General features: G+C 39.8%; 1 protein-coding gene across 2 annotated transcripts; it reads left to right on the plus strand.

The window, feature by feature from the left end:
* The first annotated feature begins 17,823 nt into the window (after positions 1 to 17,823).
* LOC148036132 (transcription initiation factor IIA gamma chain / TFIIA-gamma (TFIIA-S)) lies at positions 17,824 to 26,169 on the plus strand. 2 transcript variants are annotated; one of them, XM_087678134.1, is made up of 3 exons: positions 17,848 to 18,021; positions 19,986 to 20,036; positions 25,790 to 26,169. In XM_087678134.1, exons 1-3 carry the CDS (start codon positions 17,893 to 17,895, stop codon positions 25,928 to 25,930), a joined length of 321 nt encoding a protein of 106 aa, XP_087534260.1. In that variant the 5' UTR covers positions 17,848 to 17,892; the 3' UTR covers positions 25,931 to 26,169. The 2 variants fall into 2 exon arrangements, with proteins under 2 accessions (XP_087534261.1, XP_087534260.1); XM_087678135.1 differs by lacking the exon at positions 19,986 to 20,036 and having other exon boundaries at positions 17,824 to 18,021.
* Positions 26,170 to 72,089: the final 45,920 nt, after the last annotated feature.

Below are 72,089 nucleotides of genomic sequence, written 5' to 3' on the forward strand. Positions count from 1 at the left end.
CGAGGATTAGTAACCCTCTTTGGAATCGGCCATGGGCTCACAGCATCTACATCTCCGCAACACCTCCCAAAACCACTCCCTCCATTCGAGGCCAGTCTAGAGCATCAACCTCACCTAGTAGAGATCGAAGCATTGGAGCATGCTAAAGTAGACCTCACAAAATGGCCTCACGATGTCCATGAAAACTCTTGGTTCATCGTATTTCTAAAGTGATCCATCTGATCCATAGATATACATGCGAATATCTCTTGTAGCTCCTCGTCGGTTATCCCTCGACTCATCTTGCTCTTTGGGTGTTGTCAAAGGTAACCTACACAAACAAAAAATGATGTTAGCATAATCAATATAAGGATTTAGGTAAATTATGACAACATGACTTTGAAAAAAAATATGCTAATAAAAACGCATATACTAAAGTACCCTTAAAAGTGAATCATCAACGAATTGACCAAGCAGATGCAAGTATGACCTAGCCTATGGCTCCATGTTAAGCTCTTGGCATAGCTCAGTGTATACTGGAAGGTTTATAGATAGGTCACCACAGAAAGAGGAGTCCACTTCATTCTTGAAAATTTCCTAGCCTCATGTCTCTTCATCGATATTACCCATGATGCATGTCTCCTCTATACACTCCAAACCCTCTCCGCCCTCCGCAACATCGACCCCTCCACATGCATACTCTCCTCGTCCATGCTGGGGATATTGCTTTTATCATTTACTCGCACACTCCGAGGTATTGACGACACAACATACCACCATCGAGGTTGTTGGGGATTTGGATAGAAAATTGCATGTTCAATATCACATATAAGAGTGAATCAACATTTATGACTCTTTCGTGTCATTGAAAATTTAAAACAAAAGGTAATGCACCTGTTTATAGTGACTCAGCATGACAAATGTGTCGCGATGTCATGGGATTTTATGTTTATAGTGTGAAAAATGGAGATGTTGTGGATCATGTAGGTCTGCATACTTGGTCTACAGGAGCTTTAGGATAGGTTACAAGAAAAAGCAATGACTCTTTAAGTTCATTTTGCTTGGATGTCACTTAGTTTGACAAGTCCACTTGGTTTGAGCATGGGACATGGTATATGCCTTTATTAATGACTTAGGTAACTTAAGTGTGCCTTATGAAACTTAATGGTTATGTGGATGAAGAGTAGGGGCTTCATCGTGATTTTCGGTGCATTTCATGTGTGGACACAGGGAGAATGCTAGAACAACTGGACGATAGGAGGAGCTTCCAAGGCATGCAACTCAAGCTCAACTTAAGGGGAATGGTCACAATGAAAAGTGTGATTTTGTCATGCATTTTGGGGGAGAGAAAGAGAGCTATGGTGCTATCCTGAACAAGGGAAAAAACAGGGAATCCATGACCAGCAAGGTCTCTTCTTGCTTCATCTTCATTCTCATGGCTTTTCTTGATGCCTAGAGCTTGGTTCTTGCTCCCAGGATCTAGTATACCACTTGGAACAGCCAAAGGTATGATTTTTTAAAGTCTATGGGCTGTTTTGGACTGCTCAAAACTGTCATAAATAGGGCAACCCACAATTCACTCAATTTAGGAGAGCTTGCAAGTAATCTAAGTAAATGTATGTATTGGATATGGTCCCTAAACGGCAAGGCAACCCTGAGCATTCATTAGAGAGGCTTATGATTGGATTTGTATGCATTTTAGAGCCTTGATTGAGTGTTGGAATACACTATTATTGAGAGGGCTGAAGTGTTTTGATAGGGATTTGACAAGAGCATTTGATATGTGTCTTAGTTGTAGTGGCTTCTACCACTACTAGTTTGAAGTTTACATGTAATTTTTAGGTGAATACTTATAGCAATCAATGGATGGCAACAGCATGGATCATGGATTATGTTATGTATTCGTATATGAGTTGAGCTATTGTCTCAATGTGTCTTGAGCTTCGACCCACCCTTATATTTGGATGTATTTGGTTATGAGCTATGATTATGAGCTGTTGTCTTCCATGTATAACAGGATGTTGAAATAAATTGACAGTCTTCACCTCTATCAGTTTTCTTCTACATCTTTTATTTCTTCAAACCCCTTCCATTTCATCTACTTCTCTCCTTGAATCTCCCTTCACCCTATTGTCTCTTGCTCCTGTGGTAGACCTTCAACCCCGAATGCTCCACAACAATGGTGAATCCGACATGAAGGTTGGCAGTAGAGGTGTGTAAAGATGGGGGATTCTATAGGTTCAAGTGTGGTGGTGATGCTTTATAATAGATGAATGCTTTGTTGTAGCAACAATTGTTGTTACAACAGCAGATGCAAACTCAGCAGGAGGCAAAAAGAATTGATTTCTTAGCTGTGAATGCATTGCAGGCAGTGGGACAGGAATTGAAGTAGTTTAAGGGTCAAAATGTTTCGGCCTTCATCCAGTTGTATGAAGAAAAGATGTTGTTTCATGGGGAACCGCAGTATGCATGGAGTCGGTATTTCTCCTATTTGGCCATGCATGCATTGCATGATCGATTTAATGAGTTACATAGAAGAGATGTTGATTGGGTAGCTTTTAAGAAAACTTTGAGGGAAGAGTTTTTCTTGGAAGATCCAAGCTTGGTAACTAAAAAGACATTTACAAAATGGATTAAAAAGCCCAATAAAGGGTTGGCTGCCACAGCTTTGCTTTGTGAATTTAAAAGTCGGTATGCACAGTTGGATGCCGATGAGCAATAATCATTGGAGAGCCAGAAAATTGATTTGTTTGTGAAGGCTGCAAATCCTATCTTGTAAGAGAAGTTGACTGATCATTTAGAAGATGCCTCTTCTGAAATAGGGCTAAATCAGATTGGGCTGATGTAGCTGAGGTAGTGCATATGTTGGTAAAGAGAGAGCGGATGCAACTAAGATGTGGTATAAGCACCACACCTACCAGTGCTCAGAAGGGGGTTGAAATTGCAGTCAAAGCACTTGTAGCTATGATGGAATAGTCGGCTATACCTATTGGTCTAGCGCTTAAAGGTGATAATGTGGATGAATGAATCAAGGGCATGCATGATTTGAGGCTGAATTTGATTGAAATCAATGCAAATGTCAAAAAATTAGATGTTAAGGTAGAAGAGAATGGTCGAGCAACAGCCCAAAGGCCATATAGAGAGGAATATAAGAGGAGATGCATTTGGTGTGACGGTTTGCAAGATAAGCGAGATTGTGCAACCTACCATGAAGCGAAGGTGAAAGGGTTAGTCTTTTGGAAAGATGGAAAAATACATGCAACATAAACTAGTCTTCCAATAGAGCCAAATTTTGGAAATGGTGGTATGTAGAAGAGGTTAGAAGAGATGGCTGCAAGGACAACATTTGTAGCCATCGATACAACCACATATGGTTTGAGAATTGAAAGGGTTAGTGAAGCTCGTAAAGGATGCATGGTTGAAGAGAAATCTCAAGTTTGGATGCAAGCATTAGATTGCATGGAAAAGGACAAAACAGTAAAGGCTGAATTGGTTGATGCAAGTCAAAGTATACCAGGGAGAACAAGATGGAATGCACCAACAGATTCATTTTCAATCTATGCTTATTTGGCTGAAGTTCATAATCAAGAAGCTCTTGTAGAAGAAAAGAGAAGAAGAGAAGAGAATACTCTTGGTCCTTCCTCTTCAGGTCCATCTAAACACATAACACAAAGTCAATTTGAACAAGGGAAAAAATAGGGAATCCATGACCAGCAAGGTCTCTTCTTGCTTCATCTTCATTCCCATGGCTTTTCTTGATGCCTAGAGCTTGGTTCTTGCTCCAGAGATCTAGTGTACCACTTGGGACAGCCAAAGGTGTGATTTTTCTTGTTCTATGGGCTGTTTTGGATTGTTCAAAATTGTCATATACAAGGCAACCCACAATCCACTCAATTTAGGAGAGCTTGCAAGTAATCTAAGTAAATGTATGTATTGGATATGTTCCCTAAACCACATGGCAACCTTGAGCATTCGTTAGAGAGGCTTATGATTGGATTTGTATGCATTTTGGAGCCTTGATTGAGTGCTAGAATACACTATTATTGACAGGGCTGAAGTGTTTTGATAGGGATTTTGACAAGAGCATTTGATATGTGTCTTGGTTGTAGTGGCTTCTACCACTACTAGTTTGAAGTTTACATGTAATTTTGAGGTGAATACCTATAGCAGTCAATGGATAGCAGCAACATGGATCATGGTGGATTATGATCATGGATTATGTTATGTATTTGTGTATGAGTTGAGCTATTGTCTCAGTGTGTCTTGGGCTTTGACTCACCCTTATTTGGATGTATTTGGTTATGAGCTATTGTCTTCCATGTATAACAGGATGCTGAAATAAATTGACAGGCTTCACCTCTATTAGTTTTCTTCTATTTCTTCAAACCCCTTCTCTTTCATCTACTACTCTCTCCGAATCTCCCTTCACCCTACTATCTCTTACCCCTATGGTAGACCTTCGACCCCAAATGCTCCAACATCGCAAATCCATCCATCTTTTCTCAGAATCTACCTCCAAAAATCCAGATGGGCCTCACCAAATGGTTGCCCTACCCCTTCCAATACCACTTTAAACCACTGTACATCAAATATGATCATAGAGAAGCTACGGTAATCCATTGAGATAACACTTTGCAAGTTCCCAAATACTCCATCTCATCTACTACATTATGTGAATCCATGGCCCATCGTTGGCTCTCTTACTCGAACTTTGCCATGACATCACAATCTGTCGTGGAGTGCATTTTGTCGATACGCTCAACACGAAAATGTCGACGTACAACCATGCCACACTGTAGATTTTATATTGTACATCGAAACGGTTAGATTAGTTATTGCATATAAAATTCAGATATGACAATAAATAAAGCATACAATCACCTTCAGATTACACCCCCTCGAGAATTTCCACTCCTCGTCCGGTAGAGACCTCTACCCCTTTGCGAGAAGCTGTGATCAAAGCTTCATGCAACCACCGCATAGACATAAACTGTGGCATCTCCTCCATACCCTCAAGATATCAAATCGGTTAATGGTGTATACTATGTTGAAATTTTGATCGCACTCCCTCCTGCTCTTTTCCGACATGCTCATACCTAGCGGAGTCACTTCTCCATGGATATATGATGCAACATACAAAAGCAATTCACTTTCTCCTCCATGGCAACATCCATCATTTTTTCTACCCCATTTCCAACTACCACATCTCGGATGAGTCTATCATCGTCCTTTAGTGACCATAGCATATTGTTGTTTGAATCCATCATCGATAGCCACTTAGAAATATGCACTAATGCCTTCGACACTAGTCAACCTTGGGCCATACTACCTCTAGCCGAGCTCATTGTTGCACAAAGCTATTCAGGGTTTTCATGAAGCACTCTAAGAAGAACATCCATCACGTATGGATGGGTTCTGCAATCTCCACTTCATCTAACGAGATGTACAAGGAGTTGAGTTTATATCATGAGCATGCTCATGGGCAAGTATCTCTCAAAGAGATAGACTGTCTCTACCACTCCCTACCTTGCGAATTCAATAGAGGATGTCTTGATCTCCTTATATGAGATCCATTGCACTAAATTCGACAACCTATAAATTGTCAAGTATATTTTTGGAGTGAGGCACCCCATGATTGCGATCGGTAGTACAAACTGGTTACTTACTATCAAGGTTAGGACAAACCTGGCATATCTTATGCCAATCATGGGATTTCAGTCTTGATATAACTGTGGTCATCTTTAGAAAAAGTAGACTTGAGGAAATGCACCGTACCTATCGGGGTTCGAATAGACCTGATAATTTTCTTTGCAATGCACTCTTCTTTAATGGACAGGACCCAAGGAGCATGAGGTAGTTGCAAGCAATCGTCTGGGTTCTCGATTGTGGCCAAAGCACCTCCATCTTGCCTACATCCTTCAAATCCATCCGTGCCCCCTACAATGTCTCTCTTTCTTGTGATATGGTCCCATAATAAGCTATCCACATTCTTAAAATATATGCATGGGATCCAATAAATGATTGATCTGTAAGTGGTTCCAATAAAGCAACTCATAGAAAATTAAGAATTGTCACATTCCGCTTGGATATGACTCCTTGTGGACCATTTTTAACTCATACCAGCTTTGAGCATTCATTTGTACAGGAGGTTTTCTAAGAAAATCTTCCCTCAATTCATGACTCTCTAGCAAGAAAGTGCCATGTCCCTGATATACAATCTTCTTCATGGTCTGTGACCTTTGGGAGTCTCTAATTGTGGCCCACACAATGGATATGCATGATAACTTGAGGTAACTAGACCTATCACAATACCCCTCTCTAGTCAACACAAACTTGAACAAGCCATATTAGATATCAATAACGAGAACAAAATCCCACTTATTTGAGCACTCCCCGAATCCTAGAAAGTCATGCATGGTCCACATGAGAATGGCTCGTATATTAGTGAACCGCCATCAACCATTGTGCTTGCTCATGTCTTCCATAGCAACCCCCTCCTCCCATAAAAGCTTGAGCTCATCAACTAATGGATGGAGGTAGACATCCATGTTCTTAACTTTCTAGAGCCCAAGAATGAGCAAGCTAAGGATTAATTGACATTTCTTCGTAGAAAGTCATGGTGTGATATTGCAGTTAACAAGGACTATAAGCCACACATTGTAAGAAGTTAGATGGAGACCGAATGGATTCATGCCATCCATAGCAAGAGTAAGCTGAATATTCCTTGGCTCTCATGCAAAGCTTGGAAAGGTGGAGTCAATGTGGCTCCATACGCATGAATCTACTGATATTCGTTGGACTCTATTTGTGGATCTATTTTGCGCATGCCACGTCGTCGAGCTCGCCATGCTTGACGTACGAAACATGTGACATATACATGGTATAAGTGGAAAGTGTCTAAGAACCTTTTGAGGGACGGTTTGCCCTTGCAAGTCCTATTGATACATGTGAGCACCACACTTTAGACATATCTACATAGTCTTGTAGTCTCCTCACAATAGCACACAATTGTTGATACATGCATGGATGTTATTGTAGTCCATGCCAAGCTTTCGTAATACCAATCGTGCATCATCATGGGACTCAGGCATTGTGTTTCTAGGTGGTAGTATGTGATATTTTAGCAACTTAGAAAAAAAAATGAAGCAATCTTGAAGAGCACAAGAAGCATTCTCCAAAAAGAGAGGCAATTGTACCCTCACAACCTCGCAAGGTTGTTCACCAAGCTGTGACTATATCCCATGAGGACACACCAGAGAAAGAGAAGGCTAAGGCCCAACCAAGCACATCAACAGCTGACCTAGTTCAGGGTCCTAAGTCTTTGAAGGATACACCTTGATTACCCAAGAAAAAGAGGAGAAAACAATGAAAACAATGGCAGTTAAAAGTGGCTATAGATACCAAGAAGATTCAGACCAAGAGTGCTGAAGAGATGAGGAATAAAGCATCGAGTCCACCCACAAATAAACCCATTGGCATCTCTCATAATGGTGATGAGACCTCAGACATATCCGTGATTTCTAATAAATCAAAGCAACCATTACCATCAACGATTGCTTGCAACTCTCAATCCACCAACATCAGAACTTACATTGACCAATCAAGAGTGGATACAACACTATCATAATAGGTTGACAATGCCTGGACAACTCAGTCACAATGCATCACTCCACCCATGCTTTGTTTACACACTTAGGAGTGCAAGCTACGTTTTTAAGTGAGATACTTGCCACCCATCATACAATTGTATGGATGCTTCCTCTCCTAGTGGATCAGATGACTCAACATCCTTGGGTAGTAATGCATTAATCATTACCTCTATCTCACACTCCATGATTGGAGGAAGGTCCAAAAGGCCCATTGTCTTCTCTCATATCGAGGGTATATCTATGGCATGCCATCCAATTGGTCTATCAGCTCAAACACTCCATCCATCGCATGCGTAAGAACTCTTTTGATAGGCCGCAAGAGGTGTAGCATCACCTCTCTGTATAAATTTCCAAGGCACATCTAATATTTTTGTATGTGATATTCAGTTGCTTTGTGAATCTAAAGCATGATCGATACACACTTTTCATACTGTTCGCTCGAAATTTGAGATCTCCTAGTCAATGATCTCCGATTGAAACTCACTAAAGCGTCGTATGTGTCTATGGATAAGCAACACTTTCGTCTAATTGCCAGCTTGCATTGAGTGCAATGACATGGGACATGCTGATTAAGATATGCCTCACAATCTTAGATGTCACAACCATAATCATTCTCCATTTGGTCTATGTTACAACAAACAATATGTTTTTGTTTATTATTGATGATCTTCCTCCATTTTAATATCTACATATATTTCTCAATCTCCATTCTTATATTTCCTACCGTTCCTTTTCCCTCTCTCCAGCCCTCTTTCTCTCTCCCCTTCTCTTTCTTTGTTTTGCAACACTCAATCCACCAACATCAGAACTTACATTAACCAATCAAGAGTGGATATAACACTATCATAACAGGTTGACAATGTTTGAACAACTCAGTCACACTTGCATCACTCCACCCATACCTTGTTTACACACATAGGACTGCAAGCTGCGTTTTTAAGCGAGATACTCGGCACCAATCATAGAATGGTATGGATGCTTCCTCTCCTAGTGGATCAGATGACTCAACATCCTTGCATAGTAATGCATTAATCATTACCTCTATCTCACACTCCAAGATTGGAGGAAGGTCCAAAAGGCCCATCGTCTCCTCTCGTATCGAGGGTATAGTCTATGGCGTGCCCTCCAATTGGTGTATCAGCTCAAACACCCCATCCATCGCATGCCTAAGAACTATTTTCACAGGCCGCAAGAGGTGCATTCCTCGGGATGAAGCATCACTGCTCTATATAAATTTCCAGGGCACGTCTAATATTTTTGTATGTCATATTCAATTACTTTGTGAATCTAAAGCATGATCGATACACACTTTTCATACCGTTCGCTCGAAATTTGAGATCGCCTAGTCAATTATCTCCGATTGAAACTCACTAAAGCGTCGTATGTGGTTTATGGATAAGCGACACTTTCGTCTCATTACTAGCTTGCATTGAGTGCAAGGACATGGGCCATGCTGATTAAGATATGCCTCACGATCCTAGATGTCATAACAATAATCATTCTCCATTTGTTCTATGTTACAACAAACAATATATTTTTGTTTCTCACTGATGATCTTCCTCCATTTTAATATCTACATATCTTTCTCAATCTCCATTCTTATATTTCCTACCGTTCCTTTTCTCTCTCTCCACCCTTCTTTTTCTCTCCCCTTCTCTTTCTTTGTTTTGCAACGCTCAATCCACCAACATTAGAACTTACGTTGACCAATCAATAGTGGATACAACACTATTATAACAAGTTGACAATGCTTGAACAACTCAATCACACTTGCATCCCTCCACCCATACCTTGTTTACACACTTAGGAGTGCAAGCTGCATTTTTTAGCGAGATACTTGGCACCCATCATACAATGGTATGGACGCTTCCTCTCCTAGTGGATCAGATGACTCAACATCCTTGGGTAGTAATGTATTAATCATTACCTCTATCTCACACTCCAAGATTGGAGGAAGGTCCAAAAGGCCCATTGTCTCCTCTCGTATCGAGGGTATAGTCTATGGCGTGCCCTCCAATTGGTGTATTAGCTCAAACACCCCATCCATCGCATGCCTAAGAACTATTTTCACAGGCCGCAAGAGGTGCATTCCTCGGGATGAAGCATCACCTCTCTATATAAATTTTCAGGGCATGTCTAATATTTTCGTATGTCATATTCAATTACTTTGTGAATCTAAAGCATGATCGATACACACTTTTCATACCGTTCGCTCGAAATTTGAGATCGCCTAGTCAATGATCTCTGATTGAAACTCACTAAAGCGTCCTATGTGGTCTATGGATAAGCGACACTTTCGTCTGATTGCTAGCTTGCATTGAGTGCAAGGACATGGGGCATGCTAATTAAGATATGCCTCGCGATCTTACATGTCACAACCATAATCATTCTCCATTTGGTCTATCTTACAACACACAATATGTTTTTGTTTCTCGCTGATGATCTTCCTCCATTTTAATATCTACATATCTTTCTCAATCTCCATTCTTATATTTCCTACCTTTCCTTTTCTCTCTCTCCACCCCTCTTTCTCTCTCCCCTTCTGTTTCTTTGTTTTGCAACACTCAATTCACCAACATCAGAACTTACATTGACCAATCAAGAGTGGATACAACACTATCATAACAGGTTGACAATGCCTGAACAACTCAGTCATTCTTGCATCGCTCCACCCATACCTTGTTTACACACTAAGGAGTGCAAGCTGCATTTTTAAGTGAGATACTTGGCACCCATCATAGAAGGGTCATAGATGCTTCCTCTCCTAGTGGATCAGATGACTCAACATCCTTAGGTAGTAATGCATTAATCATTACCTCTATCTCACACTCCAAGATTGGAGGAAGGTCCAAAAGGCTCATGTCTCCTCTTGTATCAAGGGTATAGTCTATGGCGTGCCTTCAATTGCTGTATCAGCTCAAACATTCCATCCATCGCATGGCGAAGAACTGTTTTGACAGGCCGCAAGAGGTGCATTCCTCAGGATGAAGCATCACCTCTCTGTATAAATTTCCAGGGCACGTCTAATATTTTTGTACGTGATATTCAGTTACTTTGCGAGTCTAAAGTATGATCGATACACACTTTTCATACCGTTCGCTCGACATTTGAGATTGCCTACTCAACGATCTTCAATTGAAACTCACTAAAGCGTCGTATGTGGTCTATGGATAAGCGGCACTTTTGTCTGATTGCCAGCATGCATTGAGTGCAAGGACATGGGTCATGCTGATTAAGATATGCCTCACAGTCTTAGATGTCACAACCATAATCATTCTCCATTTGGTCTATGTTACAACAAACAATATGGTTTTTTTTCTCGTTGATGATCTTCCTCTATTTTAATATCTACATATCTTTCTCAATCTTCATTCTTATATTTCCTACCATTCCTTTTCTCTCTCTCCACCCCTCTTTCTCTCTCCCCTTCTCTTTCTTTGTTTTGCAATGCTCAATCCACCAACATCAGAACTTATGTTGACCAATCAAGAGCGGATACAACACTATCATAACAGGTTGACAATGCCTGAACAACTCAATCACACTTGCATCGCTCCACCCATACTTTGTTTACACACTTAGGAGTGCAAGCTACATTTTTAAGTTAGATACTTGCCACCCATCATACAATGGTATGGATGCTTTCTCTCCTAGTGGATCAGATGACTCAACATCCTTGGATACTAATGCATTAATCATTACCTCTATCTCACACTCCAAGATTGGAGGAAGGTCCAGAAGGCCCATCGTCTCCTCTCGTATTGTGGGTATAGTCTATGGCGTGCCCTCCAATTGGTGCATCAGCTCAAACACTCCATCCATCGCATGCCTAAGAACTCTTCTCACAAGCCGCAAGAGGTGCATTCCTCAGGATGAAGCATCACCTCTCTATATAAATTTCCAGGGCACGTCTAATATTTTTGTATGTCATGTTCAATTATTTTGTGAATCTAAAGCATGATCGATACACACTTTTCATACCGTTCGCTCGAAATTTGAGATCGCCTAGTCAATGATCTCCGATTGAAACTCACTAAAGCATCGTATGTGGTCTATGGATAAGCGACACTTTCGTTTGATTGCCAGCTTGCATTGAGTGCAAGGACATGGATCATGCTAATTAAGATATGCCTCACGATCTTAGATGTCACAACCATAATCATTCTCCATTTGGTCTATATTACAACAAACAATATGTTTTTATTTCTCACTTATGATCTTCCTCCATTTTAATATCTACATATCTTTCTCAATCTCCATTTTTATATTTCCTACCGTTCCTTTTCTCTCTCTCCACCCCTCTTTTTCTCTCCCCTTCTCTTTCTTTGTTTTGCAAGGCTCAATTCACCAAGATTAGAACTTACGTTGACCAATCAAGAGTGAATACAACATTATCATAATAGGATGACAATGCCTGAACAACTCAATCACACTTGCATTGCTCCACCCATACTTTGTTTACACACTTAGGAGTGCAAGCTGCGTTTTTAAGTGAGATACTTGCCACCCATCATACAATGGTATGGATGCTTCCTCTCCTAGTGGATCAGATGACTCAACATCCTTGGGTAGTAATGCATTAATCATTACCTCTATCTCACACTCCAAGATTGGAGGAAGGTCCAAAAGGCCCATCTTCTCCTCTCGTATTGGGGGTATATTCTATGGCGTGCCTCCAATTGGTGAATCAGCTCAAACACTCCATCCATCGCATGCCTAAGAACTGTTCTGACAGGCCCCAAGAGGTGCATTCCTCGGGATGAACCACCACCTCTCTATATAAATTTCTAGGGCACGTTTAATATTTTTGTATGTGATATTCAATTATTTTGTGAATCAAAAGCATGATCGATACACACTTTTCATACCGTTCGCTCGAAATTTGAGATCACCTAGTCAATGATCTCCGATTGAAACTCACTAAAGCGTCGTATGTGGTCTATGGATAAGCGACACTTTCGTCTGATTGCTAGCTTGCATTCAGTGCAATGACATGGGCCATGCTGATTAAGATATGCCTCACGATCTTAGATGTCACAACCATAATCATTCTCCATTTGGTCAATGTTACAACAAACAATATGTTTTTATTTCTCACTGATGATCTTCCTCCAGTTTAATATCTACATATCTTTCTCAATCTCCATTCTTATATTTCCTACCGTTCCTTTTCTCTCTCTCCACCCCTCTTTCTCTCTCCCCTTCTATTTCTTTGTTTTGGAACGCTCAATCCACCAACATCAGGACTTACATTGATCAATCAAGAGTAGATACAACACTATCATAACAGGTTGACAATGCCTGAACAACTCAGTCACGCTTGCATCGCTCCACCCATACCTTGTTTACACACTTAGGAGTGCAGGTTGCGTTTTTAAGTGAGATACTTGGCACCCATCATACAATGGTATGGATGCTTCCTCTCCTAGTGGATCAGATGACTCAACATCCTTGGGTAGTAATGTATTAATCATTACCTCTATCTCACACTCCAATATTGGAGGAAGGTCCAAAAGGCCCATCATCTCCTCTCGTATCAAGGGTATAGTCTATGGCGTGCCCTCCAATTGGTGTTTTAGCTCAAACACCCCATCCATCGCATGCTAAGAACTCTTTTCACAGGCCGCAAGAGGTGCATTCCTCGAGATGAAGCATCACCTCTCTATATAAATTTCTAGGGCACGTCTAATATTTTGTATGTCATATTTAATTACTTTGTGAATCTAAAGCATGATCAATACACACTTTTCATACCGTTCACTCGAAATTTGAGATCGCCTAGTCAATGATCTCCGATTGAAACTCACTAAAGTGTCATATGTGGTCTATGGATAAGTGACACTTTCGTCTGATTGCCAGCTTGCATTGAGTGCAAGGACATGGGTCATGCTGATTAAGATATGCCTCACGATCTTAGATGTCAAAACCATAATCATTCTCCATTTGGTCTATGTTACAACAAACAATATGTTTTTATTTCTCACTGATGATCTTCCTCCATTTTAATATATCTACATATCTTTCTCAATCTCCATTCTTATATTTCCTACAATTCCTTTTCTCTCTCTCCACCCCTCTTTCTCTCTCCCCTTCTGTTTCTTTGTTTTGCAACGCTCAATCCACCAACATTAGAACTTATGTTGACCAATCAAGAGTGGATACAACACTATCATAATAGGCTGACAGTGCCTGAACAACTCAATCACACTTGCATCGCTCCACCCATACTTTGTTTACACACTTAGGAGTGCAAGCTGCGTTTTTAAGTGAGATACTTGCCATCCATCATACAATGGTATGGATGCTTCCTCTCCTAGTGGATCAGATGACTCAACATCCTTGGGTAGTAATGCATTAATCATTACCTCTATCTCACACTCCAAGATTGGAGGAAGGTCCAAAAGGCCCATCGTCTCCTCTCGTATCGAGGGTATAGTCTATGGCGTGCCCTCCAATTGGTGTATCAACTCAAACACTCCATCCATCGCATGCCTAAGAACTCTTCTGACAGGCCGCAAGAGGTGCATTCCTCAGGACGAAGCATCACCTCTCTGTATAAATTTCCAGGGCACGTCTAATATTTTTGTATGTGATATTCAGTTACTTTGCAAGTCTAAAGTATGATCGATACACACTTTTCATACCGTTCGCTCGAAATTTGAGATCGCCTAGTCAATGATCTCCAATTGAAACTCACCAAAGCATCGTATGTGGTTTATGGATAAGCGACACTTTCTTCTGATTGCCAGCTTACATTGAGTGCAAGGACATGGGCCATGCTGATTAAGATATGCCTCACGATCTTAGATGTCACAACCATAATCATTCTCCATTTGGTCTATGTTACAACAAACAATATGTTTTTGTTTCTTGCTGATGATCTTCCTCCATTTTAATATCTATATATCTTTCTCAATCTCCATTTTTATATTTCTTACCATTGCTTTTCTCTCTCCACCCCTCTTTCTCTCTCCCCTTCTCTTTCTTTGTTTGCGTCCCCCTATCTCTCTCCCATTGTTTCTCTCTCTCTACTTCTCTCCATTCCTTTTCTTTCCCCTTCTGTTTACCTTTATCTATTTTTATCTACCCCCCTCGATATTTCTCTCTCGACTCCTCTTTCTCCCTCTTTCCCTTTCTTTGGTTGCCTCCCTCCATCTCTCTTTGTCCACTCCTTTTCTCTCCCCGTCTCTCTATCTTTATCTATCCCCCTCTCTATTTCTCTCCCCACCACCTCTCTTTCTCTCTCTCTTTCCCTTTCTTTATTTGCTTCCCTTCATCTTTCTTTGTTTTTCTCTCCCTGTCTCTCTCTCTCTCATTGTTTTTCTCTCTCTCCCCACTCACTTCTCTCTCTTCCTTTCATTCCCTTCTCTCTATTTCTCTCTCTTTCCCTCCACACTCTCACTCAACGCATCTTGTTACAATCAAAATCAAATATAGAAAACAAAAAAGTTATAAAACAAGGACATTGAAAGACCCTCTCTCCCCACCTCTCTCTGTGTGTCTCTTCCCCCTTCCCCTTTATTTTTCTATATTTCCATTCTCTCTAATTCTCTCATTGTTTTCCTATTTCTCTCTCCCTCTCTTGCTCTCTATTTGTTGTTCTCTCTGTTTTCGTATCTTTTCCTCCCTCACTATTCTCTCTCCCCCCTCTCTTTCTCTTTCTTTATTGTCTCTCTCTTTGTTTCTCTCCCCCCTCCTTATTTCTCCTCTCTCCCTTCCTTCATATCTCATTTCTCTCTTCCTCTCTCTCTTTGTTACCTTTCCCCCCTATCTCTCTTTCTCTCTTCGTCTCCCTTCCTTCATATCTCGTTTCACTCTTTCTCTCTCTCTCTCTCTCTTTGTTGTCTTTCTCCCCCTTCTCTCTCTCATTCTCTCATTCTCTACCTTCCTTATTCTCCCTCCCTCCTTTTCTCCCTTTCTCCCTTTCTCCCTCTCTTTCAATGCATTTCATTACAAAGAAAAAAAAGAAAAAGAAAATAACAAAACACAAAAACAAAGCAAGAAGAGGCAATATACCTACCTCAAAGGCTTGTAGATGAATTATTTTCTACCTCCTCTTCAAAGTGTCCCCTCTTTCTCCCTTGTGAACTTCTCCCTCTTCTTCGCGTACAACGACAGTGGTGACAATGATAGTGATGATCTCTCTCTCTCTCTCTGTCTCTCTGTCTCTCTCTCTCTCTCTAAAATGTTTGTGGCAAATGATGCACTCAGGTTTTCGATGCTTTTTTTCTTAGACCAACATCACTATTTACATTGCAATTAGCATCGTAAATACAAATTAGCAACGCAAATAGTGATGCTAATAGCGACGAGGATAGCGAGGCCACTATTTTGCATTGCAATTCACTGCTACTATTGCCCCATTCCCTTGTAAGTGCCAATTTGGGTTATTCTAAACCAACCCTTAAGGCAAAAAGGATAGCTCATATCATATCTAAGTGCTCCATACACTTAGCAATGTAACTCGCTCACAAAAGTTTGCTTGGAAGGTTGCAAAAATGAGAAATATACATATTGTAGAAATTACACTGGCATAATTTAGTGCACTAAAATTACGTGAATAAACAAGATTCTAAAGGATTAATCAAGGGAGCTACTTTTGTATATTGTCACTAATATGTTAGGACTTGATTGGATAACTAAAGCCGATTCAGGTGTATGTGTGGGAGACGAGAGGGCAATTTCCCCAATAGAAATGCCCTATGGTTGGGTGGACCCAATTAGTTGGGTGGCTTCTCAACTCATTAAGATGAAAAGGGCCAAATCTTGACTGTCCTAAGGTTTGAGTCTTAAAATCCAACTTAGTAGCATTTTAGGGGGATGGGGTGAGATTATAACCATTGGTAGAGGGGTTGACATTCTACTCCTCCTGATATCTCACTCTATTTAAACCAAGTGTAGTATTGGCTCACTTCTAGCCTTGATTGATTGAGAAGCGATCTTTCTTATATAGACATTTGAATGTCATTAGGAGACTTAGAGAATCTCTAGGAACCTTCAAGTTAATCCTTGTGGTCAAGCTAGATGCTTCTCTTACGAGGTAGACTTGGGAACCACCTAACTGGATAAGTTTGTGTGTTCCATGGGATTTGGATAGTGTTGCTTAGGATAGGTGTCCAAGTGACTACTAAATGCTACCTTTGTAGCTCCACTAAGGTAGGTACATCACAACAAGCTTTCAAGATGCAAAATGCTACACATAATGAGAGATTAGCACATTCCTTGATATGACATTCAATTACAAAGCTTGCCAATGAGACAGTGTGCCTTTGGGAAATGGGCTACATTTGCCATACACATCCACTAGAGTGTTGCCAAGAAAGGCATCTATGTCCAAGCCCTCTCTACCTATCTTAGGCCTCTTTCCAAGTCTTTCACCATATCACAAGCCTTAAGAAGCCCACTATAAAGCCAATAGAGAGCACATCAAATTATTAAAGACTTCAAGCAAGCTCCCATATAGAATTGTTATTGAGATCTCTATAGGTTTCTAAGGCTTGTTGTTGCATGCAAATGCACAAGTACAACACTTTGCAAGGATATGTATCATGTCTAAACCTTTGCAATTGGAGGTTGGGGACCTTGACAACCGCCACCATCGTGGTACCGTATTATTAGATCAAACTAGAGGCTATATTTCTCAAGAGGCTTTTCTTGTTCTCTTATGAGCTTTCAATGGCCATATTTCTCAAATGGCTTTTCTTGTTCTCCCATGAGCTTTCGATGTAAACTCCCTTTGACGAGCATACACAAGTTAACACTTGATGCAATAGAGGTGTATATGTGTGCATAGGAGCATCATCTTTTTGCTATCAGCACTCTTCCCTAAAAGTAGGTCACAAGAATCACCTTGTCATCATACCATTGTAGTAGTATACACAAGATGTTTTAGACTTTTTTCTATGTTGGAAAGGGGGCTCTTTTTCGTTGTTTTCCCCTTCAATGTTTAATGCCACAACCTTTTGCTAACGGGACACCACAGGTCTTTCGTTCCCAACTGCCCTTAGCTAGGTATAAGGCCATATTCATCATGCATGGATTATGGCATGAATGTCTAAAACTTCAAAGATGTTCCAAATTTTCACTAGGGTAGCCTAGATACTTGCCTACTAGAGTGAGAGGGCGGTCATGATGAAAGAGAACATGGTGGGTGCACTGGGTGGTGGGGGACGGAGGGTTCTTTTTTTTTGGGTGGGTGTGCTGTGGCGGAGGAGATATATAAGCAGTGCATCTAGGTATAAAGGAAAGGGGGAAAGAAGGGAACATGGCCAATTGCGAGCTTTATCGCAAAGCAAGCATTGGCACCAGCCTGACGGGCGCCTTGGACGAGCTCGTCATCAACGGCGCCATCTCCCCTCTGCTCGCAGTCAAGGTCCTCATGCAATTTGACAAGGTTCTCCTCTCTCTCTCTCTCTCTCTCTCTCTCTCAGACTGTCTTCTTGAACTTCCTTCTTGATTTTCTCTTGGTATATTCTTCTTTGCCTGCTTGTTACGCCTACTGGGAACATGGCTAGATTTGGCGCAGGAATTTGTGTTTGTAATTTGCTTCTCTCTTTTTCTGCGTGTGTCTCTCTGAGAGACTCTCTTCTTGGAAGGGTTTCCTGACTTCTTTCCTTCTTTTGTTTTGTTTCTTCCTCACCTGCTTGCCATGCCTGCCGCCTTAGATTATCGAGCAGGAATTTTACTAGATTTAAGAGCAGAAAATTGTCTTTGCCACTTCAGATTATCAAGCAGGAATATTACTATGTTTTAGAGCTGAAATTTGTCTCTGTAATTAGGGATTCTTGGCGCCGCAGATCGATCTGCGTGGGAGAAAAAATTTGCACAGCTTTCACGATAAGTAGCAGGGTAGAAAACAGCATAATAGTAATGCTTTAGGAACTTGGCTAACAGGAGAAGAAATGAAACTGCAACAGCTTCTGTGCGAAAGAAGATATATGAGATCTCCCTCTTCACGCCTTACCAGAAAGATGAGATCTCTCTCTTCCCAAGGCGTGATGCATACTCCCATACAGGAATTGCCTTGATCGCCCTGTCAGAGCCTTCTTTCTTTGGCTTGCTTTTAGATTTGCTTATTCTTTTCATGAAATTGCCTGGAGCTGATTCTTAGTGCTCGATGCAGTAAGAATATCTCTGTAAAGTTCGTTGTCTCCAGAGTGCCCATTACAAATGTTCAAATGTCAAAACGTTGGGTGCACCTTTCGGGTTTAGCCCTCGTATAAACCCTAACTCCTGTTTTGCTGATATCCTGCTGTGGATTCTGTGTTAAAGCTTTCTGGCCGATTGTGCAAATAAAAGAGGAACTTTCAGTCTATTTATTATGCATTGGCTTTATCCCCATCACTAACACAAACTCACTTTTAAAAATGTTGATCTTCGATTATGAGATCAGTGGAGTTTTATCATGCAAGAATTTAGCACAACCCTAAGAAGTGTGTGAGGTAGGACTGAGAAAGGGCTGGGTGTGTCCTGAGAAGGGGACATATGAAAATGGGTGAGATATACCATGGTGCAGTCGTATACAGTTCTGGTTCCATACTTTGCCCTTCTGCAGATGCTAATATAAAATTCTGTCTTTCTTTCTCCCCTATTTTGGTTTTTCTTGGTGGATGAATCTAGATTTGGCTATTTATGCGGGCATTGGTTTTGGTTTGCAGAACTTGTCTACTTTTACAGACTTGTGACAAATTATTTTTCATGTAATCCTACTTATTGGTCCCATTCAGTGTAAAAGAGCATAGGACTTTTTTTGTTTGGTTTAAGGGTGAAGGTGGATGTCCCTTCTCTTAAAAGTAAGAATGAGATGAGTAACATTATTCCGTTGGCTTTCTTTTTTTGGGTGGTTTGATTGTCAGTTGGCCCTTTTCAGTAGTTTAGAGGGGATTGTGCAACTTTTTTTTTTTACTCTTTAAAAAGTACAATCATAAACATGATCTACTGGATAGGCGATTAGGCAGAAAATGGGTGATATTAATTGCTCGTGTATTGGGAAAATTCGTATGACATAACATATACCAAGTACAGGATGCATGCAAGGCTTTGGCATCATACACACTTCTTGAAAGGGTAAATATGTTGTGAGGTTGATTGAAAAGCTTCGCACCATTCATAATCTATAGGGACACACATATTGACTTGAGGTTTTTTTTTGTTTGATTCTTTGAATTCCACTCTATGTTTTGTTGGTTTCTCATATACCTGGCCTTGCCCAAGCCTTAGCTTACCTCGACTAGCGAGCTTTTATTCATAACTTGTCTTCAATAAAGAATAGAGATGCTAATATGTTTTGAAAACTTGCAATCAAGTCAACTCTTTTACAGCTTCAAAAAGTTTTTATGCTTTTCCAATATGTGGCAGTCTATGACTGAGGCTTTGCAATCGAAAGTCAAGTCGAAGGTTAGTTTTAAGGTATGTCTCATACTATACTAGTTTCTTGTGGGTCGTAAACCATATTGTTAAATGTTGACAGCATTATCCCAGGAAAGTCTTTTACAGGCTGGAAATATGTTGATTTATGTTTGATTCTTGCTTTGAAAAAGAAATTGTATTAATTAAACATATATAGACTTTGAAATGATTTGGATCTCTAGATTTGGCATAGTTTAAGGGAGATTGTTTAGATGAAAATCACATTGCAGTTCATGGCTATTGTTATATTTTGGATTCCTGGTTTTTCGAAGTCAAGCTCATTTTGCCACTTGCTTTCCTCATCCTGAATTTAGTTGGGCTTTGGTGAGCTCTTCATTCCATTATTATTGTAAGGTACATTCATTGTATAGTCGTTTGTGGTGAAGTGCACTTTGAAATTTGGACATGAATATATCAACATCTGAAATCTTATTGTTGCAAGGAAACTAATATGTAGGCATATTTAGAGGGCCTTGACTATATCTGAATTGTGTTTAACTTTCAGCTTAGGATTGCCCTGATGACAAAAACATAATGGGCTTGCTCCAATTCATTTCCACATCTATTAGATGCTAGTAGAAGTTGCTTGCTATCAATCGCTGCACAATTAGGGAGTGATGGCTTTTCTCCATAGGTTCCTTCAAATCCTTTTGCATGGATTAATTTATTTATGATATTGCAATTTGCATGCTTTAGATTTTTTGAAGTTTGGCAAAACAACCCTAAACAAGTCTTTTATTGTAATTGACCTGTGATCCAATATCAAAACTAATCATTAGTTTAAGTTGGTTATTGAAATTGCTTCAACCATAAAAAGTATCCAAGTAATCAATGTGAAGAAACAACTCTAATTAGACAGTTTAATTAATTTCTCATTTTACCAAGAAAAATCTATATAATACCACACTGACAGCTTCATTCTTTGAAATGCCCCCTAGGCTACCTGGGCTTTATCATGTGAAACTTCCAAAAATGCTTGCTGTGCTAAATCTGCCAGAGCATGGTAGCATGGAGACAAGGACCATTAGCCTTAGTCTTCAACACAATAAGATGAGCTTAGCTAAATAACTAGAAATACAATAGGATTAGAATTTTATGCCATATCAAAATTTCTTAATAGAAGCAAACTAACCTTCCTTCACAATCACTCTTGCTACAATAGTAGTTGTGAATTATACTAATTTGACAATGCTCTTTCACATGTAGCTATCTGTGTGCCCACGTGGCATGCTGTATATCACGTGTCCCCCATGTGTCACTTACCAAAAGAGAGGTGTTTTGCATATAAGTCCAATGGTCTAGCTTTTCGCCTTTGACTTATTGATCTTACCCACGAATGAATTTCTTTCTTTAAGTATAAAAGAGTTGTCAAATGAAAAACATATTCCTTCTCGAATGGCTGCATTTATCATCATTGGATAGTTTGAATGGAGTATCATATCCTCAAGTTGTGGATTTGTGCTGCACTTTCAAAGTTACTTTGTCTTTAGTATTTAGTGTCATGACATTTAGCATAGCCATTTTTGTGTATAAATTGCTTTGCCTCCAATAATTGAATGAGCTAAGGGAGCCTTTAAAGTCTCTTTGGCTCCAAAAACTATCTCAATCTAAAAAAGTGTTATATGATCTTAATAACTAGATTTGTGAGAATGCACAATGAGTAGAAGTGCAATGTAGTCAAGACGAGCAAGAGCATGAATAATAACAAGAAGGACAAGCATGCATCATCATCAGGAACAAATTATCATTATCACACAGACAACATTATACAAGAGCAATACCTTATGGGAAGCTCCACAAGCTCGTTGGTTCTCCTCCCCAGCGTGTCTAGGAATTGTGTCAACATCATGAGTGGGAGAGGGAGCACATATATCTACACCCCCCCCCCCCCCCCACAACACACACACCTAAAACAATAATCAACATTGGTGATGACTTAACAGATGTCCCAAGTCTAGGGATTAATGAAGCCTATGATATGCTTAATAAATACAATGTAACACCTCTCAGATCATAGGTGATCAGTATGATAAATATAGAATGATGTAGGCATGAGAAAATACTCAGTACCAACAACGATAATAGATGCACCATGGATGCTTTAGCACTAGGTATACAGGTCAATTGTAGATGTGCCTTGGAGAAAGCACTTATGTTGACATTGATCATAAACAACCCTTGATCATAGAAGAGTAGGAATTGTCAATTTAATAGTGCCATGTTATATATTGCTTGTTGGTCTTTCATGAAGCATAGATCCACTGCCTCTAGCATCTTGTTAAAGTGTCTCCCATGTGAAATCCAACTAGGACTCGTGCTGTGAATGCATCTCATCATGGACTTGGAGTCAAACTTGCTTGAGCATGCTTGACCACCACTCTCTCATTGTTCCTGTTTGGCCTAGTAACACGAGTGTTATTCTACTACTAGAGGACATCTTCCCCTCCTTGGGCCAATGCATGCACCAGAGGAGAAACAAATTGCAATAGTGGAGTCCAGGAATAGAAAGCACTGTGGTAGCACATAGCTGTCCAAGGGCCAGACATGCACTGTAAAGCTGGAGTTGTATTCATACCTCTGTCATTGAAGCCACCATGACATGGATCTTGGACAAGGAACTGAGAACATCAAGTTAGACCGAGGAGTGAGCACTTGATAGAGCAACAATCTGTCCACCAGTGGAACAGAACCAACCGTGCCAATCAAGAAACGGATGATCCGTTTTGCAGCCATCACCATCAGTGATCCATCTACACAATCATCACTCACCATCAGTGATCCATCTACATGATCGTCACTATGTAAGCAAACACAAGATCACGAGGAATGAATTTTTTGTAAGCATAGAGGCAACAGTGCACAAGAGTCGTACCACATGGGAAGCTCTAGGGTTAAACGCTCTAACCAAACGGACATGGTGTTCAAGCTCCGACTGCTGAAAACTTGCCATAGTTTTTTGAGAAAGTGACCTGCTTGGCGGCTTGCCTGGTACCTGCTGCTCCTGCCCATCCATCTATCTGCCCTTGTTGGCTTCCCTTGGCTTATTAGTTTATCGGTATACCTCTTGCTTATCCATGTTTTTCATGGTAGAGTTAAGCAAAACAACTGAAGCGAGCCTATTTTGGAAGCCGGATCTCAAATCATGACAATTATAGAGAGAGTGACTATATTTTTGATGGAGACTTTCAGAGAGTGATGATTAAAAACATCCTGATGATGTAGCCATGCACAGTGATCCAAAAGTCTGATAAATGCTTATATACCCAAAATGCTATAGATGTTCACCACATGGGAATATTTCAAATAACATTCAAGGAATACACCATAAGAAAGAGCTGTAATGCTGTTACAAGCTGCTATAATAGCAGACGTTTCTTTAAGTTGACCACCTGTTGTGACCTAAGCACATAAAGGATGGCTCTAGACCAAAAGACTGGAAGAGATGACTAGTGTATTTGGGGTAATCAGCTGGCCCAGCAGCCATTAATAGCATGATCTAGCATGCATCCATGTTGTGGACAGCATTCCTGATCAAATAGTAGCATAAGTGTCAGGTGGAGATGCCCATAACTTTGCATTAGTTGAGAAATTGTTAACCTTTCAGAAGAAAATTGTCCAGGATGGGCATACATGCATTGTTCAAATCTAACAGTCAAGAGAATTGCAATGTGGTATCATGTGGTAGCCTGCCACGTGTATGTTTCCAAAGTCAATATATCTACTTAGCTAATGCCACTGCTTTTGTTCCTTGTTTTAATTGTTGAAGGATACCTAAAATAGTAATGACCACTGACCACCTTATCTTCACGTCCTCCTTTGACATTTTGTGTTTTAACCTTTGAGAACTTCTCTAACATTCTTGCATAGATGGTATCATCTAACACAGGGATCCTCTACCTGTTAACTTGAATGCAGCCACCACGGTGGTAGCTTGTCTCACCTCAACTTGGGGACGAAATTCTTCTGATTGAGATGAACGGCAAGCCAGGGCCCAGGAGTTTGATGCGAGAAGAATTCTTAAAGGCATAAGGGAACTAGGCGGTTAAGGACCACTTGAAAACTGCAAGTCATTGTCATCATTTTCGTGGAGGTGGTACACAGACTTGCACTCATTCATGCACCCTTTAAAAATCGGCTCCTTGGGTCTACTATTGGATTCATTTTTCATGGGTTCTACATCATGTGCTCCCATTTTCTTATCAAAGAAAATATCTATCGAAATGTGAAATGGACTCTTGGAGGTGGTATGCAAACTAAATACTCATTTGCATGTCCCTGCATGAAAATTCCCCTCCAAAAAAAAAAAAAAAGCTGCTTGGATCTACTTTTCCAAAGACAAGTGGATCCTCTAGAGATCACTGCAACCAAACGTTTGGGATCTAGTCCTGATCACTACATAAGCAAAAGATGTGACTAATACTGTGCCTAAGAGCTACCCAAAGGCCGCTCATAGATGGTGATATTTTTCTGCTGAGCCTAGCAAGAGGAGAATGCTGAAATGCAGGTTGTATTGCTCCACATTGAAGCTGCTGTACCATGGATTAGTGGATGACTTCATTCACTAATGCCATCATGGAGTTCTCGACCCAAACTGATTGAAGCAGCCGTGTCAAAGGTGTGAGGCATGGATAAGGAGAGTGGATTGGAGTCAATGTCAAAACTGAGTGATGGATGGGGGGGACTGGTGAGCGGAGCAGCATATGGGCTGCCAGAGGGCACAGGTTCCACGGGCGGGAGGAGAAAGAGGAGGTGGAAACAAAGTGCAAGGGTGCAAGAGGCAGATGGGAGGAGAGGAGGTGGCATGAGGGGGTAGTGAGTGAGCAGCCTGGCTGTCCGAGGGGGAGAAAACATTAACCAGTAGAGGAACCCCTTGTTCACAGACAGAGTTATGTGCAACGTGGCACAGCTTTGTCCAAGCTTGTTAGTGATTAAGGCTGAAAAGGCTGATGCATGGGTGTGACATTGTGACCCCTGTGCCTAGACAGAGTTACATGTAACGTTGCACAGCTTTGTGCAATCTTGTTAATGATAAAGGCTGATGCATGGGTGTCACTGAGAATTGGGAATCTTTTTGATGCTTAAGAGGGCTCAGTTATGTCCCTACTTATTCAAGCTTGAGGTCTTTTATGACAGCTTGATCCTTGTTCCTAGACAGATTGTGTAACATTTCACAACTTTGTACAAGCATTTTTACTGAAAAAGGCTGATGCATGGATGTCACATTGAGAATTGAGAGTGTTTTGAATGCATAAGAGATGCTTAAGTTACGTTGTGTCGCATTCAAACTTGGTCTTTAAGACTTCCTGTTTGTGTTGCTCTTAAGGAGCTTGTCCTTCTTTCTCATCTTTTATTTTGCACAAGTAACACCCAGGGGTTCTTCATGTACACTTTTCCCTCAGGTCCAAAATAGTTGAGGGTACCTGGTGAATGAAAGCTTCCGTTTTTTACTGTTCTTGTAAATCCATTTCAACTGCTTAATGTTTTATTCAGAGCTATTTGTGTTCTTACCGTTCTGCATCGTGCTTCTGCTTGTCCCATTGTTTGAAATTTCTTCTTGGGAAATAATGCATGTTTTCTGTTTATGGATCTTGTTTTTATCTGTTGAACTGTGTTGACTGCCATAGAAATTGTATGCTTGCATGAAAATTAGATGTTTAAAAAGTCTTTTAATATGGATATTTTTACACTGGTAATGTGTGGTCATGTGAGTGCATGCAACACATGAGTTAATTTAACCATTTGTCATAATGCAGGGGCATTTACACACCTACAGATATTATGATAATGTGTGGACATTCTTTCTGGAGAAAGCAGTGTTTAAGACAGAGAATGAGGTGATACCAGTTGAGATGGTGAAAATAGTTGCTTGTGATGCAAAAGTACTAGCTCGCTGATTCTCTGGCCTTCATCAGTTCTGAAGTTGTGAGGATCTTCATGACTCTACTGTAGGGTTCTGTATGTCTCTGTCAAGGACGAGGCATCAGTACAGGCTAATCTATCTTATAGTTGTTTTACTGCAATTTTAAAACAAATAGCATATTTCTAAGCATTCTCTCGCTCTACAAAAATTTTCATCCTGGCATTTCGTGTATCAAACATGATCAACAGCAGTAACGATACTAGTTTCCATGAATCAAGTTTTGTAATCTGGAGTTCGAAGCAGAGGATCAAGCATTGTTGTAAAGTGTTTGTGTGTTATACCAAAGTCTTGCCTTGCACGGGGACATTGAGAATTCCAAGTTTGATGTGTAATCATCAGTTCTGTGCTCTATGCAAGTCTTGCCTGAAACGTTAGGAAAGCTTTGCTTGTTTGTTTTATCTATGCTGTGAAGTCTAGGGCAAATAGGTGTCCCAAGCAGCTGCTACCTGAGTAATACATGCTAAACCTCCTTCCTACAAAGTATCAAGGGAGGTTTGCAAATAGATACTCTTTTTTTTTTTGTGAAGATAATTGAATTTAGTAAATATTTATGTCAGACCATCAGGTCAGGAATCTTGCCGTCTCTTACTTGTTGCATTAGACCACCAGGTCATTTGAGAAACTCTCTCTCTCTCTCTCTCTCTCTCTCTCTCTCAGTGTTTACATTTTGTTACATTAGACCATCAGGTCTTGAAAGAAAGTGATGAAAGACTATTAGGACTATGACACAAAGAGAAAATCACACTGCTGGTGTAGAGCGAACAATGGCTAGCCAATGAGCAGCAATGTCGGGAAGAACCAGGCCAGTTGATTTCATAGAAGAAACTTGCCATAGCACTAAACCTCGAATACGGACCACATGACCATGGATGCCCGAGACCGAATAAAAAAGAAAGGCATTTCGAGTTCGCCAAATATGCCATAAGGTAGTCCATCTAAGAAACTGGAACAGGTAGGAATAATCAAAATGCAAAGAAGACACGGAGGGTAGCTTTCCCATAATCCATGATTGGGTTGGGCTATTATCCGGAGTTGAGTCGTCGAGAGCCAGATGCTAGAAATAAAATAGCAAATCTGTCGTGCTGTTGGACAAGAGGCAAAAAGATGAAGCAATGTCTCATGACATGCAATGCAAAATACACAGCGACCAATAGAGATCTTTTGGGCATGCAATACCTCTCCAGTTGGAAGACCACCAATCAACAATCTCCATAAGAAGACTTTTCCTTGATAGGGAACCTTCCAAAGCTGAAGGAATCTTTCTTGCAACTTTCTTTTTGTCGTCCTTAATATGCCATAATTTATTCACCTTTGTAGTGACCCATCTCTTGGCCTTCACCATTTGATGGTATATTTGGTTAGCAGACCTCTTCTCAAAATTATCCGAATTCACAAACTTCTAGTCATGCCATGGATACAATGATTGGAGCATTGGTAAAGGAGAGAACCTCTAAAGTGTGACTTGTATGGATGACCAGATATCACAATATCCATAGGATACTTGAAAGTGTCGATGAATACGTCGAAGAGTAAAGACGAGATTGCCCAAGAATAACACCATATAAAACTGTCTGCAACCCCAAACGAGCCATTTGATTAAACTTGAGTCTATGCAAATCTTTGTCCGACCAATCCAACAACTTGGAGGAGGTTAAGTCCTCTCCTTGCAGTGAATTCACCTCCTTGCGAGTCTTAGGAGGGCGCCAAATTGAAAACGTAAGATTTCTTGCCAGAATGCAATCAAATGAGAAAGGAGAAAAGATTGGTTGGTCTTAATTGGTCTCAAGGAGTTGACCGCATGCGAGCAGGAGAAATAATCGTATTACCATGAAAGATACTAGTCTTTTCAATGAAAAACTTTGCAATGTTCGACCAAGGATGACTCTATACACATAATGCCTGCAAAAGGGCCAACCTCAAGGCTTTCATATGTAAATTAACGACAACACAAACCTGATAGGTTGAATAAGATTCAAAAATGACTTCTTAGTCCATGAAAGGAGTGACAAAAAGAACGATATCATACTGATCATAATACTTTGAGCAACTTTCAGTCTGACATGTAAAGGCCAGCCTTGAGATTTCTAGTACATGAACCTGCCATGAATCCGAGAGGCCATTCAATCCGGTAAGGCTCAGGGTGCTACCTCCACCCCAATAGGATATCCCAAGTGTTTAGTTATATTTCCCTTTGTGATCACAATCCCATGCCAGCCCAAGGCTTGCAGATCAGTCTCCGTACAGGAGAGAAGTGTAGATTTTTGCGTATTAATATAAAGACCAGATGCCAAAGAAAAAAGATTCCATGCCACCATTGTTCGATTAACATTAGTGCAATCAACCTTAAGGAACATGAAAGAATCATTTGCCAAAGATTGACTCACAAGTTGAGTACCACTGGGAAGAGTCAAGCCAATTGTCTCGCCTTGATCAGCCAACTTGTCCAACAATGAGAGCATCAGGTAAGTGACCAAAGCAAATAGCAAATAGATGAGGGGGTAGCATTGTCTAAGAGATCGAGATAAGGTAATTTCTTCCGTGATCACTCCATTAAGAGCAATACGAGCGATAGCTCCCTGATCAATAGTGTCAACAAGAGAAACCATGGGAGGGCCAAATCCCATTGTGGACAATAATTGCTACAAAAAAGGCCAGCTAACAAGATCAAATGCCTTCTCAATATTGAGCTGAAGCATTACCACTTGTTGTCTTGAAGCTTTAACATAGTCAATTCCCAGTTGAATATTCAAGATGTTATGCATGATATTCCAATCTTTAATGAAACAATATTAATGTGGATGAACCAAGTGCGGAAAAACTTTTTGCAATCTGTTCGCAATGATTTTGGAGAAGATTGTACATAACGAACCCATAATGGAAATAGGTCTCCATTGTTTCAAAGAGGTAGGGGAGGGAACCTTGTGCAACAACCGAATGACAACAATCTTCCAATCGAATGGCATGGTACCAGAGTTCCACACTTGTTGGCATATGCGAGTCAATGGGTCTTTAAGTGGCTGCACATTAGCTGAAAACGGGCTCATTAGGAAGCCCACCCCAGCCAGGGCTTTTCCTACGGGGTAGATGGGATAGCACTTCTTCCACTTCATCTTTTGAAATATTTGCCTCCATTAAGTCCACCCATTCTCGTTTGACCTGGTTGCTTACCAACTCACAAATATAGCGACAAGCAAAGAGGGCAACATTAGAAGAATTCTCTTGCAGTCCCAACAAGGACTTATAAAAGTTGACACACATATGAATGATGGCGGTCGGATCCATCACCATAACACCTTGTTCATCCATTAAGCGCACAATATTTTCCCTAGCATATTCTGGTGCAGGTGAGCAAAAAATTGATGGGATTGGCAATTATTATCGTATAAAGCTTCTACTCTGGCCAACAGTTTGTATTTTGCATATTCCTGTTCTTGAAGAGAATGAACCCTGCCTTTCAACCATTCAATGCATGTGATCAATTCATCATTAGAATCCCGTGATTGACTTAAAGACAAGGAGTGGGCCAATAAAGATTGGCCATTCCGCAATTTAGCTCGTAAAGAGGAAGCCTGATGAATACCATACTGATGAGATAATTGTCAAGCATTGTCCCTAAAAACAGCCCATGCATCTCTCCCTCCAGATAGGACATTCAAGCTAAAGGAAGTGATTAGTTGCTGAACATATTCCAAAAACTGATTTTGTTGCATAAAAGATTGATTAAAACGAAGTGGCAATCGAGCAAGAAGAGCCTTAAATACATGAATAGGTCTATGGGTCACTTCTAGGACCAAAGGGAAGTGATTTGATAAGACATGATGTCGTTTCACCCACATATCAATAACTGCAGAAAGAAAGGAATCACTGTGACAAATGTATATCCGATCCAATCTGGCCCAAGTGTTAGGATGTTGCAAAGATCGATAGGTATAACTAGATTGTGATGGATACATCCAGGACCACATGTCTTGCTTTAAAGATCCAGCTGCAAGGGCATCCCAAGCCTGTCGCTTAGGACCATCCATAACCGAGTGCAGAGAAGTAGCCGGATCCCCAGATAGACATGCATTAAAGTTGCCCATGACAAAAACTTGGCGAGCCATGGAAAGGCAGTGCATGTCATCCCAAAGTCGACGATGCTCCCTTACTGTGGAAGGAGCATACACACCCACCAACCACAAAACCTCTCCCTCATACAGTATTTCCAGAATTACAATTCGACCTCCAGGGTCTTGAGAAACCAATGATGGTTGCAGGCAGGATTTGACATCCAACATAACTCCAGATTTATATGGAGCTCAACCACAAAAAAAAACAACATAATTCTTATAAACATAGGAGGATCCAACCAAAGCATGCTGTTTATGTTTCACTGCACAAAATACATCTCACTTTCCAGCTAACACAACTTTCCACAACCGATACTGCTTACTACGCGAAGAGATACCTTTCACATTCCACAAAGCAATCCTCATAATAAATTGGAAATGAGAAAACTATTGAACCGTCGCTTTTCCTTTCCCTTTTACATCTAGAGCTTTGGCTGCCTAAAATCTTTCCATCTCGCTTCAGATTACATCTACAAGGTCCGCCCTTTGCAAACCAACAAGCAAAGCACGAGAAGAAAACTGTTGTTGTTGTGAACAAAAAACATCCTTAGGAGGCACAAGCCTCCCTTGCATATCAAAGCGCAAAGTAGAATTGGAATTCCTTTTATCATCCCCAATCAGAGCATGCGAAGATCGAGGGTTCATATAAAACCTCCTACCTCTGCGTTGAAAGGCTGAATGATAGGGTGTGGCGATGGATGGGTAGGAGCCAAACGAGATGCTTGTCTTGCATTACGTTTAACCACCAATACCCAAGAATCTTCCCAAGAAGACACATTCCGGTCGACCAAGAGGGAAGTATCCTCAGGACCCACTTGAGGAACCTCCTTTTTACCTTCATCACGACCATGTTGGGGAGGCATCTCAGGATCAACTTGAAGCTGCTGATGTATGTGAGGAGGATGGTGATCTTGCATATCCATGTTTGAATCTATAGATCGCTGCAAAACCTTCGGATTTTTGTCACATTCCGAAATAAAATGGCCCAATTGGCTGCATCGAAAACAGTGTCCTGCAAAGGTATCCCATTTCAACTCATAAACCAAGGTTTGTAGTCCTGAATTTTGGTCGTGCGAGGTTTTCCTGTGTCCCAAAGCATGCATGCCTTGTTCCGATTGCGGGAAGCCAGGCGAGGCTCTACCAACACGTTGCCTAAGGTTCTCAAGACCAAAGGGAGGAGTCTCCAAAGATGCACAGGGAAATCAACCACCTCCACCCAAATAGGGCATGCCTGTCTCAACACCTCCTGAAAATCGGCCATGGGGCTCCAAGGGACCATGTGAACCAGTTGCCCGTCCAAAAACAAAGGGATGTGCTGCATGATGAATGACCGCACTTCCAAGGAGCAAAAAAGCACCTAAAAAAACCCCTTGGGACCATCATAAATTTCTTCAACAAGAGGGGCCTGCACATGCCTTGGAGCATCTTCTTGGCATTGTTGAACATTTACAAGCATAGAGAGCAGCCATGTATGAATCCTTGTGATCAAGGGGTTTCTTCCTGTAAAATAAAAGATGGATGCCCTCTCATGGAAGGCAGCGATCTGCTGTAGAACTAGTTTCATTCCCATAATTGCATCTACATGCTCCCCTTCTGGAAAAGAGTTAGCTTTACTCTCATTAGTATGAACACAATTGGACATAAGATGATTGGCAGTGGCCAGCATGAACTGAAGAGACCCGTTAGCTTGGACCTTTGGCTGAGGCCAATTTAGGGGGCATAATAGCGGATCTTCAACCGACATCTTTTGACGTTTACCTGTCTCATCCCCTTCTGCCAACTAACCGGAATCCTCCGCCAATGAATCACTGTTTGAATCCGGCAGAAGTTGGTCATTTTCATTTCCTAAATGATGGTTGAGAAAGGCCACATCGATACCATTTGTCTCCTGCAGATTCTCCATCACCGATCTAGATGCTGAGCATGAACTGCTTTGTCTTTCTTATTGCAGGCTTGAAGACCACGAGAGAGAGAGAGAGAGAGAGAGAGAGAGAGAGAGAGAGAGAGAGTGTGTGTGTGTGTGTGTGTGTCCCTCTCTCTCTCTCTCGCTGTGTAGGCAGTCAGCACTCTGATCTGTGTTGGGACTCAATCACGCTCTGCCAAATTACGTCTCTCTCTCACTTCTCACCACAACAGTGTGGCGACCAGGGGCAGCAGGACGCAGGGCTATTGTCTAGCGGGGCAATAGATATAGAATACTTGGGTGTGACATGCCGCTTCTATTCGTTGGCAGAAACGGTCGAATTAGGGCTTTCTATAGTGCGGCGCCTGAGCAGATCAGGACGAACACAATCGGGACTACATGCCAGCAAGGCGGTCGAAACCGGTGGGCATCTGTAGAGTGGAAGGTCCATTTCGACGGGGCACACGCAAGTCCAGGCGACAGTAGGGACACACACAAGTGCAGGCAACGGCAAGCGAAGGCAGTGACAGGCACAGGTTCACGGGATGGCAAGCGACGGGCACAGATACTCTCTCTCTCTCTCTCTCTCTCTCGGGCATGCTCATACTAAAGAAGTTAAAAGTAGAAGATGGGGGTTGAAGTTAAAAGTAGAAGATGGGGGTTGCATGTATGGATGTTTGGCACTTTCCAATTTTGTGGTCGGTACTTTTAGGCCTTGCAATTGCTTTCTTATACTTTTTGTCCTTGAATCCATTATATCCCCTTTTGGAATATTTGATTTAGACCAATCTTTACTTGTCTGTCGTCAATACTTCCTTCCCCTCGCTGCGAGTGGATGAACCTTGTCTTCTTTGTCTCTATGCTACGCTTAAGTGTTCTCTCATTAGCCGTATCTATGTTTGTCTCTATCATTTTGTTTTTCTTTAAGAAAAGTAGGGTCATGAAGGCAACATTGTGAAATACGATTTGACTTAGTTAGCACAAGGTTTTAGTGATGTCTCCCTTTCTTCTCTTATTCCCTTTTTTGGGGGTATTTTACTTGCCATGCCTTTTTACATGCTTTCCTTTGATGATAGAACCAAAATAGTGTGCCTCTCTTTGATGTTCTTCAAATATTCAAATATGAGAAGGTTCAAAAAATCGGACTCCTTTTCCATCTATTATTCACCTATGATGGTTGTGAGTTTAGCAATTGGGTGCAATTCTTCAGGAATTGGGAGTCTAATAGTATTGCAAATTCAGGTACAACAAAGGGTAGAATCTCATTTGTTGACTGAAGCCTTGCCAACCATGGTTTGTGTGCGCTGTAGCAATTGGGTGCAATTCTTCAGAAATTGGGAGTCATAGGATTACAAATTTAGGTACAACTAAGGGTAGAATGTCATTTGTTGAGTGAAGCCTTGACAACCATGGTTTGTGTGTGCTGAAGATGAAGTGGAGTGAAACATTGGTCATGGTGGAGGGTGAAGATGGGGAAACTCATCATAGAAGAGGATGGAAGAATTACAATCTTCAAATGACATGCATCATCCCATTGTTAGCAAACCCTTTGGAGTGTGGAGATGACTACATTACCATAATGGAAGTCCTATTGTTATTGGGTTGATCATTTACACTTGATGAAGTGCATGCAACAATGAAATTGAGGATGAAAGGTTGGATGCAAGGCCTTGATGGTTTTCCAATGGATTTTATCTAGGCTATTTGGGAAGTGTGCAAATGATATATGCTAGTTATTAAATCATTTTTGCATGGCTTGAGACATTGCAATTGGCTAATGGTAGAATTGTTAAGTGAGTACCCAATAATGCATCGAGGAGATCATTGAGCCATTGGTGGCCCTCACCATGCACAATACTCTACACAAGATTGTTGTTAAAGCGATGGCTCTTTGCATCAAGCAAATCACAAGATTGTGTCCTGATTGGAGTAGGGAGCATCTTCAAAGTAGTGCTTTGAATGGTCTTTGGAGAAGATGGCCACTAAGATCAAGAATTGGCTTGGTCTCTCCTTCGATCTTGTCAAATGACTTAAGTTGCCGAAATCATTTCCCTCTCTTATCATAGTATTTGTTGCTATGATATATCCTTTTATTGCTAGGTAGTGGAATAATGTTGAGGCCTTATTCAAGTATGTTCTTTGGGAGTTGTAGGGAAGCTAGCTAGCTTGCCATAGCTTAGGAACAAGTCACATTACAAGTGGAAGAAGGTGGAGTAGGATACCTCTTTGGGAAAGAAGCAATTTGAATAGCCTTTGCCACCTTTAAGAGGTTATCCCTAGGACAATCATGATCAATTATTTTAGTAGAGTGAATCTCTAAAGTGAATATTTATGGAGAAGTTGGAATGGTTGTAAATGGTCTAACAAATTGTTTAGTGAGGACCATAAACTAAAAATTAAGGATTTTAAGCTTACTCAACACCTTGTGAACATTGGGAGGTAATTTTTTATCTACATTGGAAAGGACTTAAGAGTAGCAAAAGTGATTCGTCTATGTTTATCAGCATATGGTTGAGTGACTAGCCTATGAGAACAATTTCATTCTCGTAGTTGCAAATGCAAGCACCATGCATTGCATCCATGAGAAAGAAGTGATGGTGTGGTATGATATTTGGGATGTGGAGAAGGTACACTCCTACATATCAATCAAATTACAATGTGGCATGAACACCATGAGGAGTGGATGCAGGTATAATGCTACTTGTAAAACTTTTTTGTCGAGTGTGCGAAGGTGACAACACTTAAAAGAAACAACCTTGGTTAACTCCATGTTAGCAACCACTGTAAGACTCGTTGAAGGGGGGGCATGGGGTGCAAGGGAGTACAAGTGTTGATTGCCTCTCTTTTTCAATGCTATAAGTGTTAACTCCATGCTGTCAACCACTGTAAGACTCGTTGAAGGGGGGGGTGCAAGGGAGTACAAGTGTTAATTTCCTCTCTTTTTCAATGCTATTAATGTTCAAGAGCTAATGCTTCTTACATATCCATTGACTTGTAGTGGGAACATTTCATCATAAAAAGGCCTCCATTCAGTGCTTTTCGTTTATGACTCCAAGTTAGACAATGTTTAGAATGATGGTTGTAGTCATTTGGCCTCCCCTTGCTATCCACTTCCATTAAGGGCCCCTCCAAATCCAAGGGATGATGGCCAACATCATTGAGGTTAGACTATGGTGGCTTTTTCAAATAGTGGGTCAATGAGAATGACAAACCACTTTTGGCAATGAAGAAGATAGGGGATTGTAGGTTCCCAAACAACATATGGCTTTTGAAAACAATGGAGCTTGGAAGAAGGAAGAGTCTAGAGGAATAATGATGACTTGGAAGAAGAGACTTAAGAAAGCCATCAAAGCAACACCATCCTAGAAACTTGACATATTGCTATGGGGAATTGTTGCTTGCAAGCTACTATTTCGAGACAATCTAAGCAAATTTGGAAACAACTTGCCAATGTGATCGATGTGCCAAGAGAGAAAGAAGGCATCAAACACTTATTTTGGGAATGTATTCAAAGTCAAGCTTTGTGGAAGAAGATAAAGAAGCAAGTGTTATTGGTCTCTCTCTTTTTCAATGCCATAAATGTTCAAGAGCTAATGCATATTGAAGAATTCTTCTTGCATATCTAGTGACTTGTAGCAGCAACATTTCATCATAAAAGGCTTCTATTTGAGGCCTTCCTCCCAACAAGGCATGCTTGTTATTGCATTTATGACTTGAAGCTAGACAATGTTTAGAGTGATGGTTGCAATAAGCCTAGATCCTCTTATATTCTTGAGGATTTTGCTTGGCCTTGCCCCTTTGATTTGCATATAGTCTTGAGGATGATGCTTGTTACACAAATAAAGTTTTGGAGAGAGAGAGAGAGAGAGAGAGAGAGAGAGAGAGAGAGAGAGAGAGAGAGAGAGGGAGTCATTGTGAGTTGAGCATACTTGACTCATTTCATCATTGTTCGTCCACCATGCACCAACCCTTTGTCTCCTCATCTCGTAGGTTTCCCTTCATAATTTCCTACTCTTGTTCAATCTAAAACATTGATTTTGTCTCACATGCATGCTTAGTTATAATTAAGTCATGATGCACACATTAGTACACATGCATTTGTAGCAATCATTAGAGTATGTTTGAGTTCATCCTTGAGTTTTTGAAGAAAGTAAGCAACATAGTGAGCCTTATTGATGATACATTGAGAGCATATCGTGAGAATACTTTTACGAAACTTTGTAATTATTTGAGTATTTTGGGCTCATTCTTGGTCCTTTGAAGAAAGCAAGCAATAGTGAATAAAACTTCATAACCTTATTGTGTGAATCCTTTTGAAAAGTTCTTTTTTGTATCCACAATCAAAGCCCAGTAGTTGATGTATAATTAGTTAGCCTTTATAAGGTGGAGTCTAAGTACACTTATAAGTCTCAACACTTCAAAAGAGTGTGTGTTTTCATCTCTCCAAGCATCTCATGTTGTTTTTAAGTATGTGAGCAACTAAGAGTTGATCATATAAGGATACTATCTTTGATAAGTTGGGTTTGGAAAGAAAAGGTGTCAAGCCAACCAAATGAGATTGACTAAAGAAGCTTGTAAATACTATTACCATATTTTTTTATTGTATGCAGACAATTCCTAATACTTCTATCGATAAAGTCATAAGTTTAGATATCAATGACAAGTACATTTCTAGAGCTTTATTTAACCAAAATGATATGTCACTATAAAACCTCAAATGCAAGAACTTGTGAGTGTTACTTGTTTGTGCTTTGGGTGTTTTCCTTGAGGCATGCTTCCTTGAACCTATAAATTTTGGAGGGTACCCAAGTGCACATATCCCTTAGTTGTTCATGCTACTTACTCTAAGTCTCCATTTTGGATTTTGCTCTCAAAATTTTCTACATTTTTAACAGCCATGCTAATCACCAAGTCCATGGGTATCTTCGATATAGGGTTGCATTTTCCCTCATAATCACAATCCATATGTTTGATCATGCACAAGTTTAGGCATATTTCCACATCTTTGAGTGTGCTACTTTTTGTTTGACAAAAATAATTTCCCTTCAACTAATTCCACCAAATGCCATGTCTAGTTTATCCTTGCAAGTTTCCTATGTCCAACCAATTCTCATGTTCCATTCATGTACCTCTTTGATTCTAGTTAGTCTTGCATCTTGAACTATGTTTACCATGTTTAAGTTACCACCTCTCAAGTGTGCCTGCAATTTAAAGCTAGCATATTTCTTATTGTAAGAAAAAATTTTGAGCTATATACTCTACAGTGGATTTTTTCATGCTAGACACATTATGACTACTAGCTTTTGAATCAACATTATTTTCTTGCATTATATATTTCCCCTCCTGGACAGATGTGAGTTAATTAGACTCAAGTGCATTGAGCCTAAGGTGACCATTCCTTCTAAACTTCCATCCACAAAACCTTGCCTCTCTCATTTCCTAGGTTTTCCCTCATCACTTTCTACTATTCCTTAAAACTGTAAAGAACATCTGGGCTACTGCTAAGCAATATCATGAACCTCATTGATTAAACATCAATATCCTCTCATGTGAATACTCTTGAAAAGAAATTCTTTTTGTATCCTTGTTTGAAAATTATTAACTCATAATCCATTAGGAATCGTTCATTGATTAGTTTCTAAACATACCAAGCACAATAAGTCTCGACATGTAGAAGAAGCATGGTTTTTCATGTCTCTAAGGACCTCACATTGTTTCTAAGTATGGGAGCAACTCTAGGAATTGATAATGCAAGTATACCATGCCTATTAAGTTGGATTTATAAAAGGAAATGTGCAAAACATATCAGATGTGATTGACAAAACCAATATTTGAATACATAACCTTGTAATTCAATATATTTGAGTGATCGCATCACCTTTTGGCTAGTGATGACAATGTAAAATCAATATTACTCTCTAGAGGCGATTTGTAACCACTGCTTCCATATTCTTTGATGAAATCCAAGAAATCCCCAAGAAATACCATAAATATCCCATTTCTTTCATGTCACTCATATGGCTTTCACCTTTGCTATCTTGAAGACCCTACTATTGATCAAGTCATCAAGAGAGATGGCAATGATGAGTATATTTGCTAAAGCTATCTTTGTTCAAGATTATGAAAATAATGTATCCCATGCTTACTAAGAACTTGCTAGTGGTAATTCTTCATTCTATGGGTCTAGAAGACCCTACTATTGATTGAGTCATCAAGAGAGATGACAATGACAAGTATATTTGCTAAAGCTATCTTTGTCCAAAATGATGAAAATAGTGTATCCCATGCTTACTAAGAACTTGCTATTGGTAATTATTCATTCTATGGGTCTTTGGTTGAACCATGTTTCCATGTTTCATTCAATCTATTAAGCAATTTCAAAGTACATATGCACACTCACTCCTCAATTGGTTCATGCTCTCTTATTGCAGAAAACTCCATTCAAGAAGGAATGTGTCCAACACAAATCCAATTTGGTTGAATAGCCATAACAATCACCATATTGGTCATCTCTAATGTAGATATTCATTTTTGCATAATATAGATTAATATATACATACATGCACATTTAGTCACAAATATGTCCATACATTTTAGCTATGCTAACCTAAACACTATCTATATATCATGTAGCATTAATGGCACATTGGATTCAGACCAATGGTGGAGGACACGAGTGTTTGGCGGGAGGGGGGGGGGGGGGGAGAGAGATCAACTTAGTCCACATGGCAAATAAAGAACGTGCACATGTACGATGACCTTGCAAAATGTGGCATCTATGTTCAGTGTGTGTGCATTGAATGTGGGGTTTTGGAATCATTAATGACATGGTTACATGGGGATTATGCCCTCTTTAAAAAAAAACTTTCATTTAAAAAGAATGATCGGGGGATGATTGATCGTCATCATTTTAAGTTTTGAAACTTCCTTTTGTTTAAGGGGTGAAACTTCTAAGGGTTGTTGCACTATCCAAGTAGTCATCAACGTGCAACATGGCACTATAGATGTAGTCCAAGGATGTTGGGTACCCCAAAAAGGTGGACTTGTGTTCTGCATGCTTCATTGGTATGCATGTTTGCCATTGTCACATTGTGAGGCTTGCTTGGTGAGCCCTATTCCAGTGTTGCTAAGATAGAAAAAACAATCATGACAATGTCATAGTCTCATGAATCAAGAAGGGGATAGTTTTTTTATGGTGCATACATCAACTATGCAATCACTTGCATGTGCCATTTTGAAGTTCTTTTACATCTTGCACTATTACAAGCTTTGTTTCCATCCACACATCCTCAAATTCTACTCAACATTGCCAACAATGTTTTTGCAACAATGGGTGGTTGAGTTTGGCATACATGGTAGGATTGGGGCCTTCTTTTAGAGTTTTTATACAACCATTTGCAAGAGGCATGCCTTATAAAGGCCTTTTTCATATTTTGTATTACAATCTTCAACATCCACTACATTATGTTATCACTATAGGGGCATGGGCTACTAGATTTGCAACAGCATACAATGTGCATTTGCTACTATCACTATTTGTGTGTAGGGATTGGGTTTAAATTCATGTCATAGCTTTTGGGTTGCTTGAGTGTATACGAGCTACCACATGGGGGTTGAGTGTGCTTAATGTTGATTATTGTTTGCATGGGGTACTATGATTGTGTGTGGCATCTAGTAGGATAAAACTAATGCACCCTTACACATATGTGTGTGTTTTTTCCAGTTTACTAGAGAATGATGTGTATAGGAAGGATCAAGTAGATAGTGTGCTATGTTTGCAAACACCAGAGGAGTGGAAAATTGCACGTGTGAAAAGAATAGAGTGGGGTTGTTTTTATGTGCCAAGTTGATGCCCAAAGTTAACAAAATTATGGTCTAAATTCAACAATAATGCATGTGAAAGATGCTTATGCACAAACATGAGGACACACGGCTTGTCTAGTTGCTACATAACCATATTTATCAAGGATTGTGGTTGCCAAAAAGTGACAAGGGAGTCTCCCATTGTCTACAATGCAATGATATTTTTCTCACTCCCATCGTGTCCATTGCAATGAGATTGATGTTGTCCACTCCCGTTCATAGAGACAACATGGAGTCATATGTTCACACCATCCATCAAGCATGTAGATAGTTGTTTGGAAAAAATCACAATATAGGTCTGATTTATCTCTATAAGGTGCACTTTTAAACATTAAAGAGCCCTTTGAATATAGATACCACCATGTTGGATAGTGGTCCGCACTAGCAACAACTATGACGCGAAATAAGACAATAGCTAGATACAAATGCCAATTCTTATCAACAAGGTGCACACTCCAAATATCAAATATGCTTGTCGAATATAGGTGGTACAATGGTGGCCGCATGGTCCACACTTGCAAGGGACTATGGCATGATAGAGTGTCAAAGAACTATGGTTGTGTAGTATGTCGATGGTGTTGAGGAGGTCACCATGCATGTCCATACTCTCACCTACATGTTATAGGCTCTGAAGAAAATTTGTACCACTTTCCCATCCATCCATGTGTGATAGTGTTGAGTGGATGACTTTGTTTAATATGGGAACATGCTCTCACATTACAAAGATGAGTGTGTCATAGGAGCAACTTTTGTTGTCCAATGTTTTGTAGTTGGATAATGTGTTTTGTCAAAATTTCATGATTCCCAAAGAGGTTGAATTGATGTCATTCAAGCCATAGACAAGGGTTACATTCTTTTCATTTCTTTCTATCATCTATGGTTGGGTTTAAGGAGAAAATAGATACGTGGTGTGTATATTTGTGAAAAACATCTTAATGGATGAATGGATTGTGTTGACACCTTTGCAAGTGCAACGAAGGACTTGACGAATATCTTCATCTTTCAAGAGCTTTGATTGCAATGGCTATGGCTGTCTCTCACATATACCATTACACCCTCTCTCTCCCCCCAATCTTCTCACTTTTCTCTCAATTCCACAAAAGCAAGAATGCTCAACCGATAAAGAGGTGTAACAAAATCACCTAGTTACTTTCTCATCAACATTGCAACTTGAAGGCTTACAAGTGGTCCCATAATTCAAGTAGTGCTCCTTGATCCACCTCCTCTACTCTATGGCTATCAATCAAATCTATGAGTGCTCCCCCTTCAACAAGAAATGTAGAGAAGAAGAGACATTACCCAACTTCTCCTCCACTCTACCTCTCATCCAAGAAGGGGAAGAAGACAAGAATGCAAGACAAGAGAGAAGCTTCACACTGAAAGTCCCTTCCTCTCACACTCTCACTCTCCCTCATGTTGAAGATTATGCACAAGAAGATGGAATGGAATCAAGAAAAGGGAGATATCTCTCAAGTTTGCACACACAAGAACAAGTTTATCCTTTTGATTTTTGGATTTTATACATAGGGTTGGGTTGGGAACCCAACCCTTCTTTTTGGTTTTTGGCTAATCCTTCTTACCTCATGTATACAACTTTAGATTAATTCAAACCAATATCTCAAAAGTGAATTGAAGGTTGGTACTTACAACCATGCCTAGTTGTGGGTCTTCCAACACCGATAAATATTACAACTTGCATGGAAGTTCAACATGGTTCTCAAATAGTATAACAAATAAAATATGTAACTAGAAGAATTAGTAAGGACTACTGTAACAAACAACATGTGTGGCTGTGTCGGTATTAAAGTAGCCCAAAAGGATTAATCCTTTTAAAAATATTCTAACATTACACTTTTTTTGAATGTGTACTCTTATTCGCCTTTTGTCATTTGCAGTTAAGATTAAACCCCCCCCCCCCTTCCCCCCACGAAACCAAGTGCTAGTCCCATGGCACTCTTTGTGGAAGGTAGCATGCTTTACTATGCATCATAAATGAGGAATGTCAAGTCAATATTGTGGACATTTTGATTATGAACACTAGTTGTTGTTGAAGCTTGATGGCATGGTAAGTGGTGGCTCGAGTTGCCTGACATGTCAAGTGGTGGAAGTGGTAATTGTAGTGAGATGGGGATCGTTTGTATGTTAAGGATGTTGGATTGGAAATGAGGTAGTGGAAGGTCTTAACTTAGGGTAGAAGCTGTGAATTACCATATTTGCTTGTACCTACAAGAGAAAACCTCTAGTACTCTCTCCTTAGTGAAGTGCTTGTCTATTTTGTGCACCCATGACATTTTGTTGGATTGGAGATGGGTCAAACTAAGAAATCTTGGAGTGTTGTTCCACACTTGAGGACCAAATCTATTATATATATATATAATCATGCAATTACTATGTGAGTGCATGTTCTTACATAAGCTACTACATAGTTAGAAGACAACGCCATGGCTTCTTTATGTCGACAATTCAATGAAATAAGGAACAAGTTGATGGGTAAACGATTAGAAGTATTCTTGTTTTGGTAAGGGACAAGAAAGGAAAGTGAGAATCATGAAGAGAACCCTTGAACTATGCTAATTATTATGGGATTTATGGTGATGGAGTTCAATGAATGAGGTTCTTTTATGAATCATTAGCATACTTAGTGTTTTTTTATTGACATATTGTCTTGCTTTCAATATTGTTGTAGTGGCATTAAGAGTTTTGAGAAGGAATGAAAAGACTTGTGCAAGTGACTTAGGGAGACATCTCTAACCGTAGGCAAGTCAAGACTCCATAGATATGGTACCCTGAGTTTGTATACGGAGCGTATGAAGTGGGGCTAGGGGGTGAGGGATGGATCCAACCAACTGAGGTCACCATGCATACATAACTTGAGGACACCCATAGGTGTGGTGCTATGTCCTTGGGTGCATATTTTCCTTTTTCTTTTTCCTTCTCTTTTTGAGTTACAATGTTGTACAAGAAGCTTTCAAATCCATGAGCATTATAAGATTATGAGGGCTAAAGAGGCTCATAAGAAAGAATGAACTTGACTCATGTTAGAAAGGTATTCACTTGTAATCCTTGGAATTTGAGGTAAGGCTATCTTGAAAATTGAAGCTTACATAAAGAAAATGGCCTTTGTAGATTGTGGTCTTGGAAGTCTAGCTCTTTGTTGGGTCTTCCCCTTAGCCCATTTCTTGTTGGCATTGTAGTTGTTGGTGGTTCTCCTAGAGGAGTGGTGGCACTTGATGGCTTGGGGAGCCTTGATGCTTCAATTAAGAGAGATGTTCCATCTTGCATTCACTTGTGGTGAAGGTTTGAAAGTATCTGAAATTGATGCATTTTGAGCTTTAAAAAAGATTTTAAACAAAAAGAATCACCACTTATTTGGACCGTTTTGGTTCTTATTGCATCATCTTGGCAACATTTCTTATATGGTGTGCGTAGGGTTTTGCCTATGTAATATTTGATTATCTACAATCATTGAAATGCATCACTTATTTATGTTCACATCCACAAGCTATGTTTTTGTGTCACTCGGAGGTGAAATAATCAAGTTATAGAAGTCAATATTGTACTTTCATGGCATAGGTATCAATGAGTTGTGGCAACCTTACTAATCGGGATAATGTTGAGTACCATCATTCGTTGTCCAAGTTTGCTATAGAAACAAGCAACTCCTCTTCCTTGTCAAGTGAAGGATATCCTAGGACCAACTAACTCCATATCTCACCCGATTGCAAGTACTCAAAGAGAAGTAGGAGCTACATATGTTGGATATCTTTGAGATTGCCATGTAGCTTGTCTCTACTTCAAGATAGTCATTAGCTGACCTTTGAGTTCAACCATTGAAGCTTGACTATTATACCAACATTTTTCAAATTTGCTTCATCCCTCTACATTTTTTTCAACTCTTGTATCTCCAATAGGGTTTACTGGCAAAGTACATCATGAAGTGTGAAATTAAGAGGTGTTTTTTGGCCTTTTCATGGGAGATTTGTCTCATGAGGTCATCTAGAAGCTCACCATAGTGCTAGCTAATTTGTTTCTTACCCATGTTAGTGTTGACATAGATACATGCAAATAATCTTAGCCTAGCATTCAACTCTAAGAGGAACTCCACTACGTGCAAATAATCTTAGCCTAGCATTCAACTCTAAGAGGAACTCCACAACATCTTTATTCTTCTTGTGAGCTTGTTCTATCACATTTCCCTAAGGGTTCTAACCATTGATTTAGCCTTTAGTTTAGTTGGGGGTTTTGGTCAAGATAAGCATGACTTTGTCTGATGGTGTTGGATTTCATTCATATCCTTATTCTCCATAACTGATGAGGCTTATTCCTTGTCAAATGTGGCAATCTAGTCGCAACTAGTGATTGTGGCTATTTTAGTGGAACCCTTGACTGGGCATTATTAGTTTCAATTTTGGTGGACTTATGGTTATTAACGGTTGAAGGTAACTACTGGTTCAAATCCTCGGGTTTCTTGAGAGTATTTTGGGCTTCATGTTGTTGGAAGAATGACAGGGAGGCAATAGTGGGATGCAACATAAAAGCTATGGAGTGCAAGAGGGTTCACAAAGAGAGAGAGAGAGAGAGAGAGAGAGAGAGAGAGAGAGAGAGAGAGACAGAGAGAGAGAGAGAGAGAGAGAGAGAGAGAGAGAGAGAGAGAGAGAGAAGAACACATGAGAGTTATGTGGGTGAAAAATGAGCGGTACACTTATTATTTGTTATCTTCATATGTGACTATACAGTGTGTATGTATATAAGGGGTGCTCAACAAACTTTAGGCCATTGGCCTTTTATCCCAACAACCTTCCACTTTAAGGCCCATCCACCTTTATGGGTGTATAAGAAGAAAGTGAAGATACTATACAATGCCCATCATCACTTTGCAATGTGCAAAGTGCCCATAAGGTAAAATCTTCATGAGAAGATTTGTAGGGTTATTATCCATATGGATCTTGACAAGGTTAATGTGCTTGTCCATAAGAACATTCCTAATCAAGTGATATCTCACCTCAACATGCTTTGTCTTTGCATGAAAGGCAGGTTCCATGCCAATTGAATGGCACTTTGACTATCATAGTACAATGTAGACATCTTTCCTATAGTGCCCAAGCCTCCCACTAGACAAGTAAGCCATATAGCTTCCTTGCAAGCATTAGTGGCCACAACATACTCTACCAAATTTTTAGTAGATAAAGTTGTACATGGTTGCAATCAAGAGACCCAAGAAACTACACCACTTGTGACCTCCTAGAGTCGACAGCCCGAAAAAAATAGCATCTATATATCCAAGAACAAATGCATCATTTTTCCAAAGCATATGCACATAGATCTAGTGCCATTCAAGTATTGCATGATACTCTTTATTGCCTTCCAATGCTTCTTATTAGGATTTTTCATATACTTGCTAACAACTCTCACTACATAGGTGATATTTGGACGTGTAACAACCATGGCCAACATCACACTACCAATTGCAGCACATAAGTAATCTTGACCAAATTTGAATACATAAGGAACCTTGGCCATTTTATCCTTTAACCCATCTGACTTGGGGCTTGTACTCTTAGCTCAATTTCAAATATGGAGGTAATGGAACACTGATAGTTTTCCCCCTCTCCATATTGAAACATGCCCATGCCTTCCCAATGTATTCCTTTGGAGACAAACAAAGTATATTTTTGTCTCGATCTGGCATAGTGTACATACCAAGAATGCGATCAATATTTCCCAAGTTCTTAATATCAATTATTTTATGCAACCTTTTCTTTAAAGCATCCACACATGTAATTAACTTCTTAGCAAATAGCATGGCATCCACATAAAGAATCAAGATCATAAGGTTGCCATCACAAAGCTTTCCTAGTGTATAGGTAGTAATTGGTCTCACTCCTAGTATACCTTTAGGACCACATAAAGGCATCAAACTTATGATACCATTCCTTGGGAGCCAATTTTAAACCATAGAAGCTCTTATGTAGCTTACACACAAATTATATCCTTGCCTTTTACAACAAATCCCTTAGGTTGCTACATGTAAGTGTCATCATGCAAGTTCCCATGCAAGAAAGCGGTCCTTACATCTGTTTGAACCAGCCCCATATCCTCTCTAGCAACCAAAGCAAGGACTATAAAAAGGGTGGTCATCTTGACTACTAGTGAGGAGATCTCATCAAAGTCAATCCCCTTCTCCTCCTCAAATCCTTTGGCCACCAATCTTGCCTTGTACTTAAGCAATGCATTAAATGGAGGTACTTTTAGCTTGGAGACCCACTTACATGGAAGTGCATGTTTACCCTTAAGAAAAAGAACAAACTCCTAGGTAGAATTTTTTTTCCAAACAATCCATCTCTGAATACATAGCCGGTTGCCGCTTATGACTATCATCCCTAGTCATAGCAGCTACATGATAAGAAGACTCACCACGATTCATGGCCATGACATAGTTTAGAGACTGAGCATATTTATTTGGTAGTCTAGAAACCCTTGTAGACTTGCATAAAACTAGCTCAATAGGAGCCTTTGATTGTCCCACATGTCCATCTTGTAAGACATGAGATTACCCACCACCCCATGGCACTCCCACCTTAGCATTTGATGGCTATCAAAACCCTATATCATGTGGAACACATGGTACAATTTGCTCATGTGCTGGTTGTCCATCCTCCTAAAATACCACTCTATAGATCTCAATAATTTTGATAGCCTACCTAGATATTTTATCCTCATTAAAGATGACATCATGGTTACATACTACCCTTCAGGATTTAGGATCCCATAAGTGATAGCCCGTTTCAAATGACTTTCCATAGCCAAGAAAAACGTATTTCTTTTTTGTTTCTTTTTTTCATCATCCTCATTTTCCTTTTGGCATTTCTCTCGTTCTTTCACTTGTAGTAATCCTTTTATGATGTGATCCTCATTAGAAAAGAAGCATTCTACATTCTTTTTGCTACATGACTTGCTCCTTGACTTGCATCTCTCGTGAGAGTTTTCTCTAGCATTTGATCTTCCTCTCACTATAAGTGTACAAGAGCTCGTCAATTGTGCATTATTCTTTTTGTTCACCTCCTTAGTGAGCAAACTGCTCTTAACATTTTCATTCATAAGACCACTTCGGGCAGGTGCGGAGTTACTAATGGCATTCTTGAAAGTATCCCAGCTCTCTTAGGCGGCAAAGTGACTAATAAGAACATGGCCTTCATTGAATCATAAAAGATAATCTTCTAAGATGTTAGCTAGTTAAAAATAGTGTTGAACTCATTGAGGTAATTAGACATAGAAGCCCCTCCTCTATACGAAGATCAATGAACTTTTCTAACAATAAACCTATGAGGCTACACTTTCTTTTTATTACATGTCACCAAGATTTTTCTATACACCATATGCACATGCCATGTCTTTCACATCAAAAACTGCATAGATTTTGAGAGTGTCAATATAATAGTGGAGCATGCCAACTCATCCAAATCCTCCCATACATTTGCATTCATGTCCTTGGGCTTTATCCTACTACATTTGATTGGTTTCACTTGTTGTTTCTAAAATAATACATTGTACTATTAAAAATTTATCCCATCAAGCTTTTCAATATTAAACAATGCATTCTCCAAACTTAATGAAGAAGCCATAACAACAAAAGTATATATGCACACAAAATATATCAAAATATACCCAACTACGAGCTCAATGTAGAGCAACAAATTGCAAATGAAGTGTTCCACAATGCCAAACAATGGCTATTGGAATATCAAAGAAACATAAAATTGATGTAAAAATGATATTTTAGCACTCCCAAAGACATATAGATTTTATGCAAACTATCCAGAGTATTTCCACTATCTTCTGGGAATAAAACAACCAATGAAGACCAAGTACATGCAAACTACTCTCATAAATAAATTTCAGCCCACATAATCTCTACAAAATGAGCATAAACCAACATGGTAAATCCTTTAAGGCAAACAAATCTATTGAAACCTATGTGCATGGAAGTAATCCGAGAGCCTTCGAGTGTAATTTGCTATCCAAAAGTGTTGTCCAAAACAAATAGTTGTGTTTTTTACATAACAAAATTGAAAACTACACAATATCAACTTTGTCATTGCACAAATTTGTAGCTCTCATTGATCTCTTTGTTTTGAGCTATAGAACACCTCAATACAATACTAGATGCAAAAGTTATGGCCAAAATATTGAAGTGTTGTCAAGCTACCATAGCTATCACAACTTTTACATGATGCTCTATATTCACTCAAAGTGGATAGAATGGATCCAAAGTGAATGCTTAAAAGGTATTCTCACTTTGTCCTTTGTTGCACATATATTTGAAAGGAAGAAAATAAAAGAGAACATTGGTTCCTCTTTTCTTTCAAAACTTCAATGTTGCCCAATCCCTCTAAGAATACTCTCTTTTTGAGTACTCAAAGCTAAGCATTTTTTCATTAATTCCAACGATTAATGGTTACCAAAATGCAACTAAATCGGGCTATTGCAATCCCAAATTGAGCTGCAATGGCTCAATCTACTTGACCCAAATCTAGATTCTGACAATGAGAATAATATTTCTATCAATATGCAAACAACAAGCATCAATGTTGAGGAAGCTCAGATCCTTGGCCTTTGTGATAAAACCTTTGCTCTTCATGCTCATGCCAAGCATGAGCTCCCAAGAACACCAAATGCCACTATGATACCAGTTGAGAGGGAAGCAATGGTGGGATGTGAGGTAGAAGCTATGGAGTGCAAGATGGTTGTGTGTGTGTGTGTGTGTGAAGAACATGAGAGAGTTATGTGGGTACAAAATGAATGGTACCCTTATTCTTTGATATTTTTACTTATATGTGATTCTATAGTGCGTACATATACAAGGGCTTTCCACCCAACAATTAGCAATCAGCCTTTACCCCAATAAAGAAGTGGTGAAAGCACTACTTGTAGCCTGCTTTTATGATAAGTTTACGGAGTTCGTATCTATACTCTTTGGTTCCATCATGGAGGCTTTGACAATGGTGAGGAACTACTACTACTTATTTTACTTCTTGTTCTTCTTCATTTTAGATGATATAGATTTAGAGTTAGAAGACTTGGGACACTCAAAAAGGTTAGAAATTGAGTCATTCAGTTGCTTGCCAATGTTCTCCTTTTCTCTCTTCTCCTTATTTGGCCAATCTAGGTCAAGCTTAACAACACCATCAAGTTGTAACGGTTTAACTCCTTCTCTTGGAGAAGTGAGCTTTTCTCATTGTTCCTTTTTTTTAAAGGTGATTCAATGGTTTTTATGGTTGCATCTTTTGTGCAATCATGGATTCTAAGGTTTCCTCTTGATAGACAAGAGCTTGCCTCTCCTTTGGTGGTTTGGTCACTCTTGCTGCCCATATTTGCCCACCCTTTGGCTTGGCTTTTTATTTAGGTTTGGTTCTCTCTCTCTCTCTCTCTCTCTCTCTCTCTCTCTCTCTCTCTCTCTCCTTTTTTTGGGGGGGCATTTGGGTACTTGTATTAGATGATGGAGGCAGTCCCATAGGTGGTTTAGGTAATCACAACCATATGTGGTTTAAATAACCATTCAAAGTTTTTCTACATAGTACCCTTGAGGAAGCACAAGGGACTTTAGAACCCATCAATGCTCTATGCTAGCTCTCTACTATAACATCTATACTTATGAGTTCTAAGCCTTTTGCATCACTTCCTCAGAGTCTTTCATTCCTTGGATATGAAGCTATTCTAGTATCCTTGAGACTACTATCAACGAGATCTTTTTCTTGGGATTTAATTGTGGTAAGTGGATTTTGATCTTCACTTTTCATTCTCAATGACTCCTCAAGCACCTTCTTGCTTTCCTCATTAGGTGTCTTTTTTGTGTTAGGGGCTTGAATCTTCTCTTTTTCATGAGATTTGATGAGGTTATCATTGCTAGAATTTTGAGAGGAAGAGAGAGACATCATATGTGGGAACTCCAATAGTCACAATGTGTGATTGGCCTTCCCCTTATTCAATAGTTACTAAAAGAATACAAAATAAAGTGACAGTGATAGGCACCTATCACCTGCAGTGTACAGGTGTGCAGTCATACTGTGTGTAGTAAATACAAGGTGGCATAGGCATAGGTGCCTTTACCCCCAACAATCTCCCACCTAAAGGAGAATGTTCCTCAAGTGAAGAGAGAATAAAAAAATTAATAAAGTAGAAATGTACATAAAGTACAACAGGATGAGGAATAGACATAATCTTATCCTATGCACATCATCTTGTTAAGGCAAAATGTTCTGTTAAGATCTTTTTAATGAGAAGATCTACAAGATTCTTGTTAGTCCTCAAGATCTTAGAAATCTCAATAGACTTGTCCTTTACCACCTCCCTAATGAAGTGATAGTGCACCTCAATATGCTTTGTCTTCACATGAAGGACTTGATTATTGGCCAATTGAATAGCACTCATAGAATCTGAATGTAGTATAGGAGTAACAATCATACCAAGCTATGCCACTAGACAACCTAACCATAGGGCCTCCTTGCAAGTCTCAATGACTACAACATATCCTACCTCAGTTGTGGATAAGGATGTGCATTTTTGCACCATGGACATCCAATTAATGGCTCCAACAAAAGTGAAGACATACCCAGAGATGGACTTCCTATTGTCTCATGTCTGGCATAGTCAAAGCTAGTATAACCCATGATTGTAGTGTCTTGACTACATGTCAAAGTAGGTACATACGTACATCCTGCATAACAAAACTGCTGCCAGAAGGAAACTGCAGCCTAACATCACCAATGCCCACAATATCAAGAGAGCTGTCATCACCCAAGCGCACAGAACCCGAAACAGTACGGTATGAATGAAACCACTCTCAGCAAGGTGTCACATGAAAGGGCGCACCTGAGTCCAAGAGCCAACACTGTACATATATAGAGTGTATCTCTATCATGTGGGAAGCACTAGAAGAAGCTGCAAGGATATAATCATCATCAACATCCTCAAGCTGCATAACATTGATCTCTTCAATTTTAACACTGGACTTTGCAAGCACTATGCTGCAATCAGAAGACTTATCCTGCACTTTGTCTTTCCCCTTATCTTTGTGCCTTTCATTGCGCAGCTCATGGCATTGTGGCCTAATATGGCCCTTTTTCCCACAATGGTGACAAGTAACATCTGCATTCCTGCCACGGGATTTGCTACGTGACTTCCCATGAGACTTGGACCGAGATTTCTGAGAATCCCATCCACGGCCACAGCCACTGCCATGCTTTCCATATCCATCATTCCTGCCTCTAACTGTCATAGCATGTGACACACGAGAGGCATCCAAATTGTTACAGTTAACCTCTTCCTAGCAGAAGAGCACTCTCAACATCATATAACTTCAAGGTAGCAGTAGAGGCACCTTTGCATCACCACAACCATATGAATCACGGAAATTCCTATAGAGTACAAGCCGATCCTTTACTATGGGCCTCATCTCAATATTAGAAACCATGCACTCCAAGATGCGTCTCCAATCATCAGCAATCTTCATATCACTCTCATGTCCATGACCTTGAAACTGTGGGTCCAACATGTATGCTGCTGAACGCAAATGAGATGCAAAGGCACATAATGCAGTGCGGAATACATCCCATGACTCATTAAGAGTACGAAGCAAGAAAAGAGGAGTGACATCCTCTGCAAAAGTGATGTCCTGCGAAGTCAAGTTCTTGAGTATAGCATGGAACTGGCTCAAGTGAGCAGACATGGTCACATTCTCCTTCATGCGTAGATCCATAAGCTGCTTCAGCCAATACATCTGACTCGCTAGACTTTTATTATCATAGAGATTCTTGATTTTATCCCACAACTGCCATGCACTCTATTCTTCCTCAAATACATTATAATGAACATATTCTGTGAGAGATAATACAATAGTGGACTTGATAACTCATCAAGCTCATCTGGCATAGTTGCAGGTGGCTACTCGCTAAATCTCAATGGTTTGATCTGCAATTTTTGCACCAACACCTGCCAAATCTAGCTCTTCCAATAAGAGTAATTCGTACCATCAAGCTTAGTGATGTTGAAAATAGCATGATCAGTGTGAACTCGCCATAACGCAGGCTGGAAGACTGCAGACAGTTTAAAACTGCTTGCTGTTTACTGCAGAAAATGACAAAAAATTTACTAAAATCGAGAGAAAAATGGCGAGAAAAGTGTAACCAAAGCTACTGCCCACCAAGTACTAGTGAAAGTACATCATTTCAAAATATTTCAGCATGAAAAATCCATGTCAGTCTGGAGTTATATGCTTGTTGTAATAAACGACAACAGGGTACTGTGAGAGGCAATTGCTGACCAAATTACCACACCAAGTCAAGAAATGAAAGCCAAGATATGACTAGCCATAAACGGGCATAATTCAGCACCAAACAGTCATCAAGACCCTGAGCAAACACCCAAACATGTCACCAAAGCATCCGTCACGAGTAGGCATACCCCTTGGACAGTAGGGCAAAGTATACATAACACTGGCAAGACGTGACACCAGTAGGTATATGCTCACTAGAGTGCAAAGCCCAAGCTCAGGTCAAAAGCAGTTCCAAGATATCAGTGCATGAACCATGCAACATGTAATTGTAAGAGATCCCAAAGTCTCAGGTATCTGCAAAATGCTCAAATAGCATAAACCTTCTGCTCAATGTCGGTCAAGCATACAAGATGCTCCCACTGGCTCAAAAGGTGGATAAACGAGCTCAACAACTCAAGCAAACCAAGTCAAAGTACCAAAGGCAGGTAACCAAGACAATGCCTCAATAACATCCAAGGTCGTAATGGAAAAAGCCAAGTCGTAACGGAAAAATCCAAGTCAATGTCCAACTGCTTATGGGAATACTCAAATGAATGTTGAGACGAGGTCAAAAAACTCCCATCCACAACCAAAGTATAAAGCATTCACCAAGACATCATAACCCGTACTGGGTAGCCTAGGCATAAACCATGTCATAGATGAAATGCCAGCTGCAAAGAAGTGATAGTCAAACCCAAATTGAACTCTAATCTCAGCTCAAAAGCATTCGGGAGCATAAACAAGACATGTGGCATAGTCCAAATACATCATGACATCATACCGAGTAGCCGGGAGCACCCCGTGACCAATAGGTAGAACCCAACTGTAGCATAAATAGCTTCAGCCTTGAAGTTTCTAGCATCATATAACCTCTATAAATTGGTCAAATCAGTGCTCAATCCAAGCTCAAATCCATAGGCAACCCATAGGCATACATTCCCGTATGTATAGGCACCAACCAGGCATAATCAGGCATCAAATGACAAGACCTGTAAGCATAAAATTGAAGTAACAGGTGGCTGCCCTATTTTGGAAAGATCTAGGATTGTTCAAAACTGTCAATGACTGAGCTAAATCAGCTCAAAATGCGTCTCACATAAGAGGCATAACATCCACAAGTGATCCGGTATTAATAGACATCAGTAGAAGCATCACATAAGCCATAAGCATACAAATACATGCTGTCTCAGACCTGAAATCTGTTGCAAAATATTATGTCATCAGAATTTTGCGAATCCGACATCACCATCACGTCTGGAGTGTGCCAAAACCCCAACTTAGACTCTTATCTTGCCTGAATCGGGTTTCGAATGCCCGAGATATGACAAAAAGAATGATTTTTGGGCCAGATTTTGAAACATGCGCAAAAAAAAAGTGAGCTGGCTGGGGGGTCTGCTATCCCATGTGTCAACAATAGGGCCAAAAGGGGGCACAAATGGGAGCCAAAGAAGGCCTACACCAAGCCTCAGCAAGCCTTGATAGGCTGAAAGCAAGATCCAAGTGAAGGAATCTACAAGAGGTGTGAGCTATGGCTGCCCACAACCTGTGAAAACCCTGTTTACCTAGACCTATGGACTGAGATAAATCTCCAAAATAATGAAGCAATACCTCAATGTCAATGCCCTAATTGTGCCTCAATAGGCCGGGAAGAAGCTCAGGAAGCCGGGGAGTGACGGGAGCTCAAGAGAATGAGCTATGGCTGCCGGGAAGGAAACCCAATGCAAGTGGGGAGTCGATGGGAAGCTGAGAATGCCACGAGCCAAGCTCAAGAGTCGAGAAGCTGTGCTCTGATACCAGTTGAAAGGTGAGAAGGATTGAAGCTTGCACTCGAGAGCTATGGTGGGAGAGCAAGAGCAAGAAAGAGAGAGACAAGAAATGGGAACTCCAACAGTCATAATGTGTGACCAAGCCTTCCTTTATTCAAACTATCACTAAAAGAATAAAGAATAAAGTGACGGTGACAAGCGCCCGCCACTTGCAGTGTGCAGTGGCGGTGACTGTCAGTGTAATAATACATGGGCGGCAAGGCAAAGGTGCCTTTACCCCCAATATCTTTGAGAGATTTCTCCTCAAGCCTAGGCTTCAATTGCTTTGGAAGTGCTGGAGGTATCAAGGATGTTAGTTGCGACACCTCTTCCACAAGTGAATTGCTAAGGACATGTTCCACAAGGGGCGTTGTCACGGCCAAAAGCTGTGACTACTGTGATTCTTGATTGGAAGTAGTAGCAGCTAGTTCAGTGGACTGGCTACTATTGGTGGATTGCGGTGTCAAGCCCTTAGGCAGATCGAAAGTGGTCATGTCTTTAGTTGCTTTTTGAGCATTCACTTATGCAGATCTAAGCTAGCCACGATGGATTGCAAAGGCATATCCCTAGGTTGAGAATTAGGGGTGATGTCATGTCCCACACCTTGGATATTTGGAAGCTCAGATGGAGATAGAGATTAGGATTGAGCAACTCCACTTGACAACAACTGTTGTGCTTCCTATGTCTATCTAGGGAAAGAGGGTGTAGGAGATTTGGGACTCCTAGGTGGACTTAGCACTAGCCGAAAGGCTTGCTTGTGGCTATTAGACGATTCTGCCATTTGCTTTGTTGAGCAATTGGCCTTATCATGAGCAGCATTGTGCCTATGGTGCTCATTATCCTCTTGGAAAGTCAATCATGTTTGGTTTCTTACCCCTCAAGACTTGGTTTTTCATTTAGATTTCCTCCTACACTTCTTCGCTTTTGATACGGTTTGAGCTTGAATTGATAGAGGTGATTTAGCAGGGGGTTTCGATACCCAAATCCATTGGTTACTTGCGTAATACCCTTGAGCATATAGCAATGCTTTGGATATCCATTGCGGCGTTGTGTTAGCTCTCCATCAATACCTTCGTCTATAAGGCTTGGGCTTCTTTTGTGGTCTTCTACTATATTTGTAAGTCCAAAGCCTATCCTTGGCATTGTGTCTTGACCTTTTTGTTTCAAGCATGGCCTCACTCACTGGTTCTCTCTATTCAACATGTGCTTGTATCAACTCTTTCAAGAAGTCCTTGCTCTCATTGCTACGCTTGCTTGGTATGTCAAAGTGTTCCTTGTCTTTCCCTCAAGGTTTGATGAGGTCACCCTTACTAAAGGTTGTGATTATCCTCACCCCCGATAGTGTCAAGTATATCCTTTGTGCTACAGAGTCAGCCTCACACTTCGTCACCCTTTTGAAGGGTCGTCCTAAAAGGGTTTCCTTTCCATAATTTGCACTATTTGAAGGAACATGGAATATGATAGGCAAGCTTTAAGTTTCAATAGTTACAAGTATTTTGCACTTCCTTATAATTGCTTGTGGGTGTTCCCCGTAAGGATTAAGAGTTGCATTAGTCAATGTGAACTCTGGTTGACCTAGTAGGGTCCATGATTCATAGGTCAAGATATTAAAATCAGCTCCTTCATCGATGAGAACATCGACACTATGCTCTCTTTTTGCGGTGAATTTGACCCTAAGATAAGCAAGCAATACTATGTCTTCATCTTCTGGGTTTTGGCTTATAGATTCAAACCTTCTAATACATGCCCATGAGTCCCCAACTACACAGCTAGATTTGGATTCTCTACTGATATCTTGGGCCATCTGTGCAGTGTTCTTCAAGATGCATCTATTGTTAGGACTGTCATATCTAGTCATCCTCGCAGTTCTAGCTTGATGTTATTGCATTCCGCTTTGACTAGATGTAGTCCGAGTGCAACCTACACTTTTTTGTGGTGTGGCCTTGTTGGCTAGATTGGCCCATTGAAGTTCTAGGGTCTCTATTCGGGTATGGGCTTTTGGTTGTTGTTTTGCAAGTGAGAATCTATGCTTGTATAGAGCCATTACTACACTAGGATCTAATTTGGAGGACCTGTCACGGCACGCATTCTCTCTCCAACCTACTTGGGGGAGGTGTGGAGGCCCCCTCTATGAAAGTCTGGGGGGGATAGTCCCCCGCGACCTGCAGGGCCATTACGCTAACCAGCATGCACGATTTGAAGAACCATTTGTAGCCAAGTTTTGAATTACTTGCTCTGGATTTCAGCCCGGTGATAGATCTATAATTTGCTTTCGGCTCTATATGGTGTCTGGGTCTGTATTTTCTTGTTCTGGTTTGTTGGTCTTGGTCCGACTTTCAAAGTCGAACAGTTCGAATGGACTAGGCCCGATTTCGAAGAGTGGTCCGATTGGCAGTTAGGTTCGAGTCCTATGGTTGGTCTGACTATAGAGTGATCCAATCGTGATGCGAGTCTGATTGGACAAATGGGATGTTTGACTAGATGAGCGGTCCAATTGGGGAAGGTTGTCTGATTGAACGGTTGGTCCAATCAGACCAAAGGGCTTGGTCCAACTATCAAAGAGTGTTCGACTAGATGGGTAGTCCAATCGAATGTGAGGTCAGTCCGACTCGTGGAGTCGAATGGTCCAAGCTCCCAGTTTGACGGTCTGATTATCCAACTCTGGGAGTCAGACCAAGACACAGTGGTCTGACTGTGAACCCTATGGTGCAACACGATGATTTTTGGCTGATTTCTCCTAGCGCTCATCATGGCCCCCTGTCATACCTTCCAAACCACATCAATGCCATATAAAGAAGATCTTTATGTATCTAGATCAGTCAAAAACACCAGAATCAAAGCATGTGATCTCCTCTGTGATCAGCACCTCTCTCTCTCTCTCTCTCTCTCTCTCTCTCTCTCTCTCTCTCTCTCTCTCTCTCTCTCTCTCTCTCTCTCTCTCTCTCTCTCTCTCTCTCTCTCTCTCTCTCTCTCTCTCTCTCTCTCTCTCTCTCTCTCAAGCTCTCCCTAATCACTGAAATGAAAAATGAAGTCTCCCTTGCCACTCTTGGCCTCTTATTGCACTTCCCAAGTCTGCATTCACCTTAATCTTGCTCTTCTTACATGCATTTAATCCAAATTTTCATTTTTTGCCCTTCTTTTTCCCGCTTCAGCCTATTATACATTAGCAGAAACCTTAATGTGTGCTCACACTATTTTGCTCCTATCTTACCTAAATGTAAACAAAAATCATAAAGAAAACATCTACACTACTCCAACCTGCTTTTCCAAATCCAAAAAACCAAAAACCTACTTGCTAAGGAGATCAAATACCTCTTCAAACTCCCTCACTTCCTACCTATCTAGCTCAAGCACCGGTTCGAGGAAAACCCTACTTCAATGCTCAATTCGAAGCGCACAAGCACTCAAGGCTTGAATCCGTTGGTCCCGGCAAAACGGAACCAAAATATAGAGGCGAGCACAAGCTTTACCGCCAAGACCCACCGACCGCTTATTGTTCAAGTGTTTCAAGTGAGCACTAATGGCTGCCTCTCACATAGCCGACGCGTCGTATCTCTCTCTCTCTACAAATGTAGTGAGCTTACCTTGATGCCTGATTGAGTTGCTTCCTCTCTCAAGCACTCCACCGATACCTCCACGATTCTTGATGCAAGCTTAAAGCATCCTCAAACCTCCACCTCCAAGCTCCATCCTCCGTAGCCGCACGCGAGACTAGAGAAGAGGAGAGAAGAAGAAGAGAGGAGATGGTGGAGAGCTTCACCTCCTTGATCCCTCACCCTTACACACTCACTTCCTCACACTCTCACACTCCCTCTCTCAAGCACAAGCTTAAACAAGCAAGAAGAAGAAGAAGAAATCTACTTTTGGCCACACACAAGAATGAGCTTCTCATTCACTTTTCAACTTTATATACAAAACCCTAAATCCCTTTTGGGCAGTCATCCCCTTATCCCCTTTTTTTATATGGCCGATGGTGGCCTAGGCCCTTTTTCCTTTTGTCCTCCTATCTTCCTAACTTCCTTCCTATCGGCCATCTACCTTTACAATTTGCACATGTGAGAGCTTGACACTCTTAAAATAAATCATAGTACACCTTGTGCTCTTTTACAAAAGTCTTGACATGCGATTTTTTTTTTGCACCTTTTTCCTTGATTTAGGACTTTTCTACACTTCTTGTGTTGCCAGATTCTTCTTAGCGTGCCTTCGTCTTCTGTTTCACTTTTGCCTTGGTCTTGTCTTCTGCTTTAGATTTTCTAGATTTTCCACCTTGTTCGTCTGAGGGTTAACAATCATATCACAATGAATAGGGTCATATTGGAGTATCTTTATGTCATGGAATTGTTTGACATTCATGAATCGATTACCATTAGAGAAATCTTAAACATGTCTGCATATCATTTTCACAAGTCAGTTTTTTATTTGATCTATGTTATCTCATATTGGTCACGTGAATTTTAGTATGATGAGTTCCCAATTAGGAATGAGCTACAATACTTTTGCATATTTCTCCAATATCTATAAGAGTTTTTTATGTATTGATGTGCTTTTGCAAAAGATGTCCTTATGGTCTTCCCACATGATGTCCCAATGAGAAACAACCTCAAGCATCTAATCATTTGCTATGCCCATATATATTACTTCATAGGGTCGAGTAAGAGTTTCAAATGTTATGTCAAGTTGGGTAAAGAAGTGAGTAGTGGGGAGATTCATATATATGGCTAGTATTGTCAACATTTGGTAGATAAAACATTGAATGTGTTCCAATTTTAGGTCAAAATGGCATTGATTAGTTTGTTGTACTAGTTTGGCGGTGGCTCTTTTTTGTAAAATTATGAGAGGGAAACAATGGTGGAATGTGAGGTAGAAGTTATGGAGCACAAGAGGATTGACATTATTATTTGGAAGCTACATGGCATCTATGTTATCACAAAAGCCTTTTTGTAAGGTTTAAACATTAGGTAGTGATTATGAAATTTTATGTTGGAGGATTTTCCATGCTTGTTTATGCTCATTGTTTTATGCTTAGAAGATAGCTTAAATACTTGGGACAACTTGCAAAAAATTCATATGCCTTTGGGAGTGCTAAAATGTCATTTTTACATAAAAGGCATGTTGGTTTGATCTTTGGATAACCATTGCTTCACTTTATGGGGCACTCTGTTTTCAATCCATTGGTTATTTTGAACTTGCAGTTGGATATACCTTGCTAATTTTGGTGTATACACACACTTCTGTCATTTTGACTTCTTCATCGAGTTTAGAGAATGCATTGTTCAATATTGAAAAGCTTGACGATACAAACTTTTCATATTGAAAATAGAAAATATACAATGTATTGGTCCAAAAGAAGCAAGTAAATCTAATCAAATGTAGTGGCATTAAGCTTGAGGACATGGATGAGGATGTATGGAGGAATTAGCTAAGCTAACATCCTCTACTATTATATTGATTGTTGGGGGTAAAGGCTCATGTGATTATGCGGCACATGTATTCACTACATTGATCGTACATGCACACCTATACACTGTAGGTGACATGTGCCCATAATTTTTTCTTCATTCTTTACTCTTTTAATGACTAATACAATAAGGGAGGCTAGTCACACATTGTGACTGTCAATGTTCCCACATCTTGAGTCTCTCTCTCTCTCTTTTGCTGTCTTCCTCCATCTACCATAGCTCACACCCTCGATGCTTCTGTTTACTTGTGCTCTCACTCGGGATTCTCTCTTCAATTGGTATCAGAGCATTGGTTTGAGGTGCTTCTCCTTTAGTTTGCTTCATCTCATGAATACCTATAGAAGTTCATATTTATGGTAGCCACAACTCGAGCTTGGAGAGGTAACCATTTGACCTCAACTTGTTCCCATGTGTTTGAGCTCACTTCCTGACATTCCTAAGGCTTTTTTAAGATCTTTTGAGGCCCTTATTATGGCCACCCACTTTAGTATTCTCAGTAGCAAGCGAGGCTGCAGAGAACATGACTACACCTATAGCCTCCCCTCCTTCATTTAATCACAGCTCAATTATCTTTAATTATTGTGAATTATTGGTAGCCTTGGCAAATGCATTAATCATTACCTTATGCCCCATTGACCTCGGCATTAGTCCCCCCATCATTTTTAGTAGCAACATGATCATTTACAAGTTGCACCTATTTCAATAGCGCACTCCCCCTTTTGTATTCAGTAGCCCATCTGCCTCTTGTGGGATTCTTGGACACATAAACAATCACTTTATCACACTTGGCATGTCTATTATGGCTTTGGGAACTATTTGGAGCTTCTAAACCATTTGTTCATTGTTGAATATAGTAGCATATCCATTACACAAGTCTAGACTATGTTTTCTTCAATACTTAGAGCCTATACATGGTGTTATTCATGCCTAATTGATGTCAGATCATTGGAGTATGCTCAAATGATGACTTGAGGTGCCATTGGCTTGAGTTTGAGCTTGCATTAGCTCCATTTAGCAATCATTTTCCCTACTGTGCATAGTTTTGGGCATTGACATGAAAAGCTTTATGTCTATCATGTATTGATGTGATCCGGCTTTGCGATATGCATACGTAATGCTAATTTTATGCTTGATCATTGTTAGATGCTTGGCAAACTGATTTGGGATGCATTGACTCCCTTTTATCAACAAACCTTTTACAATTGTACACAATATTGGAGAGCCAACCTCTACACAAGTGCTTTATGCCTATTGATACTTTGGTGCCAATCAAGCATACCACTGGTGCATTGATGTATGACATTGACACTTTGCATTGAGATACACTTGGCTATGCTTATGGTTTGCCTTGGCACTCAACTTTGAGATTGGTTACATGTATCTGAGCATTGGCCTGATGCTTTGGGTGCTTCAGTGATTCGACGTATGAGCTTGAAGAAGCCATTAGGTATTATGCTCCTAGAGATATCACATGTATCTTGGATGTTTGGATTCTATAGACATTACATATTGAGCTTCTTTTGCTCATCTGGCATTCACTCTTTATTCCAATGGGAGATTTCATGGCATTTGGATGTTACATAGAGCTTTGGATATTTGTAGTTGGTTTCAGTGACATCCTAGGACAGTTGAGTTAGGTGTATGCTCTCATGATGCTCTTTGACTGTAGTTGTTGCATAGTGGGCTAACTTGATCTTTGTACTGAGCTCGACACCTACCTCTGTCAGGTTGTTGTCAGTGATGCATACACCTCATTCGGCTATGTATTGAGCTTTCATTATACTTGCTCGGTTAGTTGTGTATCTGGTAGTTCTCTTCTATTATCAAATTAAGTCACTACTAGTTGTAGGATATACCTGACACTTGAACTTTGGACTTTCTCAATTAATTACTCACACTTGGCTTTGGATTTTGTGCTATCATTATTTTCAGCATATTGTAGTTATAGGTTTATGCATCATAAATGAGGACAGATGCTTTGACTTGACCATCATTTATCGGTAGTTAGTGGATAGGCCTATTTTCTGTTGATTTCATCTATTTAAACACTGTTTTGGTCTTGATTTTGGCCTATTTTGCTATAATTTATAGCAATCTATTTGTCTTGGACTATGCTTCCATTTATTACATTATGGTTGGTGGATCAAATGATAGTGCTATCTTTGACATTAACAAACTAGATGGCACTAAGTATAGCTATTATTGAGACATGAGGGCATCAAGTCCGAACACTTTGATGCAAAGGATTGGGTTATATTGGATGAGTTATGTGAATCTACAATAAGTTTATCACTCTCTAAGCAGGTTTTCTATAATATTGTCTCTGAAGGGCAGACCACCTATAGTTATGGAACAAGATCCGTAATGTCTATGACAAGCAAAGCCCTGCCTCTCAAATGTCTTGGTTGAAGCCCTCATGGACCTTTGTATGAAGGATGGGACTTGCATATCTGCCCACTTAAATGAGTTGTGTTCTATTTTCAGCCACTTGTCTTCTCGCAAAGGATTGACTTTAAGGATAATTTTCCTCTCTTGTTCTTGCTAGCTACATTGCTTGAATCATGAAATACATTCCATCCATGTGTGTAAATATGCTTGCTAATTCGCTGAAATTGCAGATGTAGAGGGTGCATTATTGAACAAATAAGGTAATATAAAGAATATCGATGCTTTACATAGTTCTTATGCTTTAATAGTGAGAGACAATAATGGTAAGAGCGATAATGAGACCACTATCGGAGAGACTCTCAAAAGTCTCATTCTCAATCACATTGATAGTCTCACAATAAGTCTCATGGTCGTAAGTCCACATTGAATTGTCATTATTGTGTGGAAATCAGGGTTATATTCAGCCACAATGCCATAAAATGTGTGATGATGATGAGCACAAGGAAAGGGAAAGGGCAAAGTGCAAGAAAAAAATGATGAGTGTAGCTTTATCCCTAGCAAGTCTAGTATCAAGATTGAAAAGATTAATGTCATGAAGACAGATTCTAATAATGATTACATACTTGTAGTTTCTTCTCTTGATGTTTTACAATGGACTAATGCCTCATCCACCTATGCTCAATAATGGCCGATTGATTCAGGGGCTTCATTTCATGTTATCTCTCATTGAGAGTGTTTCCACTCCTATCGCAGCATGATAGGATCTATCGAATTGGTAATGACTTGGCATTGGATATTGTTGTATTTGAGATATCTAGTTGCAGTTTTCTTTAGGCAATATCTTTACTTTGCATGATGTATGCCATGTTCAAAATCCTACTTTCAGTTAGACAATTGGATGATGCAAATTATGTTGTATCCTTTGATCAAAAGCCTACTTTCTGCCAGATAATTGGATGATGCAAGTTATGTTGTATCCTTTAGGGATTCCTCATGGAAGATTACCCATGGGAATCTTATATTGGCATGAGGTTCCAAGTCTAGCACACTTTATCCCTTACTTGTATCTGTATCTATCGACTATGTTTTGGTAGTGGCTATAGTGCCGCATGTATTGTTATGGCATCGTCACCTTGGGGATATGTCATTAAAGAGAATGAAAATGCTTACCCATTTGTAGTATCTTTTACCCCTTGACTATAAATGTTTTGACTCTTGTGATCATATATTTATGCCATGTAGACTAGTAGTTCCTATAAGAAGTCTAGCATTATGCGTGAGCCTCTGGGTCTTGTTCATTTTGATGTTTGTGAACCTATGCCCTACTGGCCATTAGGTGGCATGAAGTATTTCATTACTTTCATTGATGATTACTCACATAAGATTTGGGCATATCCCATAAAGCAAAAGTTAAAAGTCTTGACTACATTTCAACATTGACTTAATTTTTCTAAGAACCAATCTGGGTTTAGGCTAAAATGCCTACAATGGACAATGGGGGAGGGTATATTTCTAAATCCTTTGGGCAGTTTTGTGATGAGAGGGACATTAAGCATCAGTTGATTGCCTTGTAAAACCCACCTCAAAATAGTATGGCTGAGCACATGAACAAGATGATTCAAGAGAGAGTCCATAGTATTCTTAGTGAGACAAGCTTACCATAACACTTTTGGACTGAGCAGTTACTACTACCATACATTTGATTAATTAATCCCCATACACTACTCTTGTAGAGCAAGTATGGTCTGGAAACCTCCATTATATGTTTATTTGTGTATCTTCGGTTGTGAGGCTTTCTACCATGTTTTGAAGGACAAGCGCAATAAGCTAGATCCTAGGACTATGAAATACATCTTTCTTGATTATGGGGATACAGATGAGAGGGGCTATCACCTATGGGATCTGCAAGCTCAAAAGGTCATCCGCAATGATGATGTTCTTTTTTATCAGGAGAAAATACATAAGCAACTTGAGCAAGTTGTTGAGGTATGCAAGGTGATATTTCAAGAGGAGCCTCCTGTCTCATGGAAAACTGATACTAGATAGCCATGCACCAACTGATGCTCCATTGGCCCAAGACCATGATGTTAGATAGAATGTATAGGCCCCATGGCCTATTTTAGGGTGGTCTATTAGAGATAGACATCAGCCTCAAATCGATTCTCATCCTCCCTGGATTATGTTATGGTGATAGATGCTAGTAAGCCTTTTAGCTATGATCAAGCCATGCACAGAGGTGATAGTCACTCTTGGGAGAGGACCATGTAACCAAAGTATAAATCATACGTGGGATTTGGTTCCTTTTCCTGATTGAAAGCATGATTTGCCATGCAAGTAGATGTACAAGTTTAAGGGTATCCTGAGATGCCCCAAGCTAGTGAATAAGGCCAGATTGATTGCTAAGGGTTTTAAGTAGGAGCATGGTGTTGACTTTGATGAAGTCTTCTCTCCTACAGTCAAGGTGACTACCCTACGCTTGGTTTTAGCTTTTATTATGCAACTAGATTTGGGCCTCTATCAAATGGATGTCAAGATGGCTTTCTTACATGGGCTTCTCCCTTCATCAACACTCTCAAAGTTTATGTATTTATATGTGAAAGACATGGCAAGTTCATATGTTGTATGAAAAAAGCTTGGTGACCTGCATGAAAAAGAAAGTATAGCCTCGCAGGTTTATTAGTTGGAAAAACTCATTGATCTCTGCATGGAGGAGAAAGCTTCGATGTCTAATCACCTCAATGAGTTTAACACTATTTTTAGCTAACTAACATATCAAAAGATCATCTTTTATGATTCAGTGAAAGCCATGTTCTTGTCAGTGTCACATTGCCTAAAAGTTCAAATACTTTCAAGACTACCATTAGTGACTCTACACTTGTTGTAAGTTGTCTTATGAATACTAATGTTAAGAGTAGCTTGCTCATAGAGGAGGTGAATAGAAAGAATAGTGCAAGGTCAAAGAGCTCTAGTGCACTTATGGTGAGAGGAAGGTAAAATCCTAGGAGAAACTCTTGTGAGAGAAATAATTCAAGAAAGTCATGTAGCAAAAAGGATGTAGAGTGCTACTTCTGTAACAAGAAGTGATAGATAAAAACAGATTGCTACAAGTGGAGGAATAAGAAAAAAGACAAGAAAGCAAAGGAGGAGAATGGCAAAGAGAAAAGCAAGGTCAAAATTAAGGAGATTAATGCATGTGGCAATGATGATGGTGATGTCTTATTTGTATCATGTTTTGATGATGCATTCTTAGTTGCAATGGATAATGGCACATCTCAGAATTGGCTTATGGATTCTAGAGTATCCTTTATGTTATGAGTTTGATTTGTATAGGAAAACTTGATGATTGTGGATATAGAGTGATCTTGGTGATCTTGCATGGAAGATTTGTAAGGGATTTCTTGTTGTGGCCAAAGGCCTGAAATTTGGCACTCTCTATCCTTTGTATATTTTTAGTATTAAAGGCCATGTCCTAGCTCTCACTAAATAGCCTTATGTTTCTTTACGCCATCATTTTTTCGAGCATATGTCAATCACCAAAATGAAAGCTTTGTGCCATTTGAACTATCTTCCTTGTCTAGATTTTTCTAATCTTGGTTTTTTGTGATTATTGTCTCTTTGGAAAGCAAATTAAAATGCCAATGCCCACAATTTCATTGGGTGGAGCATTGTACTTTGTTGCTTTTATAGATGATGCCACAAGGAAGGTTTGAGCTTATCCTCTTTGCAAGAAGAGTGATGTATTGGATGCATTTCAAAAGTTCTTGACATTTATAGAGAATCAAGCAAGCAAGAAGCTTAAAGTGCTTCAGGATTGATTATGGTGGAGAGTATACCTCGCATGCCTTTAGGAACTTTTGTGCAAGTCATGGTATTGAGAGAGAGTTGTTAGCTCTTGAAAATCCTGCTCAAAATGGTGTGGTTGAGAAGATGAACAAGACCATTAAGAAAGGATCCATGGTATGCTCTCTAATACTAATCTCACTTTAATGGATTTTGGGCTAAAGTTATAAAGACAACAATGCATGTCTCCCTACCAAGCCATTGGTTGGCAAGATACCAGAGGAATTATGGTTTGGCAAGAGACTCAGTTATGATCACTTGCATATTTTTGGCTGTGAGGCATTTATGCACAACCTAGGGACAAGTGGAGTAAGCTTGATTCTGAGTCTAAGAAATGCATTTTTCTTGGATACAAAGAATCATATGAAATGTGGCATTGCTCATGGGATCTTGAATCAAAGGAGATAGTACACATGCATGATGTTATCTTTAATGAGGATAAAATGCATAAGCAACTCATTAAAATGGTTGAGATCCATAGAGTACTATCTAAAGAGGATGGATAGCCAACACAAGTAGATTGTACAACCTATTCCATGTGATGTAAGGCTTGGACAATCAGGAAATGCTGAGGTGAGAGTACAATGAGATGGTGAATAGCCTCATGTTTTATATGATAGATAGATGAGATAGCTAGAGCCTCCCATTAAGCTAGTTCTATGAAGGTCTATGAGGGTTTCTAGACCACCACATAAATACACTCCATCTCTAAACTATATCATGGTCATGGATTACAGTGAACCTTTTTGTTATGCAAATACTATGACTAGGAATGACAATCATAAGCAGAAGAGGGATATGAAGTCAAAGATGGATTCTTTAGAAAAGAGTGCTACCTGGAAGTAGTTCCTTTTCCTAAGGGCAAACATGCATTGCTATGTAAGTGGGTCTGCTTAAATACAAGGCAAGATTGGTAGCCAAAGGATTTAAGCAAGATAAGGAAATTAACTTTGATGAGATCTTCTCACCACTAGGTCAAGGAGACCACCCTTTATACAATTCTTGATTTGGTTGCTATAGAGGATATGCCGTTGGTTTGGATGGATATGAAGACCACTTGCATGAGGATATTTACATACAATAGCCTAAGGGGTTTGTTGTGGAAGATAAGGAGCAATTGGTGTGTAAGCTACATAAGAGCTTCTATGGTTTGAAACAAGCTCCCAGGAATAGTATCATAAGTCTGATGTCGTCATGCAGTCTTAAGGGTATACTAGGAGTGAGATTGATTACTGCCTATATACAAGAAAGGCTAGGGATGGTAGTCTTGTGATCTTCATTTTATGTGTGGATGACATGTTGATTGCTAGGAATTCCATTATGGATGTAGATGTTTAAAGATAGTTACATGAAACCGTTAACATAAAGGACTTAAGAAATGCTAGTCACATTCTTACTATGCACATTGTGCAAGATCGAGAGAAAAATATGCTCTATTTTTCTAAAAATGAATACATTGGCAAGATATTTGAACATTTCAATATGGAGTGGGGGAAGTCTATCAATGTTTCATTGCCTCTATATAAGACTTAGCCAAGAGAATAGTGCCAAGTTGGATGAGTAGAAGGCTGAAATGGTCAAGTTTTTGTATGCATACGCGATTGGTACTTGTACGCCATGGTTGCTACACATCCACACATTACCTATACAATGGGAATAGTTAGCAAGTATATGGCAAACCCTGGGAAGAAGCATTGGGAGGTAGTAAAGAGTATCATGGCATACTTCAACGACACTAGATCTATCTGCATATACTTTAAAAGGAAGGATGTATTTATTCTTGGATATGTAGATGCTAATTTTACAAGCAATGTAGACTCTAGGAGGTCTACTATAGGTTTTGCATTCACTTTCATAGGTGGTGTAGTCTCTTGGATCTCTTGATTGCAACCATGTACAACTTTATCTACTATTGAGGTAGAGTATGTTGCAGCCACTTAGGCCTAAAGAAAGCTACATAGCTTACTTGCTTAGTTGGATACTTAATTAAGATAAGAGAGGTACCCACATTGCACTATGATAGAGTGCCATTCTATTAGCATGGAATCTTGTATTTCATGCAAATACAAAGCATATTGAGGTGAAGTATCACTTTATTTAGGAAAAAGCTTGAGGACAAGCATATTGAGATCAAATATCACTTCACTAGGAAGGAGCCCGGGGACAAGTGCATTGAGCTTATCAAGATCCCTATAGATGATAAATGTACAATTTTCTCACAAAGACTTCTAAGTGCTTTGCATACTATAGACTGCTAATGGATAGTATCTTCACTCTCTTCTTATACTCCCATAAAGCCATGTTGACCTTTAATGGGAGGTTGTTGGGGTAGAGGCTAGTGGCCAAAAGCTGGGTACCCCTTGTATTTGTACACATCATACAGACATATATAACTGAAGATAAAAAATAATAAGGTATCATTCATTTTGTACCCACATAGCTATCTTATGTTCCCTCCTCCTAAAGCATTTTGATCACAACAGCACATCCCATAGATATCACTACCTTGGCAAATCGTCAACTCTCTCTTTTCTGTTTCTCTATTACAAACACAAGTAGATCCCTTGCTTCAAAACAAGCAGAGCCTAAGCTTAAGAAAGCCCTCTGATAGATCTAAGTAGACCCCTTACTTAAACCCCTTGCTTTCAAGAAACAAGCTGCCCATGTGCTTGCATGCATCAAAACCATGTACGAAGATCTCTTTGTGAGCACCAAAAGCCAAGCTTGTTTACTTCAAATCTAGCCATAAATGGCTTCCAAAATCACTACCAAAGGTAGCCCCAAATGGAGCCATAATGGCTCAAGTACTTGCTTGCCTCAGATCTAGATCTCGACGATGAGAATGATACATCTATCAATGTGTGGGCAATGAGCATCAATGTTGAATAGGAAGCTTGAATCCTCAACCTTTGCAACAAAGCTTCACTCCTCACTCTCCTCACTCCAAGCACAAGCTTTGATGAACGCCAAATGTCCCTCTAATACTACTTGAGAAGGAAGCAATTGTGGGATGCGAGGTAGAAGTTATGGTCTATAAGAGGGATGAGAGAGAAAAGAACATAAGAGAGTTCTGTGGATACATTGGTCAATTTGGCTTTTTTAGTTCCTCCTTTTGTGATTGGTTGGATTTTGGGTTTGTACTTGTGGTGGAAACTTATTTAAAGTTTGTCGTCCTATAGGGCTAGCACCTACTACCATTGTGATGCTTGCCTTGTCTTTTTTAGGGATAGTCGAAGCAATGTCTAGAGTTTGTTGCAACTACACAATTGGGATAGTGAGGGGGGTTGTCTCATTGCTTTGGTTGTGATGGGGCGAGTAGTGACTAGTAGTGGGATTGATATCCTTTTGCCTGTATACCATGTTATAGACCCCAATCTATGCAAAATACATAAGAGGGCTACAATTGTGTATACAAGAACATAGTAGACTAATACAATCACTTCAAAAAAGAACCATATTAGGAAATAAGAATAAAACTCAGAGATAATTCCACATAACTTTGAGAATACATCATAGACCAATTATGACAGCATAAATGAGATAAAGAACAAAGAACACAACTAATATATAGCAGAAATACACAACATGATGATGGTTGGAACTATCAAAGCATTTCTACTCCCAAGAATCCCATCATACATATAGCAGTGGTCTACTAATTATACAAGAAGACTCATCCTTTTAGGCCACACCTATAACAGCATTAGTAACTTCATTTCCTATGACATACTAATTCCATTTATAGTAAAAGACAACATAAGATAAGGTATGAACAATAACTAAGGTAAGGGTAAATAAGATGTATCAAGCCATGGTCAGATGACACCAAGACTTTTGTATCATCCAAATAGTCCTCTACAATAATGCAATTCAAATGGTCACAACCCACATGTTGTTCTAACCCATGCTGGCCTACACTTGATACACCTTCAATTGGCACCTCTTTTTCCACAAATTCTCTAATTTTATGCTCCATCTATTGGCCTACTGCCTAGCCCTTTGTGATATGTGCACTAGGAATCTTGACTAAGATCACTATTGTGGGTACCAATGGTTGCTATCCATGAGATGTTCCTCGTGATTGCATCTCCCACTAATTGTTGATCTGCATCTCCCTCTCAATCCTATGGCATACCCAAAATTCATAGTTAGGTCTTGGCATGTGCCCCTACTTGCCATAGTAGTAGCAAGGTCCTTGCTGACCTCTGTTGAGCATTATTCCAATGTATTGGCTGGTCATTTCCCCATTGCTTTGGTGGCTAATCTGATGGCATAAACCTATCCTGAAGGATTAGGCATAGCTTCTTCTATATTTAGAAATAGTGACCATCGAGACACCAAAACTAGTAAGAACTCTGCTAGATGTCAAAGGTGTAGATGTTTCCTTCTACAACACCATGATAATCCACTTAGCTAGCAACAAAAAATTAACACTAGGCAAGGAAAGGTCATCACTGATATTGGTAGGAGAAAGCTAAAAATCTCACAAATAGACCAAGCCTATTTGCCATAAACCCTCTCTATTGTGCCATCTCAGGTGCAATCAAATTAACCAATGCCACTGGCGGTGCTAGTTGATTCTAACATTTTGTACTATTGGGTTAGTCTAGCATTCCTTAACTTTGTGTGACCTATCTTATGACATACATTACGCAACTTAACATTTCTTAGAGAAATAATCACTCCAATATCCAACAACTGCTTCTTGATTTTCTTTTCCAACGACTTTTCCAAAGCCATCTTTTCATCTTTATCTTTTCCTTTCTTCTTGTCCCTAGAGTATCTGATCTTCAAATTCAAAATTTAAAGAATCCGTACTAGCCTTTTTCTTGGACTTACTCTTGCCAAGTCTCATCTCTACCCTTTGGATAGCATCATCCAACACATCTATGGTAGCATTTCCCTACACTTCTATATTATCAATATTACACTAGCAATAGTTTTGTCCAAACCTTTCACAAAGTATGAATACTGCAGATCCAATGATAGTTTGTTTGCAACATCCAATTTTTTTAAACAAATTCTTGAATTTTAGTGCATAATCTTTGCACCAACATTGACTTTTACTTGCTTTGTTTTAACTTCTTTAACACATCTATGGCTATCTTATGTTTTCTAAAACTACTTTAAAAAACATATTTAAGTGCATTATATGTAGTAAAATGAGCAACATCATAAGTGCTATACCAATCCATAGCCTTACCCTTGAAGGTTTCAATAAACTTATATAGTTTAACTTGGTCCCCATACATATTATTAAAACCACTAGCCAACCACCCTATCTCGAACTACATAACATGGTAGTCCGGATCCTATTTCTTCTTTCCAAAAGATTTAGAAGCTCTGACCTTAGAATTAATAGGTGGATTGGGATTCATTTTCTTTTGTTATTTCTTCTTCAATGGGAGTAAAGGATTAAAATTGAGAGATTTCTTTGTAGTTATTATTGAACTCTATAAAACAAGACTGCCCTTCCCAGTATTAGATGCTGCAATCTTTAAGCCACATGATCGTGGGGCTTATTTGATCTTGCAAGGTAGGGACTTCATCATCTTCATCTAGAGGACTTGGAGGAGTCTCTGTAGAGCTAGCATGAGAATGATAAACTGTAGTGATTCATGGAGAGATACCCACATCCTAGAAATCCTCTATGTAGTTTGTAAATACTTCTTCATCTACGGTGGTAAATCCTCTTGCTTCTCCTCTCTCATTCTGCACTATCCCCAGCTCCTATTGTTGGGCCCATACTTCTCTCAATTCCTTGGACTTACTCCATGTAAGAATGACATTTGACAAGTGTGGATAATTCTTTGGCATATACACAGAGATGCAAGATGAAGCCTTGAAACTACATCATCCTGCTTTAGGGAATATATCATTGCTTCAGGTTTTACAAGAAATTTAGACTTCTACATCAAAACAAATTAGTTTTTTGGTTGGGTTTTTAAAATAAAGGTTTAGAAAAACAATTCTAAGACATATATGTAGAAAACTCTTTAAATTACATATAGGAAATTCGATTTTCCTCCATAAAGCCAAGTTGTTTTTCACACTTCAAACCAAAGGTTTGAGATGACAATGGCAAGATTGCCAAAGTGTTACAGCCGTAATGTATGCAGAATCCATAATAGGCCTACAATGTTGTATACATGAACACAATTGATTACTATAGGCATTGTGGAAAAGAATCCTACTATATTAGGAAATAAGCATAAAACTTAGAGATAATGCTACAAAATTATGAGAACACATCATAGACCAATTACGATAGCATGAATGAGACAAAGAAGAGAGAACACAACTAAAATATGGCAAAAATACACAACATAATGATGGTTAGAACTATCCAAAACATTTCTATTCCCAAGAATCCCATCATATATATAGTTTCGGTCTGCTAATGATACAAGAAGGCTCACCCTTTTATGCCACACTTGAATAGCATTAGTAACTTCA

This window comes from Lygodium microphyllum, chromosome 5 (assembly GCF_053477565.2).
Source record: "Lygodium microphyllum isolate KBCC chromosome 5, Lygodium_microphyllum_v1.1.10, whole genome shotgun sequence".
In the NCBI taxonomy this organism is placed as follows: domain Eukaryota; kingdom Viridiplantae; phylum Streptophyta; class Polypodiopsida; order Schizaeales; family Lygodiaceae; genus Lygodium; species Lygodium microphyllum.

What these genes read in the sequence shown, in the direction of transcription:
- LOC148036132 (XM_087678134.1), top strand. Translation starts at nt 17,893, where the DNA reads ATGGCCAATTGCGAGCTTTATCGCAAAGCAAGCATTGGCACCAGCCTG. An exon ending in TCCTCATGCAATTTGACAAG is followed by an intron (nt 18,022 to 19,985) that starts GTTCTCCTCTCT and finishes AATATGTGGCAG; the next exon opens with TCTATGACTGAGGCTTTGCA. An exon ending in AGTCGAAGGTTAGTTTTAAG is followed by an intron (nt 20,037 to 25,789) that starts GTATGTCTCATA and finishes GTCATAATGCAG; the next exon opens with GGGCATTTACACACCTACAG.